Raw genomic sequence first — 72,089 nt, forward strand, 5'->3', positions numbered from 1 at the left:
CAGCTCTTTAGTAAACAGAAAATGCAGGAGAGAGAACTCACACAGGATACAGATTAAACTAGGGAAATTGGAAGTGATGACACAAAGAAATGAGAAGACAAAATTGCTAGCGAGTGGCACTGAAAACAGCCAATCTACATGCTCACACATGTAACGTATAACCGGCAATAGGCGGTACAAGCTCTGAACACGTCACAATGTGACATATTACAGAAAACAGCCGATCTACTGTACCAGTGTCACAATCATGGAGTTATATCTAGAGAACGGACGGTTGGGTTTAGGCATAATTTCTGTGAGGTTAGGGTTAAGGTTAGGGTCAGGCAGTGGTGTGTTCTACCGTCAGATGCTGTGTACGGCGTATACCTTGAGATTTTTTTTCGTCGCTACCGTATACCTTCAAAAACGGTTTCATCCATTGAAAACGCGAGAGCGTATACCCACGACCACGCGCATCGTATCGTAGCGTATACCTTCCGAAAAAAACTATAACACAACACTGGGGTCAGGCATAGTGTGTGTGAGGTTAAAACATCCATTTGTCTTGTGAGGACCAGGAAAATGGCCCTCTCAACGTTTGTTGTTCAAAGTCTGCTATACTTGAGTGGATATTTAGTCATCACAAGTATAGTAATACACAGTGTGTGTGTGTGTGTGTGTGTGTGAGAGAGATGTGTCACACACACACACACAGACACACACACACACACACACACACACACAGTGCTACTGAGAAAACATCTGTGCTCAATCACTTGTGTGTGTGTGTGTGCGTTGTTTGGCTCGGGGACTTGAGTGAGACACCGTGACTACTTTAGAACTTAGGTAACAGAGTATGGTGGGCTGACAGCGCCGAGGCTGCCGGCTCTTCCTCTCCGACTCCCGGGGGGAGAAATGTATATCCTTGCATTAGGATTCAAGAGGAGTACCACCACCTCCTCCTCCTGACAGAGAGGGCGTCAGGACAAGTGTGTGTGTGTGTGTGTGTGTGTGTGTGTGTGTGTGTGTGTGTGTGTGTGTGTGTGTGTGTGTGTACAAGGCACACACACGTGTACGCAACACACACACACACACACCTTATGCAACGGTCCGTGGGGGAGAGATTTTAAGTTTTGTTGTTGTTATGCTTACGACATCTTAATGTAGGTATGGGTCATACATAGGTAGGCCTATGGGTACAAACAGAGACAGACAGACAGACGCAAGCAGAACAAACAACAGGCCTTATTGATTATTATTATTATTTATATTTTTAACTAACAAAAATAGCACCCCTATTTAATCCATTGAGCTTCCATCTCCACACAGATTGCATCCAGTGTTGCCAGATTTCGCGAGAGAAAAGCAACCAGGTCTATGGAAACGAGCACAAAAGAAGCGACTAGGCCACTTTTGAATGTACATTCATGGCTATTAGAAAATGGCCAATCTACAAGCTCACAACGCATTATGACGCAAAGCATTGAGAGCTTGTAGATCAGCTGTTTAAAATCTTGTACAAAATTTGACATATTTTGAATCTTTTTTTAAACAATTTAACAATACAAATCTGTTATGAAGGTCCATGGCACAAAATATTGGCACAACCAATATTTACAAGCGACTTTACAGTAAAACAAGCCCAATGTTGCTTATAATAAGCGGACATGGCAACAGTGATTGCATCACCCTGGAATTACAATCCGGAGCAGCACTCTGTATGTGTTATCCAACATCTCAGTTATCAGTGTTGCCATATCTGCTTATAATGACTTTGGGCTCGTTTCTCTCTAATTTCGCTTGTAAATATCGGTAGTTGCAGGTTTTTGGGATTGTTTTCAAAGTGTAGTTGCTTATTTGGCCTTGCTTCCTAATGTTTTAATTATTGTTTAACCCAGTGGTTTTCAAACATGCAGACAAGGTTAGGTTTAGGCATAGTTTTACTGAGGTTAGGAATAAGGTTAGGTTTAGGCATAGTTTTACTGAGGTTAGGAATAAGGTTACTGTAGGTTTAGGCAGAGTTTTACTGAGGTTAAGGTTAGGAATAAGGTTAGGTTTAGGCATAGTTTTACTGAGGTTAAGGTTAGGAATAAGGTTAGGTTTAGGCATAGTTTTACTGAGGTCAAGGTTAGGAATAAGGTTAGGTTTATAGGCATAGTTTTACTGAGGTTAAGGTTAGGAATAAGGTTAGGTTTAGGCATAGTTGTATTGAGGTTAAGGTTAGGAATAAGGTTAGGTTTAGGCATAGTTGTATTGAGGTTAAGGTTAGGAATGAGGTTAGGTTTAGGCATAGTTGTATTGAGGTTAAGGTTAGGAATAAGGTTAGGTTTAGGCATAGTTTTACTGAGGTTACGTTTAGGAATACCTGGCGGCAACCGTTCCGAGCCATTTTGGGGGCGAGCGTTATTGTATTCGGTCTTTGAGGTTGAGTAAAATTTGTCCCACTGTAAATCAAAATCAAATCGTTACTGCATGATGTAGTTGGCTGCTTAGCAGAAATGAAACATTCTAAACACAGCCTACTATAAATATACATTAAAAACATGCTTAGCAGCAATGACATTTCAAAATTATACTTTAAAGTTACATCTTGGTAAACGGAAATGATGAACAGATGACAGCTTCTGTTCATGGCTTTTCCCGAACCGTTCCCAAACATTTCAGTGTTACCACAGTGGTTCCTAAACTGGGGGTCGGGAACCCCAGGTGATTAGATTAATGTGCAACATTGTTTTCTCACTCAACAGTAAGCAAACCAACATACAGTATAAGTGTATACTGGGCATCATTTCTGAAAGTGGCAATTTAAGGACTTTTAAGACCTTTTTAATACTGCAAAAAAAAAAAAAAAAAAAAATAAGGCTATTACTGCAACAAAAGTAACACGCTTGTAGTTTGGCTATTTGCACAATAGTTATCGTTGGAGCTGAGTCAAACTAAATGTAATGGCCTGAAAAGTTAGTAGTTACCAAACATGTCAGTGTGTGTTACCGAACCTGTTGCAGTCAGCACAAGGTCCCTCTCATTTCCCTCTATATTGTTGAGTAATGCCTGCCATCTGCTGGACACTCATGGAACTAAATGCATCAACTTTTTTGTTCCATCCTTATACCAGGATATCACTCTCAATTTTGTTTATTTACAGCGGTGGTGTAAAGTAACTAAGTACATTTACTCAAGTAGACTACTTAAGAACAATTTGGAGGTATTTTTAAATAAACCACTTCAGCCCTATTTGATACATAGGCTTTTTGAAAATAGCTGATCTACAAGCTGCTATTTTCAAACATTTTAGTTTAGTCATTTTAGTAATTTTACTTTAGGTACTTTAAGTATATTTTGATGCCAATACTTTTGAACTTTTACTCAAGTAACGTTTTGAAAACAGACCTTTTACTTGTAACATAATTAATATTGTGGTATTGCTACTTTTACTAAAGTAAAAACATCTGAGTAACCATTCCACCACTGATTTAAAGTGGTGGACCCCTGTACAGAGCACCTTTGGAGGCCGACCTCATCGGAGTGGGACCGGAGACAAGAGCATGGGTGCGCACAACACTTAGCTGGACATCTGACAGTCACAGTGGTGGAAAAAGTAGTCAATTTTTTTTTACTTAAGTAAAAATATCAATACTGCAATGTAGAAATACTCACAATACAAGTAAAAGTCCGGTAATCAAAAATTGCTTGAGTAAAAGTACAACAGAATTGGTATCAGCATGTGCTTAAAGTACATTAGGCAGAATGTCCGATTTCACAAGTTTTCGAATGCATACAATGTAAAAAGGAAAGCAGATCTACATGCTCACAATGCGTCGCAAGGCAACATTGTGAGCTTGTAGATCGGCTATTTTCAAATGGCCGAAATGTATATTGAGCTGTACTGGTAAACGTTTTGTAATAATAATCAAAATCTACAAAGTAACTAGTAACTAAAGTTTTCAAATAACTGTAGAGGAGTAAACATATAATATTTTCCTTTGAGATACAGTGGAGTAGAAGTAAAAGTGCTGAAAATTGGAAATACTCCAGTACAGTAAAAAATACCTCAAAATGGTACTTAAGTACAGTACTTGAGCAAATGTCCTTAGTTACTTTCCACCACTGGATATCTGATGAGTGATGACAATACAGGGAATAAAAAGATGCCACAAATTCCAGTAGGAAAACCTTTAATTTGACAAAAAGTATTCCAACTTTTCACAGCACAAGCCTAACCACTCTCCAAGTACAGTACAGTTAGGTGCCGTGTCGGAATTTCAAACAGCTTAATATTCTTTTTTCTTTCTTTCGTATTAAATAGACATTATACAGAGGAAATTATATTTAAATAACAGTGCTCAGTAACATTAAGACATGTTTTTAAAAAAAGGAGAAAAACAAACAGACAAACAAACAAACAAAAAAGACGATAAGTAACTGAAAGGTTAAAATTGCACCGTGAAGTTTCCGGAAGGTCATTTAACCCATTAAAGCCGGTCCAGCATCTGTGTCATGTTAGATTCTAGCGTTGGCTATTCAAAAATAGCAGATGTACAAGCTCACAGCGCGTCACTTTGTGCCGCGCTGCAAGCTTGTACACCTGCTATTTTTGAACCTTCTTAAAAAATCTTGAAAGTGTGAGAACTACTGATTTAGAAGGCCGGGGGGTCCCCAGACTGCACTTTGAGAACCCACTGCATTGCTGTATGTGCTGTGTGTGTTGGATGTGCAGTGCAGCCTTAAGCCATTTCTCATTGGTACCAACACAGCCAATAAGAATGACACATTTTAGACATCGCCCACTTGTTCATAAACAGGCTCTCTCGATTGGCCCACATTTCATTCAAATCTGAAATGTTAAGGGTAGTTCCTCAAAATGCTCATTATAAGACGGCACCATTTCTGTCTACTCACTCTGCGTCTCACTGGTGGACTGAGTACAGCCCAAGACAAAAATAGCAAGACTCACCATCTCCGGTTCACTTCCCTGCGTGAAGTAGGCAGACGCCTTTTTAGGAGACCGGAAGCAGGTTGGAGTCTATTATTTCCAATGGAAGGGTGAACGTGAACACAGCTTCTGAACCATTCTTTAGCCCTGAAGAAGAAGTTATATGGCTGCTTATATGTAACCTTTATATTATACCATCACTTATAATACTTCTACAATACATTATGATATTTGACAGCTTGTAAGAGCCTAAATGTCTCCACTAATGGCTATTGTTTTGGTACAGCCTATCTTGTTATGGTTCAGTTTGTCCTTCAGGCAGCTACAGTATAACTATATGATCTCTGCCTTGTGCTAGATTCCCATGTGCCTCATCGATGACCGGCTTCGAATGCTATCAATGCATTGAATGGGAGATTATCACGTTTTATCAGACCATTGAATGGGCGAGTAGGTGACGAGTAAACGATATACGAACCTACCCGCGATTTGTCAGACCAGTCATTGGGCGTAATCAGGAGCTACTGACCTACTCGGAGGCGGAGCAGTCCTCACAACAAGATTTACGATTCTGTGCCTATCGGTACATAACTCCAACGGTGCTGAGTAGGCTCAGGCAAACGTTGCACCGTTCAGGACGGCAACTCGGTCGCTTTAGCTCCCTTGGTGGTCCTTCACGGGGCTCCAGTTCGCCTGAGACTGCGCGCCTCCGTCATGGTCCGAAACCAAAACCAAAACCGAAACTGAACTATTTAAGTCATCTCCGTTGGTAGGTCAGTATGTCTTGATAACACCCAATGAATGGTCTGATAAATCGCGGGTAGGTATGTAGGTCGCCTACTTCGCCCATTCAATGGTCTAATAAAAGGTGATAATGTCCCATTCAATGCATTGATAGCATCCGAATCAGGTGCATCGATTGCTGATTGATCCAGAATTCCACGACAGCCCCATTGTCACTTAACTAAATATTGGACCCGATCGTCACAAGCCACACAATATTTCCAAGATTTTCATGCTAAAATGGCTTTTTTCAGAGACAAATCAGGAGAAAATCAACTTTATTATCGACCTTTCTCTGTCCCAGCAACACACTCTCGTGGGATCTAGCAGCACCAGTAAACATTGGCGTTTGCGAGATCTGCCATCAGACGCTGGCGGTCATTTAGGATACCATTTGTAGGATTTGTATATAATTTCGCCACTAGTGGCTCCATTTGGGATGGCGGTTCTTCCTAAATTAACCATCTTTACAGCTCAACAACCTGTCTACCACTGACATCATCCATGGAGATTCCAAGCCAGGCATGGCCCCCTCCCCCCATACCATGGCCACAGCAGAGTAGGAGGGTCGTGTACTTCACAGTCTGGACGCCCCGCTGAGAGAGGAATACCGCGGTGAACATGACGAAGACAAGGCATCGTCATTGCCCACCGATGAGGAAGGACTTCCTGGTTGTCATAAGAGAGATTACAGTACAGTACTGTACGTCCTGTTTCCTTCCCGTTGCTCTCCCCGATGCGATGCAGCGTTGTTAGCTAAGCTGTCGCAGTGCATCTACTGTACTGTACGTGCGTAGCATTCCCCACTCGGCTGCTGAAGGTGAGTCCGGTGTCCAGGGTGCTCCTCAGATATCCCAAAGGGTGGGACTGGGACCTCATCAGCCCTTAGGGGAGCAGGAGGAGGAGCAGACAAGTCGTCTTCAATGAGAACGCCACAGAGGAGCCAATCGGTGTCCAGTGATGTCAGCAGGTCATTAACGAGTTGACACGCGCCGCGAAACAAGTTGTCCAACTGTACGAGCGGACGAGAAACTCGGGAGCACTATGATAGTGGATCACTGGATCAGTCGACCGTTCGAGGCACGGACTTTCAAATAAACAAACAAACCTGTTTAAAGCTGCTTTAAACTATAAAAGCTCTTTATAATCTTTAATTAATAAAGGTTATCATCCAGAGAAAGGTTCTACTGAACAAGGCTGCAGGGCCACCATGGCGTTCCTGAATTAACTGAAGTCCATCTCCTCCATGGTGGACCAGGAGCTTCAGGACTTCATCTCTGAGGTGGACAACGTCCACATGCTGTGGCTGGACAAGATCCAGCAGGAGGCAACGCGCATGTTCTCAGGTGAGGTCAGCACAGAACCAAACTTGATGCCGAAGACGCCGTCCCAAAAGAGGCGTGCTCGCCGGAAGCGCGTGTCCATGGCTCAGGAGGAGACCCGACCCAGGACTCGGCGGTGAGCTGCTTATATGTTATATAGAGTTAAGACTTCTGGAGATTAGTAGTTTTGTTCCCTACCTATGTTGAATGCACTTATTGTTAGTCGCTTTGGATAAAAGCGTCTGCTAAATGACTGTAATGTAATGTAATAGTGCCTATCTATAAATCTCTACAAATGCCTTCTAAGTTCTAAATCAGTAAATATTTAACAAACTTCAGGCTTTTTCGTGCGAAGGACCCCTGGCCCTGAGGGTGATGTGTGTTTGGCTGTGCACCCCATCTGAGGGTGTTTTGTGCCGGGATCCCCCCAGGAAAAAGATATTCAAAATATCCCCCAAAATGTTGATAAAAAAAGAAAAGGGCAGATCTGCTATTTTTTGAATAGCCAATGCTAAAATCTACAATGACACTTTCCCGGTTTTAATGGGTTAAAGGTCAGCAGGTGGACTGTGGTACTTGTACATTAATGGTACGTTACATTGTTGTCTGTTATTGTTTTGGTGTTTTTTTTATCCTACTACATTGTTTGTCATCAACATTTTATTTCTGAATTGTTATCGGGTTTTTTTGTAAACAAAGAAAAAAGGAAACTATAACCTTCCTCTTCCTGGAAAGTTAGCATGCTGAAATAGAAACCACTGTTCTGACATCATAATAATAATAATAACTATAATAATAACTATAAGTGTAATAATAATAATAATAATAATAATAATAATAATGATAAAAAATAAAAAACAGAGAAATCTTGCTCGAGATGACCAAATCTGCCAACCGATGATGTCACTGGTAGGCAGGTTTCTGAACGGTCCTAAAGTCCTCCTCTGAGGCAGTCCTCCGGTCAGTGGACTAGGAATGGTGCCGTCTTATAAATGAGCATTATTAGTAGTGAGGACCATTATGGAGACCTGAGGGCCGGCTCTAAAAAATTCCTTCTAAATCAGCAGTTCGGCACGAAGTGACGGAGCTGTTAGCTTGTAGATGTGCTATTTGTGAATAACAAACTCTAAAATCTTTCCCGGTTTTAATGGGTTAAATCAAAGACCAGTGAATTGGGTGGCGAGCATGCATGCATCAGAGCGATAATAAAGGGTGGCACATTTTGGTTTTACACCTACGAAACATTCAACTCACAGCTTACTTCTGCGCTTCACAAAACACACAGAATGCCACGTATACCCCCGATTTGAGTACCTTTCGTTTCTTAAAGGGGTTATTTCACTTAAAAACACTTCCAAAGTCATTTTAACGTCTACTCTGGCTTTTTGTGTGCTTGTATGCATTACATTACGGTCATTTAGCAGACGCTTTTATCCAAAGCGACTTATAGACAATAAGTGAATTTTATCCAATATACAATCCACTGTACCGTTAAACTCCAGTTTAACCATGTTAGACTCATTGAAAACACATGTACGTATGTCGCTAGTTCTGGTAACTGATACTGCCCTTCTAATGCGAGAGGGGGGCGTGATTTTTCAATTGTCTTTTTTCTTTAAATAAAAATGAACGCTGCCCCCTCAAGCATTAGGAGGCCAATATCAGTCACCAGACCCAGGGACGTGTGTTTCCAATGAGTCTAACATGGTTTTTAAAAAAAGTTCACTGGGGCTTAATATATAGCAGGGGTATATCACAACAATATTGAATCAAGCAACTTAAACAATGCCAGGGTGAATGCACACAAAAGCTAGATGTTAAAGCAAACCCACAAGTGTTTCGATGTGAAATACCAGGGCCCGTTGACTCTGAAGCGCTGTGGCCGAGCTGTCATCTCCACAGGTAGAAGGATGTTGAAGTGGACACAGACACGTATGAGCCATGGACGTTCACTAGAAAGAGGAACAAGAGACTGGACGAGACAAGAGAGGCAGTGGTTCTCAAACCTTTTTTTGTGCCAAGGACCCCCAAATTGATATGTATTTTGGCCGCAGACCCCCACCCCCCCCCCGCCCCATCTGAAAATGTTGTGTGCCAGGATCCCCCAGAAGAGAACATTTATGTTAAAACAAATCTAAATTGTTCAAACATTTCCAAAAATAGCAGATGTACAAGCGCGCAGCGCGGCACGAAGTGACGCGCTGCGAGCTTGTAGATCTGCAATTGTTTTGACTAGCCAACGTAGGTTAAAATGAGTGTGATGCTGTATTAGCACATCCTGCTGGGGGATCCCGTTGGAACCCCCCAAAGGACCCCTGGGGGTCCCCGGACCCCACTTTGAGAACCACTGCTCTAGAGACATGGTGTCCATCAGTGGGTCACTCCACTGACCCCAAGTATCACATCTTTTTACGGTTAAAAAAAAAAAAAGAAAAAAAAAAAAGTGCGACTGGTCAAATGTGTAAATCGGTTTAGCATCAATGGCTGGCACTTTGCTCCATGGCTCGTGTTGGACGTAAAAACCAACGCTGGAAGCAACATTAAGAAGATGTCCTTCTGTTTCTGTGTGTGTGTGTGTGTGTGTGTGTGTGTGTGTGTGTGTGTGTGTGTGTGTGTGTGTGTGTGTGTATATACTTGCAAGGACCAACTGTCCCCACATAGACTATGAGAAATAGACGTTGTGAGGACCATTTTGCCGGTCCCAACAAGAAAAAAAGGTTGTTTTATGGTTTTAAAAAAAATGGCAGAAAGGTTAGACTTATGTGTTAGGGTTTTCCCTATTGCGCGGCGATAGGGAAATAGCCGATCTACAAGATCGTAGATCTGCTATTTTTCGGCTTTAGGCTTACGGTTAAAAATGGCAATTAAAAACAAATGCCATTCATAAAATCGGCTTCCTAATATGTTGATGTCCTCACAAGTATAGTAATACAGACGTGTGTGTGTGTGTGTGTGTGAGAGAGAGATAAAGAGCGAGTGCTTACAAAAAAACGGTCACTGGAAGTCAAGGCGTTTGGGCGGATTTGCGGGAAGCAGCAGGCTCATTATCTCGTGCCTGATTTGCACTTGGCTGCGTGACCCCCCCCTCCCGCCACGCAAACCCACCAAGCATAAATCAGGCCTCGGATTTACTGAGACGGTATTTATTGCCTGCAAAGAGTCCACAGCAACCACTGCAGTGAGCGGTAACATAGGCCCTATGCACGGCAGCCATATTGGAAGGAAATTGGGCCTATTCCTTACTTCCAGAGGTGTTAGCACATATTACTAATTAAGTCTCTGTTCCAATCTGGTCAAACAGAGTCGGGGTGCTGATATTGTGCATGTTGGCTCACTGGCAACACTCCGCTACACCAGTGGGCCTCAAAGTGTGGTCCAGGTACCCTTATGGTTCCTTGCGGGGGTTCCAAATGGCCCCTTATGGGTGTGTCCTTAACATTACAACATTTGAGAGCCACACTGCCCTACAAAGCCAAAGTGCAGTAACTACGTTTTTGGACACACCGACTTAATTGTGTATCCGAAAGGTCAAATTAGCCTACGTAATTTTGGGGGATAAACAATTACCTCAAGAACAGATATATACAATTAGTGCAATATCACGTATATGCCAATATCTCATTTGGCTGACCAGTTAAAACACTTTTAGACCCATTTATCGGCAATTATTTTAGTTCTCGTAGTTACTCTTGCACTTAAATGGAACAGAGCCTTAATTAGTATAATTGGTATGACCTGAGAAGGAGGTAAGGAAGAGGCCCAATTTCTTTCCAAATTGGCTGATGTGCATAGAGCCCATTCATTCAGTTAGTGTCTATATACTAGTGCCAACAGTGTGTGTTCAAGCACCGAGAAAAATACCAAAAAATGGCATCACTCTTTGACATTATTCTTTGTTTGTTTCCCCTTTCAGAAGCGGCTGGCGGTACACATCGATATGGAGTCCGTCCACGTTCTGTTATCATCCTTGATAACTATATGCACCCCCATCCATCCACCATGACTCAACTGCAGCTGTTCTTCGGTATCTTGCCAGGTAGAGATATGTCACACCTCTTTAAAAGTTCAAAGTAAAGATAATGCACATGCTCCATTTTTTGGTGCTGAGCCAAATTGCTAAAACAGAAAGATGAAAAAACAATGAGGCTCGCTACTCACTTTCAAATGCTAAAATGTGTATTCACAGCAGCACTACGACGTTTTGACCTTGCGTTTTTTCAAGTAAGTGACCTTGCGGTCTTCTCGAAACGTCGTATTGCTGCTGTGAATAAAAATGTAAGCGTTTAAAAGAAAGTTGCGAGCCTCCCCCTTGTTTTTCACAGCTCTTTAACCCATTAAGACCAGTTGCTATATCAGTGTTTCTTTTTGAAGTCAAGGCCAAAATTATACGTATTTGGCCGTGGACCCACATCTCAAAATATGTTGTTCCAGGGAGCCTCAGAAGCAAAGATTTGAGTTAAAAATGTTCGCTTTAAAAAACATTATATTCAAAGATTTGCACAAAATGTTTGAAAAATAGCAGATCGACAAGCTATGAGCTTGTATATCTGCTATTTTTGAATAGCCAAAGTATAAAATAATGGTTAAAGTGGTTAAAATCTAAAGCGGCACGGATGCCTTCCCGGTTTTAATGGGTTAAAAGACCACGTCACCCATTTTCAACCTCATCTTGGTCCTCATTAATGTCACATTATAAGACGGCACCCTTTCTGCCTACTCCACTCTGTGTCTCAGAGGAGGGCTGTGGGGCAGTCTAGAATCCTATAGCTACTATTCTATATCAGCACGCACATTTTTTCTCAGCACATTTCCGCAACTTTCCCAGGAAGAGAAAGGCTGTAGTTTTCTTTTCGCTTGGAATCCCCATCGATGAGGTCACTGGTAGGCGGGTTTCTGAACTGTCCACAGCCCTCTTGAGACGCCTCGCGATGAGAGCTTGTAGATCTGCTATTTTCACCATTTAATTTTTTATAATAAAATGAGGACCAATTAAATGAAGATATATTGAGAGTGAGGGAAGTGCTCTTGTAAGAATACTGGATTCGAACCAGAGCAGGCAAGAAATAGCCTGAATTTTCATTTCGTTTCACTCCATCATTCAGTCTGAAAGCCCTTTCAGTGCAGCAGTTTTCTGAGAGATGGGGGTGTGGCCAAAGTGGGACTTTTTGGCGATTGGTTCATACGGGATCATCCCCATCCCCCATTGGGGATTTTCAACCGAGAACACCCCTGCCTTCGACAGCGTCACCAGACCACCTGAAGCGTGGTTAGCGATTCAGGGGCTAGGCGAGAAAAAGCATTCCATTGTGTGTGTTTGGAGACCACTTTACTGGGGTTGTGTGAGTCGTCATGCCATCACAGCGTGTTTCCAAGGTCGCCGCAGGGAGCCGAACGAACCAGACTCTCGCTGCGTTCGCTCAGAACTCCGTACCAGCCGCCACAAAATAAAAATTAAAAAAAGGGAGTGACATTTCAACTGGGCTTAGAGACCAAACAGGATCGGACCGGTCCGGTTCCAGAACCTGTCCGGTAATACGGTATGCATGAGCGCACAAGTTTTTTTTTTTAAAGGTCACAGTTCAGAAATGTTAGTTTTTTTACATTTCGAGGACCCCCAGTATGATATGCATCAATCAGGTCACGGTCGGACGCCCATTTGAGGCAATTTTGTCATCTCAGGGACTCCCCATGTACTTGGCAAAAAAATCGGTGTCAATTTAACTCTGAGAGCGTTCAGACTGAACCAAATGGACCCGTAAGGGTCCAATGGTCCATCTGTACACTCTCAGAGTTACAGACGCGCTACGGACCCCCCCCCCTTGGTCCTGGGATCTGACAGAGTACCAAAGTCACGGCATATTTCACGGAATCCCCCTATAGGCAAATCTTAGATGCCATCTGGCATCTAAGATTGATAAGAACTGTGTTCCAAAAATATACAAATCACCCCCGATTCAGTCAGGTACGTGACTCTGTGTTGTTTATGATATTGAGTTACATTTGATAACGTCTGTGTTTGTATAAAAAAAAATGTCTTATTTACTCTTTGGATAAATTAGTCCTTTTTCACCGTCAGTTGATGCTTCATATCCATAATGAGTAAAATCGTCAGGGTGATTTATTTATTTTTGTAACACAGTCACACAATCTGAGATTTGCCTATGGGAATACCGATACCAAAAAATAACTGTGACCCAGGGGGATAGCGCCCTCTAGCGGCAGTGACGCCAGACTTCGGTGCTCTATATAGAACCGGACGGTCTTACCGATAAGACGTCAGTCACGCAAAAAAAAAAAAAAAAGCAACCGGAACCAGCCTATTAGCTCCGGAGCATACTTGTATTGTAGGGCGTTGATCCCGGGCATATATAATTTATATATATATATATATGTAAATTGTCATTCTAATTATTGTTTGTATAGTTTGTTAATTGTGTGATCCTCAGTGCAGCGGTCGCACCAGGTACAGCTTGTCGCCGTGCTCGCCGGTGAAGATGGGCGCCTTCCGGTAGTGCTCCACCAGCTCGTCCATGGTGGAGAAGCGCCGCTGGCCGATGCAGTAGAGTCCTCCTCCTCCCCCCCCCTCCTCCTCCCCCGGCTCCTCCTCCTCCCCCGACCGCTGCACCCTGAAGTGTTTGTTCTTGCCCGCCGCCTTCAGAGACACGGAGAAGTCATTGGGCTGGAGTGGAGAGAGGGGGGAGAGGGGGAGAGGGGGAGGGGGGGAGTGAGAGAGGGACAGAGAGAGGGAGAGAGAGAGAGCAGGGAGAGAGAGGTAGAGATAGAGGGAGAAACATACATATCGTCACCTTGCTAAACTAATGGCCATGTTTTAAGGAAAATTTTATTTTTGCCTAAGTCAGCTCCTCATGACACTGGCCACCTCTGGTAAAATAAGTCACATGGTTTTGTGACTTAAGCCAAAAAAAAAAGCACGAAAAAAAATGCCTAAATCAGTAAATCATTTGGCCTAAGTCAGATTTAATCCTATTTAAACCTATTTAAATCTCTTATGTTACATAACTGACAGACAGTGTTATTTTTATTTTAATAGTCATACTTTGTAACAAAGGTTTTGGGTGAAATGATTAAGAAATATGATATAGTTTTGTTTTGGATCAGTTTTTCTTTTTTTCTGAAAATGATTTAGGCCATTAGTTTAGCAAGGTGATGATATTGAACACTATGAACTTCAGCCAGCACACCAGCAGGGGGAGCTAGAGTTCCACAGTCAAATTCTAATTGCTTCACCAGCTATTGACAACTTATTTTTTTCCAGGAACAGGGTTTTTGCTGAGATCTACAGTATTGTGTGGAAAAAGAGAGTGAGTTCTATATTTGTTTCCAAACTTCCCACACGTTCGCATGTGAAACATGTGTTCCATTACAACCACAAACCACACCACAACCTCCAGTGGTGGAAAGTACACTTTTGAGATACTTTTACTTTATTTAGAGTATGTACATTTTTCAATACTTTATATTTCCACTCCACCTAAACGTATTTCTTACTAGCTACTTTGTAGATTTAGATTATTACCAAACACACATTAGACCATATACTTTGTCTATTCTATTATGTATAATCTGATGCCAATACTTCTGTACTTTCACTTAAAGGTAGGGTAAGTGATATTTTTTGGTTAAAACAAAAAGTATTTTGTTAATAGGTTAAAATACTATATTCTGATAGTAATCATTGCTATAGAGTGTTTTTTCAGTAACAGATGTCTCCCTGTCTCTCCAGCTCTTTAATAAACAGAAAATACATTTTTCGGTAGGTGTCAAAATCTCAGCCAATCAGGAGAAAGTACCCATGTTTAAGCTTAATTTGTATAGTGTTCCAGTTCCAATTTTGTCTGCTCATTTCTTAGTCTCATCACTTCCAATTTCACTTGTTTAATCTGTATCCTGACTGAGTTCTCGGTCCTGGTTGGATAAAATTGGAAATGAAACTGAAACTGAAATGAAAATGCATTTTCTGTTTAATAAAGAGGTGGAGAGACAAGGAGACTCCTAATACTGAACAAACACTCTATAGCAATGAGTACTATCAGAATATAGAGCTATTTAACACTTATTTTAACCAAAGCAAATCACTTACCCTACCTTTAAGTAAAATTCTGAATGCAGGCCTTTCACCTGCAACAGAATATTCTTATCAGTGGTGTAAAGTAACTAAGTACATTTACTTAAGTACTGTACTTAAGTAAAATGTTGAGGTATTTGTACTTCACTTGAGCATTTCCAATTTCCAATACTTTTACTCCACTACATCTCAGAGGCAAATGTTGTACTTTTACTCCACTACAATTATTTGAAAACTTTAGTTACTAGTTACTTTGCAGATATAAATTATGATATTGTGAAAAATACATTATCCACTTTAGCCCTCTTTTATACATGGGCTATTTGAAAATAGCCGATTTACAAGCTCACAACGCGTTGTGATGCGACGCGTTGTGAGCTTGTAGTTCTGCTATTTTCAAATATTTTAGTACTTTTACTTTTGGTACATTTTTTATTCTGGAATTTTACTTGTAACAGAGTATTTCTATATTGCAATATTGCTACTTTTACTTAAGTAAAGAATTTGAGTACTTTTTCCACCACTGATTCTTATACTATAATGTATTGCTACTTTTACGTCCTACTTCTTCCACCACTGAAAATCTCCACCAAATGAGACTAGAGAATCTCCCATGTGTTCACAGAAGCTGCCTCTTATTGCCTCCCTACTGAGAACAATCCAGTTAGCTAAACAATCAAGCACATCTAATTAAAAACCCAGCTCTAATCAACACACTCATCCATTACCGTGAGAGGAATAAGATCATTCATCATTACTGATTTGTGCTAAATGGAAATGCATACAAAAATACTATTATGTACCAAATTTGGTGTTTGGTGCTGTTCAGTACACTGTTTTCTGGAGTAAATAGTAACAATTTTGCCTCTGATATGTTGTGTACAAATGTTTAACACTCAAGTAAAGTAAAAGTACCTCAAAATGGTATTACAGAACTTGAAATTAGTTAGTTTTAGTCTGTCTTTAGAATAAAATACTATTTAGTTTCTGTCATATTTTAGTCATCTGAAATGTTTTATTTTGTGTTGACTAAATATAACATTCTAGTCAACTAAATCTACAGTTGATTTAGTCAACTAAAATGTATTTTGGCAGGCCATGATGGTGTTGCAATGCCCGATTTATACTTTTTGAGTGTGTCATCCACATGCAGCCAAGCATAAAGTGAAATTATATAAGTGGCTCAAGGGCAGAGTGGCCGGGTAGAGTGAACTGGAAACCGCAAGGTTCCCAGTTCGATCCCGGGTTGGGGGGCTCCCCCCCCAGAGTGTCGAAGTGTCCTTGAGCAAGACGCTGAACACCTAATAGGCTCTATGCACAGCAGCCATATTGGGAATGAATTGGGCCCCTTCCTTACTTCCTTCACAGGTGTTACCAATGATACTAATTAAGGCTCTGTGGCATAGTGTCTTATTTTCAAGGACACCCATAACTCTAAGAGTGCCAACATGCACAATATCAGCACCCTGACCAGAATGGAACAGAGCCTTCATTAGTATCATTGGTAACACCTGTGAAGGAAGTAAGAAGAGGCCCAATTTCTTCCCAATATGGCTGCTGTGCATAGAGCCTATTGCTCCCGATGAGCACGTTGGTGCCTTGCATGGTTTCCTCCGCCATCGGTGTATGAATGTGTGTGTGAATGGGTGAATGTAATGCACAATCTATGTAAAAGCGCTTTGGATAAAAGCGCCATATAAATGCACCATTTATTTTAATCATAGCCATAGTTTTTTATTTCGTTTTTATTAAGTTTTTGTGAGTGGAAAAAAAGGTAGTCGACGAACATTTTTCATCGTCACCAAATTTAGAGCGACGCCCCTCTGCACTCAGATTGGTTAGGAGTTAACAAGGTCCTAAGACCATCGTTCCTGCATCGTTCGCCCAGGCTTTTTTTCTTTTGTAACAAAAAAAAAAGCATGGGTTTCCGAGGCCACTGACCCCGTGACTCACCGACGACTCGCTGTCCCGAACCAGGAAGTCTCCCTCGGCGCCGCGCTCGTTGAGGGCGCACTCAGCCTGCTGTCGCGTCACGCCGCCGTAGTACCAGTCCTTGCCGGCGAACTTGCCGGTACGTGCCGGGCCCGTGTAGAGCGAGGGGGCGGAGCCTGTGCGCGCTGGGGCGGGGCTGTCGCCGACGACCACCACGTAGTTCTTTGGCACGAGTCCCAGCGCGCCGCGGGCGTTACGGCAGCGCCACCACTCCGGATCGTTCTCTGGCTTCTCCACCACCTCCATGATGAGAGAGAAACACAGAAAGAGAGACAAACAGAGGGATAGAGACAAACAGACAAATAATTATTGTTAGCAACACAAGAGTAGGGGTGTGGCACTGGCAGTTAATCAAACTAATGAATTTAATCTATTATAAAAAAGTATCAATATTTTAATAAAAACAATTAATCCCTATTTTGGGCCTGTCATTTTAGGTCAAAATAGCCGATCCACAAGCTCACAATGCGTTGCAATGTGACACATTGTAAGCTTATAGATTGCCTATTTTCACTACTAGAGGTTCGGGCCCTCACACCGCCGATCCGACCAATATGTCTGAATCATAGTGTTGGGGGCTTTGTCTGAGTGCCCGTGGTCCCTTTTATGTCCATATATGGAGATCTCTGTAAGTATCCGTCAGTCCTTGTCCCTTTTATGCCCATATATGGAGATAGCGGCCGGATATGTGGCCCTGGACAACCAGATCTCCATATATACCTATATATAGGCGTATCGGGTTGGTTTATGGTTATGCCTGACTCATAGCGACATGCCTATATATGGGCAAATCAGGTTTGTTTATGCTTATGTCTGAGTCATAGTGACGTGGCCCTGCCTATATGGGTGTACCAGGTTTGTTTATGGTTATGTCTGAGTCAGAGTGACGTGGCCGTGGTCCTGCCTATATGGGTGTATCGTGTTTGTTTATGGTTATGGTTAAAATAATGCTGAAGTGGTTAATCAGTCTGTTGATGTAGAATATATATATATATATTTTTAATGTCTAAAAAAGATAATATAAATAGTTGTGGGGCCTCCCCAGCACCTCCATGATCTCGCCCTTCTCGAAGTTGAGCTCCTCGTCCGTCACGGAGCTGAAGGGGTACAAGGTCTGCACCGTGTGGAGCACCCGGTCCCACACCACGCCGCCGCCACCGCACGATTGGCCATTCGACACCACCACCGCGGCCCCGCCCACTCTCTGGTAGGCGGGGTCACCACCGCCGCCTCCCCCTCCTCGGGTCGACGACGGCTCGATGGATGCCACCTCGCCGTCGCTCTCCTCCAGCACGTAATTGGACGGAAACCAGCCCACCTGCCGTGGTGGCAGAAGCACAAAATTGTACTTAAGTGCAGTACTTGAATAAATATACTCAGTTACTTTCCACCACTGCCTGCTTACCCACCTGGCCCGCAGAGCTCCCTCGCCACCAGCCGTCACTGCACTTCTCCATGACGACGACCTTTGCACCCTTGACGAGCGTTAGCTCGTCCTCGCGCTCCGCCGCGTATGCAAACTTGACGAGTGCCGGGACGCTGAGGTCGTAGACTCGCTCGGTTGCGCCGCCGCCCCCTCCTCCGCTGCCATTGGACGACGGGTACTCGGCCTCCGTGCTGGGCGTGGGAGAGGCGTCCCGCGCACTCGTCTTCCTCTTTGTCTTCCCCAGGCCTGAGAGAGAGAGAGAGAGAGAGAGAGAGAGACAGAGAGCAATAGATTAATAGTTAGCAACACAAGAGGCAAAGTTGAAATGACCCCAATTATTACAGCTGGGCAAGGCTGTCAATAAACAAACGCTGCAACAATTCATCACTTTCTCCAGGGGCAGTGCCCTCAATACCCTCATACATGACTAACTACTGTACTTCTCCAAAGTGAGTACAACCCACAATACTTGAGGGAGCGACAAGGATCTGGTACCACCCAAATATAGAACAAACATGGGAAAATTCTCATTCTACTACTCTGCCACCAAAATGTGGAATGCCCTGACACCATCCATTAAGGGGAGCTAAATGCAATTTCCCATAGAAAGGTGGTGTCATTCACTGCCGCTGTTTTTCCTTTTTTGGGGCGGCAGTGGCTCAGGGGGAGAGTGGCCTGTACCGCGAGGTTCCCAGTTCGATCCCGGGCTCCCCCAGAGTTAGTGCCGAAGTGTCCTTGAGCAAGACGCTGAACCCCTAATTGCTCCCGATGAGCAGGTTGGTGCCTTGCATGGTTTCCTCCGCCATCGGTGTATGAATGTGTGTGTTGAATGGGTGAATGTAATGCAATTAATCAATCAATCAAAGGCTGGTTTGTAAACATGCCCGCTGTACCACAGCTTAGTTTAAAAGGAGGTTTACACAAGTCTTTAACATAGCATGATGATCTTATGAGGATAGTTGCATTAATAATTTAGATAACTTTTTTTTCCCCAGCATACGTGGTCAAACGGACTCAATTAAACAGGAACCTCAAAAGAATCTTGTGTGATTGAATGCATTTTCTGTTCACTAGAAGGGCTGGAGAGACGGGGAGACCCCTGTTACTGAACACAGACTCTATAGCAGTGGTCTTCAAAGTTTTTCAGACCAAGGACCCCTTAGCTGAGAGAGAGAGATGAAGCAGGGATCCCCCACTGTATAAAATTGTGTTGCAGATTTAACTTTTTCATTGATTTCGCAGACGGCTTCATAGACTTGTTGGACAGCACATATGTTCAGTGTAAATGTATGTTTTGTTAATGTGCATTTTCAGACATTTATCCACTTAAACCCTCAATACTCAATTAAACATGACCCTTTTTTCCATGCATACCAAATCTCTTTGCCGAAAACAGCAGATCTGCAAGCTCACAAGGTGTCGCAGTGCAATGCATTGTGAGCTTGTAAATCTGCTGTTTTCGGCAAATGTTGCCCCAGAATATGGATGCTAGCGTTCAAGTGGTAAATGTACAAAAACTAAGGGTTTGGTGGCCTCCCTGTAGTAACTCTGAGGACCCCTAAAGGGTCCCGGACCCCCTATTGAAGAACCCTGCTCTATAGCAATTAGGGGTGCAACGTTTCACAAAATTCACGGTTCGGTTCGATATTTTGGTATCACGGTTCTCAAAGTGGTTCTCAAAGTGGGGTTCCGTGGACCCCCAGGGGTCTTTGAAGGGGTTCCAGGGGGTCCCCGGCAAAAATTGTTGATATAGCACCAATCCAAACCAATTTATTAATAGAGCACATTTAAAACAACAGCGTTGAACCAAAATCTGTTTAACCACTTTAAACCTACACTATATACAGTACATGTAGGCTATTTGAAAGTCTAACTATGAACTATCTCATTGCACATTAAGTTCAAAGTGGGTTAAAAAAAAAAAGCACTGTGGAAGCTATTGTATACCTAAAAAACAAAAGAACAAAGCAACAAACTATACCATGAAAACTGGTCAGACATTGGCCAAAATGGTCAAATAATATCAGAAAGTTGTGAAAATAGCTGATCTACAAGCTCAACAACAAACTATACTATAAAAACTTGCCAAACATTGGCCAACTAATATCAGAAAGAGGCAAACATTGTGGGGGGGGGGGGGGGGGGGGGAAGAGTTCAAATATGATTATTTTGGGGGGTCCCCAGCTCAAATATGATTATTTTGAGGTGGAACCAAGCTCAAATAGGATTATTTTGGGGGGTCCCCAGCTCAAATAGGATTATTTTGGGGGGTCGCAGCCTGAAAAGGTTGAGAACTACTGGCTTAGCGGTTGAAGACAGTTGTTTGGAAGCCAGCGAGAGTGTAAACACTTCAGCAGCACTAACGAGCTGCCTGTGTGATTAGTGCAGGAGTGGCCAGGACTACGGCTAGGTATTGATTAGCAATGCTCATTTGCAACGGCTCTCTGTACTACAGCTGGAATACTAATGGGCAGTGGGGGCCATTACATTTACAAGTACTGTACTTGTATTTTTTTTTTTTTTTTTTTTTTCAATATTTTATACTTCTACTCCACTACATCTCAGAGGCAAATATTGCTCTTATTACTCCAATACAATTATTTAAAAACCTACGTTAGTTACTTTGCAGATTTAGACCATTAAAAAAAATACCCATTAACCAATTAAGCCTTACGTGATACTTAGGATATTCAGAAAGCTCTACAAGCTCACGTGTCACATCGCTACGCATTGTGAGCTCAGTATATAGCAGTGGTTCTCAATCTTTTCAGGCCGGGATCCTCCCAAAATCATGTGGGGACCCCTGGGGGTCCGGAAGCATAGATATGCGTTTGCACACTCTCTGAGTTATATGGGAGTCCTTCAAATTAAAAAAGTTTTAAGAACCACTGCCCTAGTTAGTGTACACTTCATCACCATGCACTGTTCTTCTCATTCCTCTCTCTCTGTGTGTGTGTGTGTGTGCGTCTGCGTCATTCTCGCCATATTAGCAGTCACAGCGATCGACTCCTAAAATGTCTCAGTTTCCTCACGTGGGCGTTTCCTTCTGTCATGCTATCAGTCACCCATCACCCCACCCCCTCTCTCTCCCCCACACACTCTTTTTTTGTCAATCTGTGTATTTCTCTCACTTTGATAACACATTATAATGAGCATTAACAGTATTTGAGGAGTGTCAGCGTCAGTATTTGAGGAGTGCCTCCTTTTGCATCTTTCTACATAACTCATACTATTTTCTTTCGTGCGCGCACACAGGCCCGGATTAACCCTTCGTGGTGCCCGGCGCCACGAGCCGTTTCGTTTCACCGCTTTAGCGCTCTAAATTTCGGCACTTTTCGGCGATAGTTCACTCTTCTTTCACTTTCTCCCTGCCGTCTGGTGCACCCCCAAGGTTGGTGCCCTGTGCTCCGTTAATCCTGCAACCCACACGCACACACGCACACACACACACACACACACACACCCCAATATCCGAAGAGACAATTTGCAGCAGGCTGTGATTCACCAGTCAATGTTTCAAAGAGACAGATGAGTTCTCTCCACAAAACATGACTGCTTTACGAGAGGAACAGCCTTGATGCAACACTTACTTACAACTAAAAGCACTGTTTCATGTCAGCGTGATTCACCGATGGCGGTATGTACTGCCAGCATCTGGATTAAGAGTGACAAGTTGAAAGCCACAAATTATTGTAATGGATGAAACATGATTTTAACCAGTACATCTGCAGTGGACTGGAGGTGGTCTCCCTGCTTTTCCATTAAGACAATTAGTCCCTGGTGTTGTCGGGTAGGACAGTGATCCTCAAACTTTTTTAACCCCTTAAAGTGTAGAGTCTATTGTAGGAGAATGGCATTACACACAGTCGCATTATGTTTTGTTCACGTCGGGACAATACGTCATAGCAGATCGACAAGCTCACAGCGCGTCGCGACTGTGACGCGTTGTGAGCTTGTTGATCGGCTATTTTCAGCGAAAGCTTTCCCCACAAAAGCCCTCTAAACTTAACACCAAAAAGGAAACCCCCCCACTCCCCCCCCAATGTTTACTGTACGTTCATTGTTACGTCCACTGATATAGCAAAAAATGTCAGAAAACATTCTGTAGAATCGGAACCTCAGGTAATTTCAATGGGTTAAATGTCTTAATGAATTGAATACACAGGGCCACACTGGTACACAATTGTGTTATCCTTTTAACAATCTTTGAAAATCCATACCTCTGTAAAATCTGCAAACTGTTAATAAAGTATTCAATTAATAAAGTATTCAATGAATCAATCAATCAATCAATCAATCAATCAATCAATCAATCAATCACAATAACAGAAAAGAGAGAAGACACGAGTATAGAGCGCTGGGGGACACTGAAGGTGTCACTGCCGGGAAGAAACGTCGCATCGCGATACGTTGCGATCTTGTAGATCTGCATTTTTTGTAGCTCCAATCGGAACCTCTCCCTCCGCTACCGCTCCGAGATGAGGTCCCACGTCATCTCGGTGCGGTAGCGGAGGGAGAGGTTCCGATTGGAGCTACAAAAACAGCAGATCTACAAGCTCGCAACGTGTCGCGATGCGGCGCATTGTGAGCTTGTTGGTGCGACAGACACCCGCACTCATCTTCCACCCATCCTCCTTTGTTCTATCGACCCTTTTCTCCTCTCCTCTCGCTCTCTCTCTTCTCCTCCATATGAGGGACTCTCCTTCCTCTGCTTATCTCTCCTCGTTTTTTCACCTCCCTCTCCTCCCTCCCACGAGGAGTGCAGGCAGGGACCCTCTTACAATAAGGTCACAAAACAAACACTCCAGTCTCCCACCCATCCCCCACCTGTCTCCTTTTCATGTGCACGCACACACACACACACACACCAAGGCTGACCTGCAGTGATCTGGAAGTCTGTATGACCCACCTCACCCTGTGCGTCTGCTCTGTGTGTGTGTGTGTGTGTGTGTGTGTGTGTGTGTGTGTGTGTGTGTGTGTGTGTGTGTGTGTGTGTGTGTGTGTGTGTGTGTGTGTGTGTGTGTGTGTGTGTGTGTGTGTGTGTGTGTGTGTGTGTGTGTGTGTGTGTGTGTGTGTGTGTGTGTGCTCAATGAAGACCCAGCACTCAGGTCCCTCTTTGCTTGCACCACAGAACAGGTCACTGAAACACTGTCACACATCTTGAATGGCTGCATACAAAGAGATGTACATAGCACGTCATGACAGAATAGTGGAACTCATAGAAAAGGACATATAAAAATATCAAGCATTCAGTGAGAATGTACAAACATTTCCGTGTCATTCCATCCATGTTCATCTCTGTGATAACCCAGACATCTTTACATCTTTGACAACTACAGTAATACACCAGATGCTGTTGTGGTTGATGAAGAGTCCAGAGAAATGTCTGGATTGAGATAGAGATAACCTTTGACTCTAGCCTAGAGGAAGCTTTTATGACCACAGTCATTAAATCTCAACCACTTATACATACCATCTCAGAGCTGGGCTATAGGTGCAGACAATTTGTTTTTATATTTGGCAGCCTCGGAAATACTCACATACTGGTTGTTAGGGGGTTTCAACAACTTGGGATGCCCAAAAAGGAGGCAAAAAGGCTGGCAAAGTATTGTCTCCGCCATAATTGCCATAAGTGAGTGAGTGAGTGAGTGAGTGAGTGAATGTGGCTGTGTGTGTTCATGTACACGCACATATTTACAATTTAGGCATACATTTAGCAGACACTCTTAATCCAGAGCGATGTACAGTAAGCAAGGAAAACACAAGGTAATACATCAAATGCATAGAGATAGTAATCTAGGATCATACTGTAGGTAAACCAAGAACCTTCCATCCGTCTAAACAGTACAATGTAAAACAATATCATCTGTACATTGAAACTACAGGATGCCAGGTCAACAAATGAACCTGGCACCTGTCTACATAACATGCTATCTATATTGCATGTTAACCTCTGCATAAGCCCGCAAAGGTCGAGTGCTACATATGTTCAAACCTGTGTGTGTGTGTGTGTGTGTGTGTGTGTGTGTGTGTGTGTGTGTGTGTGTGCGCGCGCGCGCATGCATGCTTGCATGCATTAGTGTTCCCATCTGCATTCACAGCAGCCTGCATGCATGCTTTGGGACAGCCATGCAAAGCAGCACGTTCTGCTGAGCACCACATACAAGCACATTACAACACACACACACATCACACACACATTCTCCAGGGATTTATAAAGACGTGGGGGCAACACCACAGCAAGGCAGATAAAACAGTAACTTGGTATTAATAATACATGGGACACATATGCCGAAATGAACCCCTATAGAGCTGAAAATAAATGTCTGTAAAAAAATGCTGCTGCGTATATGAATAGAGAATCGTGTCAGTAGTAGTACACACGCCCATAAGTGCACTAAGGATGGGCATTTAGACCTTTTTAGTTAAAGGTTTAACCTTTGGAACTTGAGTGGTTCCCACTCAAGTTGAGTGGTTCCCAAAGTGGGGTCCGTGGACCCCCAGTGGTCATTGGGAGGGGTTACGGGGGGTCCCCAAGCAATGAAATTTAGTTCATATTAGTTTAGTCATTTCAAATATGTTAATAAAAACAGAAACCGTTTTTTTTTTTAACCCAGAATATACAGTAATTATACACAATTACCCACACTGCCTGCCTCGTTGGCTGATCCATAATCCGTGCCAGTCTCGTGCACAACAGGTCCACACCTGAAGCCCTCCCTCTGAGGGGAGGGGACGCTATTCTTAGCGTCCAACAGGATATGAAGCAACAACAAAAAAAGACCCAAAAAACAAAAGTCAAGCTGTGCCTGGCAAACTGGAAGGACTGGAGGCTTAATGATGGGAACTTTTTTCCCCAACCTACATGACGACTGATGGAGGCTGGGGAGGTGGTGCTGACGTGGCTGTAAACGTCTCTCCTTCTCTCTCTCTCTCTCTCTCTCTCTCTCTCTCTCTCTCTCACACACACACACACACACAGAGGTAGGAGTTGCTGAAAAAGCAACTCTGCCCAAGTAGTTCACCCAAAAAATGACTTATTTTCCAACAATGACACACCCCATGAAGCCTTGAATTCATGGAGATCTTTTAGTTTTTGGCGCATTCCTAAGCCAATAATTTGATGACTGGATCATCGGTTTAATAGGAGACTCAAAGAGTCCGCCGCTCATCAAATTATTGGCTTACGAACCTCCATGAATTCAAGGCTTCATGGGGTGTGTAATTGACAGGACATGAGTCATTTTTGGGTTTAACTATTCCTTTAAGAATTGTAGAGACCTCTATATATATATATATATATATATATATATATATATATATATATATATACAATTTGAATCCTGCGCCATGTCGGTTGTCAGTATGTATGTATGTATGTAGCCAGTGTGACGTCATATGACATCACGGTCGTGACATCACGGTGAGACACGCCAGTGTGACGTAATCTCACGACAGCATGACATCACATCCTACCTATAAATAGGTAGGATGCACCAGTTCGACGGCTTCCATCCTCAACACAACCCACGCCGACGACCCTTTACACAAATAAACTGCTAACTTCATCTCCTGCGATTTCAACTATCTTTTCACATTGTACACCACTGCACACTCCCCACAGGTCTGCCATACCAGGTCTGAGTAATCACAAAGTGGGTTTTGGTCATTGGAGAGGTGATGCACGTCACCTCTTTCTGAAGTGGGTACTTTCAAAGCCTGCCGTGGATTTAGGAGAGCACAAAACTCTCTCTCACACTGTGAGGTGCCTGTAAGGTGGCACTGCAAAGTGAACGACGCGTCACGCTACGCGGCCCGAACTTCTAGTATATTACATGTATATACGCATTTTTAGACATTTTTTTAAATGGCATTTATAACTCGTGAGCTTGTAGATCAGCTAATTTTGGTGTGTAACACACACGTGTGCATGCACTCACGCAGACAAACACACACGCCTCTCATTGTTCTCCGACAGCAAACTGTGTCTTGGACGTGCACACTAATTCACCTGGAGGAGACACTCTCTCTCTCTCTCTCTCTCCCTCTCTCCCCCCTCTCTCTCTCGTCCCATGGCAGAGCGAGGTCATGACCATGACAAAGAAGCGCTAATTGCTTTCGGAGCCAAACTGCATCCATCACTAATGCAGCTGAAGAAGAGACACGGGCCTCATCTCTGCCCAAGTGGATCTCTGCATTCACACAGTTGCTAAGAGACTGGAGAGAGAGAGACGGGGGACGGGGGGGGAGAGAGAGAGAGAGAGAGAGAGAGAGAGAGAGAGAGAGAGAGAGACACAGAGAGAGAGACAGAGACAGAGAGAGAGAGAGAGAGAGAGAGAGAGAGAGAGAGAGAGAGAGAGACCCCCTTGGTACTGTAGGTGATGCACTTTTGGAAAAGGGTCTGCATTACTACCATTATCCAATGCACGTTACATTCATCCAATAATGCAGTGTTTCTTTTTTCGTAATTTAACGCCCTACTTGATCATGCAGTTCTACAGCGTCACACAAACGTATCGCAAGTAGCAGATCTGCAAGCTTTTCTAAATTTGAATCCTGAAAAGTGACAGTTTTGGAAATATGAGATTTCCACCCGACAGACGATATAGCCTATATATTTCAACGGACGAACCCCACTTTGGTATGCATTACGGTCACGGACTTCCATAACTCTCAGAGTTACACACAAATTAAAAAAAATGTATTGTCATTATGTATAACAAGCAGTGGTGGAAAGTAACTAAGTACAATTACTCAAGCACAGTACTTAAGTACAATTTTGAGGTACTTTTACTTTACTGGAGTATTTCCATTTGTCTATACTTTTACTGAACTACTCCACTACATCTCAGAGGCAAATATTGTACTTTTACTCCACACCTCCCAATGCAGCCGTTGAGGCTTCTATTAAAGAAATTAATCATCTTCTGGTTCCCTAGTTCCGCTGTAGTCCATATTCATGAGGCATACTGTATAATATTGATTATTTTAGAGTGCCGCTTTTATCAAGACAATCTAATCGCTGCACAGCATCAGTAAGAGATATACCTGCAGTATCTCAGTCTGATGATGCCACTAATATGAAAGAGTGTCCTAGGATTAAATGTGCGTCTATGTGTACACCACTGTTGTCATCTAATGTCTTCTAAATCCCAACAGCATTCTGAAAAACGTATGTTTCTATATCAGTGGTGCTCAAACTTTTTCATGTCAAGGACCCCCAAAATTATATGTATTTGACAGCGGACCACCCCCCCCCCCCCCCCCCCCCGCCCCATCTCAAAATATTTTTTTCCAGGGACCCCAGAAGCAAAGATTTGAGTTAAAAATGTTCGCTTTAAGAGAATATGTATTCAAAGATTTGCACACATGTTCACAATTTTTCATAAATAGCAGATCTACAAGCTCGTAGCGCGTCACTCGGTGCCGCGCTATGAGCTTGTATATCTGCTATTTTTGAATAGCCAAATTGTAAAATAATGCTTTTTAGCTCAAATCAAAAAAGTGACACAGATGCGTTCCAGGTCTTAATGGGTTAAAGGTAGGGTAAGGGATTTTCTTTGGTTGAAATAAGTGTTAAATAGCTCCATGTTCTGATAGTACTCATTGCTATATAGTGTTTGTTCAGTAACAGGAGTCTCCATGTCTCTCCAGCTCTTTATTACACAGAAGGTGCATTTTCAGGTCGGGATACCAACTTTATCCAATCAGGATAGAGAACTCAGTCAGGATACAGATTAAACAAGTGCAATTGGAAGCGTAGACACAAAGAAATGAGTAGAGAAAATTGGAACGCTATACAAATGAAGCTGATAAATAGGTACTCTCTCCTGATTGGCTGACATGGTTACTTACCTGAAAATGTATTTTCTGTTTGTTAAAGAGCTGGAGAGACAGGGAGACTCCCTGTTACTGAACAAACACTCTATAGCAATGAGTACTATCAGAATATAGTGCTTTAACCTTTTAGGACCTAAATGGAACAGAGCCTTAACTAGAATAATTGGTAAGACCTGTGAAGGGAGTAAAATCCGTCTCACATTTCCTTTCGTGGTTTGGAAGTGTAATATTTGTTTGTAACTTTCTTACCTAATCATGAATCAAAATATATCGTAGGTGACCTACGGTATATTTTAATTAATGATAAGGTAGGTCTGTTTAACTTTACATTACGCCTGCCTATGAAAACATTCTGATTACAGTGTGTTTACAGCCCAAAACATATCAGATATTATGTTTTTTTTATTTTCTATAATGCTGTCTGTCTAATGTTGAGTCCATAGAGAATACAAAGAAAACGTCTCTCCACTGATATGTGTTATTGTTGGTGGTGGGGCATCCCATGTTTGGGTATGTCATAATAGGCAAACATTCAGCAAACAATAGACAAGCATCCAGCAAAAGTAGCCAATCTACGAGCTCTATTAGAGAGAGAGAGAGAGAGAGAGAGAGAGAGAGAGAGAGAGAGAGAGAGAGAGAGAGAGAGAGAGAGAGAGAGAGAGAGAGAGAGAGAGAAGAGAGAGAGAGAGAGAGAGAGAGAGAGAGAGAGAGAGAGAGAGAGAGAGAGAGAGAGAGAGAGAGAGAGAGAGAGAGAGAGAGAGAGAGAGAGAGAGAGAGAGAGAGAGAGAGAGAGAGAGAGAGAGAGAGAGAGCACGAGAGTGAGAGAGACAAAAAAGCATATTTGAATTGACTTGACAGACAAACAGACAGACAGACAGAGGTCAACAGAGAGATGATAGGATCAGAATGGGAAGTGGGAGCGGCCAAATGGAGGGATGGATGGACAGAGAGATGCAGACGAGAGCAGGAGGAGGTGAAGGTCAGGGGAGACACGAGAAGAGGAGAGAAATGGAGAGGTGGAGCGGGAGAGATGGGAGGAGATGGGGAGAGAAAGAGAGAGACAGAGAGAGACGGAGAGAGAGAGAGATACAGAGAGAGAGAGAGACAGAGATAAATGAGAGACTGCAGATCAGTGCTTTTCAAACTTTTTCATGTCAAGGACCCCTAAAATTATATGTATTTGATCGTGGACCCCCATATGAAAAGTTTTGTGCCAGGTACCCCCAGAAGAGAACATTTGTTTAAAAAATATGTAAAATGAATCGTTTTTTTTCAAACATTTTAGATATTTTTTCAAATAATTAAAAAAATAGTAGATTTACAAGCTCGCGGGCTGTGAGCTTATAAATCAGCTATGTTTGAATAGCCAACATATGAATGGATAAAGAGGTTAAGATGATTGTGATGCTATGCGCTTATCAAAAGCATCTTTGCGGTTATATCCGTCTTTCTTAGACACCTGACAAAACAGGACTTGGGAGGACCAACTCGTGTGGACGGAAATCACTCCTGCCTCGTCTCTCTCTCCATCTCTCTCTGTATCTCTCTATCCCCATCTCTCTCTCTCCGTCTCTGTCTCTCAGCTGCATGCCATATGCTCACAGTCATCGCCGTCCTAGAGTGCCATCAGGCGTGAAGGAAAAGCTTTCGCCTCAGCAGACGGGAGGTGACACTGGCAAACAAGATGCGCTCACGCTGAGATCAATGACCGGAGCAAGGCACCGACACGGCGGGGGTTAGCGGTTCAACTCCGCGGGTAGGTCCGCGGCTAAAGGATGGTGTTATAGGCTTTGAAGGCCACCCATGACAGAAGTGCCAGTACTCGACATAAAATAAAATGTACCCAATGCCTCTCTGCTTGGCCCTGTGACATACCAGCGTCATGTCCAGGGGGTGCACTTGTACATAATGTGACATACTAGCGTCATGTCCAGGGGGTGCGCCTGTACATCAAGCTGCCTCACACTACAGAAAAAGGAGACCAAACATTCGCTGCTGTAAATGAGGCCAGTGCGGAAGTCATGAAAACACTGCAGTTCTCATGAATGGCCTAGAGAGGGTGGCGCTGTTTCCCCTCCTTGGCTGCAAAATAATTGTCATTACAGTGGAGCCCATGTTTTCAATCGCTAGTTTCAAGTCTTCTTCCCACAGCATGATATGGATTTTTTTATAAAATTAAAGTTTTATTTGTTACTGACTTATATAGGTAAAAGCAGCAAAATGTTGTTGGAACGTGTCAGACAATAATAAAAAAGATAATATATACAGATAAACAGTTATAGGACTATTATAGGGCATGTTTTCGGGGCTTGTGATTGGGTTCTACTGAGCTCCCCTTCCACCCAATAGCATTTGCTTTACAGGTTCCATTCGGGACTGGAAATTCAAGATGGTGCACTTCAATTTGCTGAAATAGTGACTTCAAAACTGGTCTGTAGAAAGCAATGGGTGATGTCACAGCAACCTTCGTCCATATTTTTTTTACAACTATGCTCCTGACCTATGGTCCACATGGCTACTTATTGCCAGCAACACACTCAAACAGGCATTATTAATGTAAAAAGTAGGAATTGAAAAAAACCCCCAAAAAGGTAGCACATCCAAAATGTCAAATCAATGGAGGAGAAGTACTCACACTATTTAGGCATTATTAATGCTCATCATAATCTCCTCTATGAAATACAGATGACTATAAAGCCCATGGGGCGGTAATTAATAACCCATTAAGACCTGAGGCCGATTCTAAAAATGCCTTATAAATCGTGTCAAGGACTCCCAAAATGTATGTGGCCGTGGACCACCCCCATCTGAAAAGGTTTTGTGCCAGGGACCCCCAGAAAAGAAGATTTGTGTTAAAAAATAAAAAAATATTCAATTACAAACACTTTCAAGATTTTTCAAAAATAGCATAACGTACTAGCTCGCATCGTGGCACGAAGTGACGTGCTGTGAGCTTGTATATCTGCTATGTGTGAGAACCACTGCTCTAAATCCTAAGAGTTTTCTGAAAAACTTCTGCTTTCCCGGTTTCAACGGGTTAAAACAGGACTGCCTAATGATGGTGTTCAATGAAGGGGAAAATACTCTGCCTCTGTTGGCAGAACGGGAGATAAACGCAAACAATATAACGTCCCTAACAGCACAGCTGCAGAGCTCCGCACAGGGTTAATTGGAGAGCAGGCACTCAGCTGGAACCGATTGGCTGGTCAAAATACTTTTCAATTAGCACACAATCGTCGTTTTGCCCGACGATTTGCTAATTATTGGTTGACCCAGGTGTTGTTGAAAGGTAACAATTATCATCCGTGTGTGTGTGTGTGTGTGTGTGTGTGTGTGTGTGTGTGTGTGTGTGTGTGTGTGTGTGTGTGTGTGTGTGTGTGTGTGTGTACAGTATTAGTATACTTTTGAAGACCAAACTGATATGACCAAACGTAGACTTTGACAAACGGACAATTGTCTTTGTCCTCACAAGAAATGGATGGTTTTATGGTTAAAACATATTTTTAGAGTTAGGTTTACAATTAGGAAAATATTCAGGTAGGGGTTAGGTTTAGGATTACACATTTAAAGGATGTTTTAGGGGTTGGGTTAGTTGCGCGCCTGTGTCACACACCAACAAATGTAATCTATAAATTCAAGTCTGTGGTGCTGAACACTTATCTTTCAAATGCTTTGCATTTGTGTGAGAGAAAATTGCAGTAGCCGAGGCTTGTAAGACCCACAGCATGTGTTTGTTTGTTGTAAAGCGATGTAACGTCAAGCTTTGATGCCGTTATTATGTCGCACCATAATGCATCAGTAGTGCTCGCCGTTACTGTCACCACGTAACTCGGAATGGCGAAAAAAAATTGTGTGAGTGTGCGTACTTGTTAGTACTGCTGTACAGTATGTTATTTTAAGCATTCATCAATCCAGGGTAAAGGTTTTGCGGAGCTTGTATCTTTTATTTTATCAGCAGCATCCAGTTTTGCACGTGCACACCTGGGAACTGCAAACTGGGGCTTCAAATCAATACCACAGTTATAGGGGCGCTCGGGCGGCGCAGTGGTAAAGTAGCTGCCCACCACCACAGAGTCTGGGGGTTCGATTCCGCCGTGGTGCATCCAGCTTTGTGGAGCGTCTACACGAACACAATTGGCCTGGGTCAAACATGGTCTGTCTCCTATCGCCCCCTCTGGGTCAAACATGGTCTGTCTCCTATCGCCCCCTCTGGGTCAAACATGGTCTGTCTCCTATCGCCCCCTCTGGGTCAAACATGTTCTGTCTCCTATCGTCCTCGTGTCATTCTGTCTCTTATCTGTGTCTCTGTCTATTCCAGCCATGGCTGAGTGCCACCTCCAGTCTGCCATCCAGCCACTATGTCTGTCCCACCGCTCTGACGAGACTATCAGCCTCTTTGAATATTCAATTATATTGTATACTATATTTAATAAATACCCTTTTTATTGTGGTTTTCAAATATTTTTTGGACACAGAATCAAATGTGTTATGGCCATGATTCACCAGGAGCCTGGATGGCTTGGTTCCAGGCTTAACGTAATTTACATCAATATTTTCGGAAATCTCTATGGGGAAAACGTATGGGTTTTCTATCTGTGGCACCACAAAATGGCCGCCACTGCTATGGCCTATACCAGTGTATTTTCTGTTTTCTGTTATTGTAGGGGAAAGCTTTTGCAGTAAATAGCAGATCGACAAGCTCTCTTGTCGATCGGCTATTGTCAGCAAAAGCTTTTATATGGACGCCGGGGTTTAAGTGGTTAATAACTTCACTGCCATAGGACGACGTTGACAACTTTTTTCCAAAGGCCCAGACTGCCATGGACGACTAAAACGACTTTTTTGAAAAAAAAAAAAAACTTTTTTTCTCACACAGAACCCAAGATATTGTGATCCGAAGATTTGCTGCTCCATTCACTTCTTGGTTAACTTATTAGTACTTAAAAATCTTGGCTCCTGTGTACTTTTTTTTACTATGTATTTTTGGCCCAGACATTTTCAAAGGCGTATGAAAGCGAACGGGAGGTCGCGATGATTCTTTTTTTTCTTTTCGTGGAAGCACAGTGAAACCCTCTGTGATTAGCAACCATCGGGATCGATCATACTGGAGATAAATATTGTGTGACTACTTAAAAAAAAGTTAAGAAAATCGAAAAATCGCTGACAGTGGGCAAACACCGCCAGAAATAAGTCTGGCAGTGAATGAGTTAAGCCCTATTAAAAAAATAATCTAAGTGGTGGATCTGTCTGTCGTATAGCAGGCAGGTCTGGGCTGGGTTTCAATAGCTCTATGTAAGCTTGTCACTCTCTACGGTGAGTGACAACGTGACACGCTGTCATAACACAGCGTGCCGAGCTTCCTGAGCTTGACTATAGCACACGTGTGTATCAGACATGTCCTTACAGAGAGGATCAGTGTTGCAAGAGAAATTTGCGAGAGAAACAAGTGGTCAGGTCTATGAAAATAAGTCCAAAAGAAACTACTATAATGGGCCACATGAGCGAGTGTGCGCGCGCGCACACACACACACACACACACACACACACACACACACACTCTAATGGGGGCCCCCAGAAGCATCATAGGTAGGTAGGTAGGTAGGTGGGTAGCTCGCAGAGCGTCACTTTGTGTTGCGCTGCAAGCTTGTATAAAGTAAATAAACGTATAAAGTATGGATAAAGATTAACCATTTTGCTTGGGGGTCCCCCCCCCCCCCCACAAGGAACCCTGTTCTTAAAATGGGGTTTCCTGGGGACCCCCACAGGCTGTGGGGGTCCCCAGGAAACCCCACTTTAAGAACCACCAACCGCCCTAAAATGAGCCGCCTGTTAAGACTTTAAAACGTGACCCAACGCACTCACCCAGCGTGTCCTTGAGGTTCTTGACCAGCGAGGAGCCGCCCTTCTTCAGGCTGTTCTTGCGCTCCACGTAGTTGGAGGGCACGTAGCCCGTGTGGTTGGCGGCGTTGCGGACCCTCCACCACGTCTTGGAGTCGTCCAGGAGCCACAGGCGCTCGTTCTTGCGGATGTCCAGCTCCTGGTCCTGCTGCGCCTGGTAGTCCCACTTGGCGATGACGATGATGCTGGCCTCCTCCGTCGTCATCTTGGCATGGGAGTCACCTGGAGCCACCGCTGAGGAGGAGCAAATGTTTTTGATATATTTATTAGCTGGTAGTGCTGGTACAAGCAGCTACTCTTCCTGGGGTCTCAACCAGTATCATCAACAACATATTTTACATCAACACATAACATTCATACAACAGACTCACCACAAATTAGAGTTCTCAAATTCTGCCCGAACCTGACCCTACCCAACGTTTTCAGGCCGGACCCAAAATCTATGCTAATTAGTCGACCCGGGCCGTGAAGAAAACAAACAAAAAAGATATTACCCCTAAACATTTTCAACTGCCCCTTGCGGCCTAACGGTACGGCTGACAAAAATGGCAGTGGATGTGTTGGATGCAGCTCAAAGTGCACTTTACTCAAGTTTGTCGCCGTCCAACCTTCCTAGGCTTTTCGGGTTTATCTGGTTTTCGGGCCCAATTGTTCAGGTAGTAGGGCCCAGTTAGGGCCGGGCCTTAATTTTCAGGCCCGTTGAGAACTCTACCACAAATTACAGTACAACACAAAGACACCAACTCATAACCTGTCTAATACATTCGATATATCTACATTACAATCTTCAACATAATTGATACATCTCTTGACTCAACCTATTTGTTATGTATATCTCATATCTCTCTTTTTTTCTCCTTTTTTCCCATGTGTTAACAAATCCAATTTTGACTTTTTTCTTAAAACTCAAAGTATTACTTTCCGAAGGAAAGATGGTTAATTTATGAAGATACACCATCCCGATTGGAGCCACTAGAGGTGAAATGGTACACACATCCTACAAATGGTCTTCTAAATGTCCGCCGGCGTCTGATGGCAAATCTTGTGAACGTCCTATGTTTACTGTGTGTGTGTGTGTGTGCTAGATCCAGCGAGAGTGTGTTGCTGGGACAGAGAAAGGTCGATAATAATGTAGATTTTCTCCTGATTTGTCTCTCTGAACAAAGCCATTTCAGTTTGAAAATCTTGGGGAGATTGTGTGGCTTGTGACGATCGGGTCTAATATATATTACTAATATTAGTTCAGTGACCATGGGGGCTAAAGAAGAAGCTGTGTTCACGTTCACTCTTCCACTGGAAATAATAGAATCCAACCTGCCTCCGGTCTTCTAAAAAGGGGTCTACCTACTTCACACAGATACGGGAAGTAAACAGGAGATGGCATGTCTTGCATTTTTTGTCTTGGGGAGGAGGACACATGGAGAGGTCAGAGGTCAAAACGAACGTCAACTCTAAGGTTTCGCAAAGTGGGTGCCGTGGCGTCCTAACGCAAGTGAAGTCCTATACTTACTCTCTCTCTCCTTCACTTTCTCTCTGTGTGACAGCCGACACACACGTGCACACGCACGCACACACTCTCGCAGAGAACAGTTCAGTGCACAGAACTATTGCGGGACTATGAGGAGTCTTCCTCACTACGAGTGAGAGGAAGATAGATTCATGTTACAACATGACGCCATTGGAAGGTACTTTTTTTTTTTTTTTACTCTAAATGTCATGACATGGTGACTGGCAGCCAGTCATCATGGCCCAGAGGAGAGAGATACACATATCATGCACATCAACAGTGTCACTGTAAAGGCAGACAGCAATGGGGTCAAGGCTGAGACATTACAGAGGCTGGCACGCAAGCCCCCCTACACACACACACACACACACACACACACACACACACACACACACACACACACACACACACACACACACACACACACACACACACACACACACACACACACACACACACATACAGACACACACACACACACACACACACACACACACACACACACACACACACACACACACACAATGAGCCAATCAACACAACAGTGGTTCGACAGAAAGGGACTGAGAGACTGGCTGCTGTCTCACAGCGTGTATGCATCAAGCTGTGTGTGCGGCAGTGTCTTACAATTGCATGTCAGACAGCTGTTGTGGGGTATCTGTCTCTATTTCCTCAGGCACACAGTCCCTCGCGGTCACGGCCACCACTTACTCTGTGTGTGTGCGTGTGTGTGTGTGTGTGTGTGTGTGTGTGTGTGTGTGTGTGTGTGTGTGTGTGTGTGAGAGTGTGTGTGTGAGTATGCGTGCGTGCGGGAAGGTATATGCCGTCTGCATGTCTGTGCATGTCTGCATATCTCTATGTCAATATGTCTAAGTTTACGCGTGTGTGTGTGTGTGTGTGTGTGTGTGTGTGTGTGTGTGTGTGTGTGTGTGTGTGTGTGTGTGTGTGTGTGTGTGTGTGTGTGTGTGTCTGTCTCCCATATTCCATGTCAGTCAAGTCAAACCAAAACATCATGGATGACAAACGTAGGAAACCTTTTCTCGCTCTTAAGACCCCAGCAGAAAACACACCCACTGTCTTCACACGCCATGTCATCACCCCCCCCCCCCCCCCTTTATCTCTCTCTCACGTGCACACACACACACACACACACACACACACACACACACACACACACACACACACACACACACACACACACCCCCCATGCATGTGCGTGTTTTATTTTGCCGTCTACAACGGGGCATTTCTTATTCATCTTAACTGCTATGAATTATGCAAGGCCTGGCAGGGCAGGGAGCTGTGTGCCTGTGTTAAATGCACCTATAAACACTACTGCAGGACAGGGGATGAGAGGAGAGGGGGGGGGCAGGGGGGAGGGGAGAGGTGGGCGGGGGGAGGGGAGAGGACAGAGACAGAAAGATGGAGAATGGAGATGCGCTATTTATTTTTACTTTGAAAACTTTTAGTTGTTCAGTGGTTCTCAACCGTTTTTCATTTTGAACCATAAAAACCGGTCTGTGTCAGATTTTAGCTATATACTGTATATCTTTATAGCATATGTTTTTCAGAAAAAAAAGATTTAGAACAGTGTTTCTCAAAAACAGTAGATGTACAAGCTCATTTGAAGAAGAAAAAAAGAGAAATCTTGAAAGTGTTTGCATTTTTTTTTATGATTTCGATTTTTTTTTAAACACAAATCTTCTCTTCTGGGGGTCCCTGGCACAAAAAAACAACAGTATTAGCCAAATACATATCAATTTTGGAGGTCCTTGACATATTGAGATCCTTGATGTCATCAGTATATGCCCATATACTGTATAATGGGCATGTGATAGGGTTATGTCTAAGTCATAGTGACGGGCCGCCGACCGGCCTCCATATGGTCATGTCTGAGTCATAGTGACGGGGTTAGTCATAGGTTCGCCTGCCAGCCCCTCACATTTGCCTATTTTAATATAGGATCTGAAGTATAAAATACCCCTTTCTGCACATCGTATCCAAACGCTCACAGATGTTTTAAGTTCTAGCTGGCAATAAAATCTATCCAACGAGTTGAAACAATTATTTAATTCGCCTCTGTCCTCAGCCGGTTCCATAATATTTTGCATTAGAAGATGCAATTATTCAACATTTACCCAGTAGGGGAATCAGTAATGTTATCTCTACGGGCGCAACTCTTGCGCAATGTCTTAAAAACATGTAACCGGCTGAGGACAGGAGCGAGTTAAATACTTTTTTCAACTCGTTGGATAGATTTTATTGCCAGCTAGAACTTAAAACATCTGTGAGCGTTTCAGAAAACCTTTACTTTTTGGACACGATGTGCAGAAAGGGGTAAGAAACATGTAAAGTGGATAATGTGCGACAATGTCCTGCTCAAACGACACCGGGAAACGAGGAACCTCATCTCGGAGCTATACAGCGGAGGGAGAGGTTCCGTGTTGTTATCTGACAATTAGTTGACTTCTGGTGGAAAAGGCCACTTATGTCGGTATTGGTTGATATTTGTTATCAGAAATTAGGAGTTGGACAATATCGGAATATCGGCAAAAAAGTTAATATTGGACATCTCTAGTATAAAGTATCGAAATATTTACTTGCTCAAGTAAAGCAAAAGAACCTCAAAATTTTACTTAAGTACGGCATTTGAGTAAATTGTCTCGGACGGGTGGAAACCTCATTAGGCCTATGTCTTAACCTGTTACTTTTTCAGGATTCAAATAAAAAAATAGAAAAAGTAGCAGACCGACAAGCTCAAATCTAGCTTGCAGATCTGCTACTTTTTATTGTTTTTGTGTGACGCTGTAGTATGATCAAGTAGAGCATTCATTTACGAACCAAACACAAAAAGATCAAATATGGAGATAAGAGGTTTCTGCCCGACAGCAACAAAATGTACTTAGTTACTTTCCATCATCGATAGGGTGGGTTAAGGTTAGGGGAGAGAGGGAGAGGGGGAAAGAGAGGGAGAGAGAGAGAGAGGGACAGAGGGGGAGAGGGGGAGGTAATGGAGCGGAAGTAGAGATAGATAAAGGAATGCTGAGGCATCATTGTCATTAAACTAATGGTAATAAAACTGCTCATTAAAAAATAGAAGAGTTCAGCTGAATACAGAGAGAGAGAGAGAGAGAGAGAGAGAGAGAGAGAGACAGAGACAGAGACAGAGACAGAGAGAGAGAGAGAGGAGTAGAAGTGAAGAAGGGATGGAGAGATTGAAAGATGGAGGGAGGAGAGTATATGAGAGGCATCGCCTCAGGCGCTGAAAAGAGAATAGAAGAAAGACAAAACAACATCATCATCAACACCACAAGACGAGTTCTCCTCCTCCTCCACTCAGAAGAGGTAAACAACATAAGGTCTGGAGAGCGAGCGAGCGAGAGAGAAGAAAGAAAAGAGGGACAGATGGGTGTGGAGGTGAAAGGAAGGGAAAAAACATGAGTTGCGATAAATAAAGGAAGGTGCAGAGCGGAAGGAGAGAATAAAGTTTCAGGGCCAGCACTCTGAAAAAGAAAGAGGGAGAGACGGAGGGAGAGGATGAGGTGAGGGAGGTGAATGATGGGGAGGGAGAAGAGACAAAAGAAGACGGAACGACCAAGGTCAGGTACAATTAAAGGAACAAATAAAAGACTGGGATGGAGGGATGGAAAGAGAGAGATAGATGAGAGGAAGAGAAAGAAACAAAGGAGGGAGAGAGGGAGATAAACTAAGGGCTGATCGATACTGTGGCGTGGTGCAACTAGGAGTGTGAAACGTAGGAAGCATAAATACAACCTGAATGTCTTATCTTAAAGCCTCACTAGCGGCCCCTACAGGCCATGTGGCTACACCCGATCAGACCAAAGTGCTTTGTACAGCCGTAAGAGTCCCATGTGTTCTCACTAGTGTGGCTGAAGATGATGATGCGGGGTATGTCAGCGTTTGTAGCCAGGAGGCGGTTCACTCCAAAGGTCATGTCCAAAGGCCACGTCAGATAAACGCAGGTGTTAATGGTTTATCTGCTACTCCCAGGTTATACTGTAGTGGTGTCTCCGTCCGTATAGCGCGTAGGATTCCCGAGCCCCACGGCCTTGCTGCGTGTCACTCCCTGTCTTTCTCTCCCAGTTTCCTGTCACAAGTGTACTGTTTATCTGAATAAAGGCAGAAAAGCGCCAAAAAAGCAAAAGCAGATGAAAAACAAAAGTGTATGCGTGTGTGTGTGTGTGCCAAGGGGCTAGCATCCGGGTTGCAAATTGAGGCTATAGGAAGAGACAGATATGAATGGCCTGTAGTCTCGCTGTTTTACCCCCGCTGGTGTCAGAAACAATTAGGCTCCATTCAAGCGGATGGGTTTTTGCTGAACTTAACACTTTATTTTATTACCTTAATAAACATTGTCATAAATACTATATGCTTCCAGTCGCTAGTTTAAAGTCTTCTTTCAATCACCAAGATATGCGTTTTGGTAAATGTTGGTTTTATTTATTTTAAAATTGATGATAAAGTAGGGTATGCTGTAGGAGATGTGTGGCTACCTTGTGATGATTTGATTGGCAAGCTACACAACCAATAGCATTAATTCCCCACCCCCGCTCTGGTCCAAACCAATAGCATTAATTTACGAGTCCATTTCTCAGACCGGATATAGAAAGATGGCGGATTTGAAATCGCTGAAAAATAGGTCTGTAGAGTCTATCCATGGGCGTAGCGCTGTCCATATTTTTTACAGTCTATGGTGAGTGCGTGTCTTGGCGTTTGTCCGATGTAAGAACCCGTTCCGTACATAATTCCCCCTCAATCCCTCTGAGGAAGGAGTGCACTAGAGACAAACAGCAGCATGTTACAGCCTGAATCCAGCCCACCGGATCCACAAAGGATCGGGTTTGAAATCGTCAGTGCCGGTGCTGTTTTAAATGAATCACACAAAAGAAAGCATCAAAAGTACTTTTGTCGTTTTTGAATTTGAATCCTGAAAAGTAGTTTTGGATGGATGTGGTTTCCACCCGACAAAGACGAAATGCAAAACTCTGCCAAGGCAGGTTACCGAGCCTCTATTGATCTGCTCCTAGGTTGGGCTCAGATTGTTTTTCCACTCTCGTATTTGCAGTACAATGTAAGCCGGTCTTGTATTTACAGAATTCTCATATGTAAGCCGGCCTTATTGGTCTCTAAAGCCGTGCAAATAGTTCTCAAGACACTGTAGACAGATGGGATAATGAAAGGGGGGACTTCCTGCACCCGACAAGAGAGCTTACAGCAGAATGAGTTTGGAGTTGCCAATACCTACACAGAGAGAGAGAGAGAGAATGGAGCAATACCTTTAACCGGGAACGCATCTGTGTAACCACTTAAACCATTATTTTATACTTTGGCTATTCAAAAATAGCAGATATACAAGCTCATAGTGCGGCATTGAGCGCCGCACTATGAGCTTGTAGATCTGCCATTTTTGAAAAAATCCCTGGACATTTTAAGATGGGGGGTCCGCAGCCAAATACATATCATTTTGGGGGTCCTTGACATGAAACAGTTTGAGAACCACTGATATAACAACATAAATTTAGAAGCGGATTTAAACGGATTTAGAAGACATTTAGTAGAATCGGAACCTCAGGCCTTAATGAATTGCTGCTATTTGTCGCAAAGGTTTTATACCAAGTGAATACAAAACATTGAAATACTGCTGTCAATGTTCAAGTGTCATAAGCAGATTACAATGCTTTTATAGGCCTACTTACATTATAAAATTCTTTATAATGTGTCATGATTATAATTGGCATAACGCATTGAGTATTTATGTTTTTTTTATAACTATAATTATACAGTGTCATAAGCAGATTACAATGCTTTTATAGGCCTACTTACATTATAAAATTCTTTATAATGTGTCATGATTATAATTGGCATAACGCATTGAGTATTTATGTTTTTTTTATAACTATAATTATACAGTGTCATAAGCAGATTACAATGCTTTTATAGGCCTACTTACATTATAAAATTCTTTATAATGTGTCATGATTATAATTGGCATAACGCATTGAGTATTTATGATTTTTTTATAACTATAATTATACAGTGTTATCAGCAGATTATAATGCCTTACACGTACGGTATGTTTATAAAGCATTACAGACACGGGATGCTAAGCAAGTGTTACCTCTTAAACGTACTAAGGTTTTCTAAACAATTGTTAAACTTGTTTAAACGTATTACGATGCAACGCGATCTAAGCTTGTGGTTCGGCTATTTTAGCTATATGATAAATAAAGACCTTTTCTTTCTAATAAGTGTGTACTACTATTGATAGTAGAAATTACAGTATTTTGGGTACAGCAGACCAGACAGACAGACAGACAGACTACAAAGCAATAATCCTTTGACAGCAGCACTCCAATCTGCCACAGTCTTACCATCACCATATTATTATTATTAATGGCTTTGTTTTTGCCTTGTGCGTCTGTTCCTTTATTCAAAATTCCCCAGCGACTGGAAACTGCTACATCATCTCAAATAGTAATAATAATAATACAAAAAGAAGACAGGTCGAGCTGAACTACTCCACATAGGCTCATTTTGTCCCTGTCAGGTGGAAATCTCATATCATGTCCAAAACTTTTACTTTTCAGGATTCAAATTTGAAAGTGGCAAAAGTAGCAGATCTGCAAGCTCAAAATGCGTCGCTTGCGGATCTGCTGCTTTTGAGTGACGCTGTAGTATGATCAAGTAGGGCGTTAATTTACAAATTAAAAAAAAAAACGTTTTTCAGGTTGTAAACGAATTACATACAAAATGAAGACCACTAACTTGTCTTAAGAGTCAAAAATGCCATCAACAATAAATACTATTTTTTTTTGTCATTGGTAAGCACATAGTTTAAAACAAAAGATGTTGATAGGACTTTCATTCTTAAAAAAACAAAATGTAATGCATTTAAAATACTACGGAACCCTGGTATCATTGTAAACTATAGAACTAGCCGAGTGCTGTTTTAATTGGCTTGTTTCACAAGTGGAAATACTGACATACAAAGACTAGAGCAATACACAAACTTTCTCTCCCACCCACCCACACACCGAGACCCCCCCCCCCCCACACACACACACACACAAAGACTGAGTGGAGGTGACACTGATTAAAAACCAGCAGCATTGCTGTGGTGGCGTCATTCCAGGCTCGTTCACACATTACAATGTAGACCTGCAGTTCAGGTTGCTCGCGGGACACCTTGTCACACCGAGTGAGAGGAAGAGAAAGGGAGAGAAAGTGAGAGACAGCTAAAAGTCACTTTCACACATGCACTGTATTATGAAAGTTCAAACGGAGCTGTATGTATGAACACAACATTCCGGATCAGTAGGATTGGACATGCAACTGATATTATGCTGGCAGGACCCTTGACTTAACCTATTTAGACCGGGAACGCGTCTGTGTGTCATTTTTGGATTTCTTTGGCTATTCAAAAACAGCAGATCTACAACCTCATAGCGCGGCACTCGGTGAGGTTGTAGATCTGCTATCTTTTTAAATGTGTAAACACAGGTGTTACCAATGATACTAATAAAGATTGTGTTCCATTCAGGTCAAGCATACAGGATGCTGCTAATGTGCATGTTTCTCACTGTAAGGAATCTGCTACACTAAATGGAACACAGCCTGTAAGGCTGTAACATTACCCTGCTATTTAATGTCAATATTGCTGCCATGAAAAGGGTCTATTGTAGACAACGAGCTACACCCGACGCTTCCCGGCGCGGTGCTTGTCTAATAGGCTCTATGCACAGCAGCCATATTTTCACTTCCTTAACAGGTGTTACCAATGATACTAATGAAGGCTCTGTTCCATTTCGTGTAGCACAGTGGTTCTCAGATTTTTCAATTTCCAATTAATTTACAAATGGAACCAAATGGACCCTTACGGTCCATTTGGTTACATTTGTACACTCTCAGAGTTACACACCCGTAAGGGGCCATTTGGAAACCTCTTAAAGGAGGAGTTCACCCAAAAATGACTTATTTTCTATCAATTGCACATCCCATGAAGCCTTCAATTCAGGGATTTATTTTTGTTTTTGTCGCATTCCTAAGCCAACAATTTGATTCCCGTCTCCTGTATCCGGTAGGAGACACAAAGTAGATTATTTGTGTCTCCTACCGGAAATACACCCGGTCATCAAATTATTAGCTTAGGAATGCCACAAAAACAAAAACAAATCCCTGAATTGAAGGCTTCATGGGGTGTGCAATTGATAGAAAATAAGTCATTTTTTGGGTGAACTCCTCCTTTAAGGAACCATGAGGGTCCCTGGACACAAATTGTTGTCCCACTGGTGTAGCAGAGTGTTTCCAGTGAGTCAACATGCATGATATCAGCACCCTGACTCTGTTTGACCAGAATGGAACAGAGCCTTCTTTAGTATCATTGGTAACACCTGTGAATGTCTTCACAACGTATGACCAATGTTATTTTTCAGCTCGGAGAATGGCTCGTTTTGATGAAAAGTAGGTTGTAGCTCGTTTTATACACTAGGTCTTCTATGGTTGGAGAGATTTTTTGTCTGTTTAGTTTGGGTGCATCAATGGGAGACCGTCAAGCAATTCAATGTATCTGTCATGTTCTGTTTAAGGAAGTAAATAAAAAAGATTGTATTTATCGTCGCATCACGATCTCCCTCACGCTGTTATATTTAAGTGGGAGTACCTAACATGTACCGTCTACTACCCAGATGCCACCCCTCACCTTATCAAACGAGCTATTCACCTTCATGTGTGAATGCATCTGAAACGGACATTCTCCTGTCACATACTACATGTGTGAAAGGACAACACCGGAAAAGGGCCCGACCTGATTCCCCGGACATTTTCCAGCGTTCAAATGAGAAAGGGGTTTAAAAAAAAAAGAGAGAGGAGAAAGAGAGAGAGAGGGAAGAATCAGACATGCTCTGGTTGGCACAGCTGAGCCGAGGTGCGCTCAGGTGTGTCAAAGCTGTGAAGTTATTTCAATCAGCGGGGAGGAGCAGATTAAACTGACACACTAAAGAGATGAGGGCCCTCAGGCAGACAATATGACACAGACAACTGCCTGCCGATAACATTCCAATTGAAAGACCTGGCTGAGTTGCAGACAGACACACATACAAACAAACAAACAAACAAACAAACATCTAAATTGCAATGCGATGGCTTTATCTTTTTAATAAGGTTTATTTGCAATTTTTTTGGGTTCACATAAAAACGAAATTGTTTTTCACACACCCACAGCGAGATTATCAGTGCACAATAAAAATACAAATAAAAAACAGTTCAAAGTATATAAATAAGCAAAACAATTTGATTGGGCTGTTCAGACAAAAAAAAGTAATAGCAGCAAGTTGACCGGATGACCGCATCTGCCCGATCCAGACAACTGACCAATGTGACTCTTGCTCACGCTATGACTTTTTTTGTCTCCGCCAGGCCGAAGGCGTGGCCGAAAACACAGGTTTTGATATTACTCCAACAGATTTTGTCATCACGCAAATTGGTAAACATTGTCTCTATAGTCAGGTGATCAAGACGGATCTGTCGGATTTTTTCATATTCCATCCTGATTGGCTAAGATTGGCTTTGAACAAAGTTTTGAACAAAATGCCTCATATAATGAACGCAGTGTCCGATTGCTGTGGAACTTTCCACACACATTTCCACTAGGCCAAGGAAGAAATGCCACCCAAAATGTTTCTAATCTGCCTCACGGTGGTGCTATAACATGGATTCCTTGGATCATGACGCAACTTATAAGTCCTGTTTGTGCCAGACAACATTTTCTGCCATAGTGTGATTTATTCAAAACACGTTTTTCTACTACTCCTACAGATTTTGTCCAAAACTCACACAAATCGGTACACATAATTTCTGGGGTCATGTGATCAAGATGTATGAGTCAGATTTGTGAGATCTCATTCCACTTGGCTATGACTGACTTCCAAAGTTTGCTGGCCCTGGGTAGGCAACCCGGCCTGGCGGAGGAGACCTGTGCTCAGAGGAGCACGCGTTTCTAGTTGTCTCTCTCTTTTTATGCTTTAGGCAATCATTTTTGGCTCTCCAAATCGTTTTATCTTTTCATTTAAAAAAAAAGTACTCATCTGCTGTGCTTTTATGATCCGTTCTTGTGTTTTTATGATCTGTTCTTGTGTTTTTATGATCTGTTCTTGTGTTTTTATGATCTATATGGAGGGATTTTTGATATACTGTAGTTTTGCTGTTACTAAATCAAGTCTCTGATTATTTATGGATTATTCATTCACCACCATGGAATTACAAACGAAAATTCTCTGTGAGTCAAAGGCACCGCGGGGTAGGTAAACAATAGAAATAAAGTCATCGGATGGGTGGGCCACGACATGTGCCTTTTGTTTATTCTAATGATCAATCAGCTTCGATCAGTGGAACTAACGTACTGTACTGTAAGTTACTATGTCGGTACTGGCAGTATCACAATGAAAACACATTTTTCAAGATTTTAAAGAAAATATTTAACACGTAATTTTTTTATATTATCATTATTGTTGTTATCATCATCATCATTATAGTAGGTGGCCACCTTTTTAAGAGGAAGCAGATTGGAGTGAACGTGACACAGCTTCTGAAACATTCTTTAGCCCCATGGTCACTAAACTAAACCTTGAACCCGACCTGATTTTGCCTCTAGTGGCTGCCATTGGGATGGCCTATCTTTCCAAATCAACCATCTTTGCTATAACAACAGCCAGAGCGAGGCTCTAAGCTGATACTTCCTCTGTGTCCCTTTAAGCTGTCACCAGGGTCCCTGACCCCCAAGCTGACTCCACCTCCTCCTGCCACCGCTGGTGTCACGTTATGCACGCACACACACACTCACACTCTCACACACACACACACACACACACACACACACACACACACACACACACACACACACACACACACACACACACACACACACACACACACACACACACACACACACACACACACACACACACACACACACACGTTTCACTTAAGTAAAAGTATCAATACTGCAATGTAGAAGTACTCTGTTACAAGTAAAAGTCCGGAATTCAAAATTTACTTGAGTAAAAGTACAAAATGTACTTAAAGTATCAAAAGTAAAAGTACTAAACGTGTCACGTTGTGACGCGTTGTGAGCTTGTAGATCGGCTATTTTCAGATAGCCTAGGTATAAAATAGGGCTAAAGTGGTTAATGAATGTTTTATAATGTAATAATTTATATCTGCAAAGTAACCAAAGTTTTCAAATACCTGTAGAGGAGTAAAAAGTAAAATATTTGCCTATGAGATGTAGTGGAGTAGAAGTGAAAGTACAGTATAGACTGTACTGACTGACTAGAATTGGAAATACTCCGGTAAAGTAAAAGTACCTCAACATTGTACTGAAGTACAGATACTTGAGTAAATGTACTTAGTTACTTTACGCCACTGCTATAGAGTCCTAGAGTCCCACGTGACCAGCATGACCTCGTCACTGGGAATTTCTTGACCCTGAGAAGACGGGGTGAAAACCAGAGGACCATGGGGAGGGTATCTGGGGGGAAGGGGGTTCTTCCACCACTGGTGCATCCTCATCCCTTTGGGGGTCTTCTGTCTTCCAAGAACCCTCTCCGCCCCCCCACACCCCCTCCCTCCCATAGGGATCTGTGACGCAGGAAGTGGCTTGTACACACAGGAAGTGGGTGCCCTGACCTATGACCCCTGCTGTGAGACCCCGTGGTGGGGGGGGGGGGGGGAGGGGGTCAGCCAGCCATCGTGGAGGCTGTCAAAACAAACGCTCTGGAAAACGTTGACAGCCCGTGTGGAAACTCGAGACCACCGGCAGGCTTATCTGTCAAACACTTTCCCTGTGGGGAGGGAGGGGGCAAAAATACGCATCACAACACGACTAAAGCTGTCAAATGGTAGTAGTAGTGGAGTAGGGCAGTGGTTCTCAGTGGGGTCTCAAAATTAGTTAATATAGCATCACAATCATTTTAATAGAGACCAACCGATGTATCAGTCTCACTGATGGGCCATTTTTGGTCTTTTTTGACATCCATTAGTTTTAATGGATTAGATTTTTCATTAGTTTTAGATTTTTCTCCTGAATTTAGTAGTTATGCCAATTGATTCCTCCCCACACACATTTCTGTGTTGTCACTGCCGTTGTATCCTAATGACCCACCTGCCAGTGAGGAGCCCCTACCAGGAGGACGTAGTGTAGAGCCTTCGTCCTACTCTTCCCGGCCAACACGCCCCGCTGACAGGTGCCGCCCCCAGGCCCAGCCCGTAGGAGTACACGCAATGACCGATATCACCCTCTCCGCCCGGCTCCCCTCGCCCAAACACGAGCCAATTGCGTTCGTGTGTAGACGCTAGACAAAGCCGGATGCACCACGGTGGATTCGAACCCACAACCTCCATGGTGGTGGGCATGGGGACGTTACCACTGCGCCACCCGAGCGCCATCCATTAGTTTTTTATCATCATTAATTTACCCTACACTTGTTTTTTAGAACATTGGAACTGTTAAGATCCGGTTCTTCTGGTTCCAGATCCCAACCCACCACTGCATTTGAAACGAACACAGAGTGGGGGTGGGGGTGGGGGGGGCTGTTTGAGATTCAGCGGCATATCGTCAGCGGCTGATAAAACGTGAACGTCCAATTACACCCCGCTTTGAGATCCAACACGCTGTAACTTATGTCGGGCAGAAGCGGAGGCACTAACTCCTTTATGGGCTTCTTGAGAGCTAAATGCAACACTCGCTTCAATTATGAAATTAGCTCATATAAGAGAATGGGGGGGGGGGGGGGGGGGGGGCATGGATGGAGGGAGATAAATGAGAGAGAGAGATAATTAAGAAAAGCATGAATTCATTAAAAAGAGAGGGATGTAGGGGGGTGGAGAAAGAGACGGAAGCAGGTGGAGAGAGCGAGCCAGCGAGAGCGAGAGGGGGGGAGGATAACAGAGAGGAGACGAAAGAGTGATGGAGTGGAGGTGGAGAGGGATAGGAAAGTAGAGCGAGATGGAAACAGAGAGAGAGAGAGAGAGAGAGAAGGAAAGAGTAGAGCGCAAACAAATAGCAAATAGCAAAATAACAAATAGCAAAACAATTGGCGAAAACAATAGCAGATCTTGCAAATAGCAGCAATTAATTACAAGTACATTTTCTTGCCAACACATTTTGAACGCAGGCCTTTCAACATTTTTTTACTCCTTCCCTCACTGCCTCCTTCCTCAAGACCCTCTCCTCATCATTTCCTCCATTCTTCCAGGAGAGTGATAGCCTGGGGGAAGATGGGGGACGGGGGGCTAATCAATAAACCAGCCCACGTTTTTTGTTTTTTTTCTATTTCGTCCTCGCCACAACGGCCCGGGGGTCGGTCTCTCTCTCTTTCCTTCTCTCCCCCCTCCCACCCCCCCTCCCCCCTCTCTCCGTGGGTTCGATCGATCGGCCCGGAATGCTTGCGGCGGTTAACATGGGGGCCCTAGATGCCACTTCCATCAGCTCCAATGTGGAACGGCCATTAACTACACGTCTTTATCGCTCTGGGCTGCCTGCTGAGGCCGCCATCAGCTGTTTCTTGCCAAAAAGGCTTCAGGCTTGAGACAGCTGTCTGGTAGAGGGAGAGGGAATTAAGATGGAACCACAATGAAGCCTCCAGAGTGGCATGCTAAAGACAGCGGTGGTGGAAAAAGTAGGCCTCCTCTGACATTTGTTTACTTAAAAGGGATAGTTCACCCCCAAAATGACTTTTTTTCCTATTGATTAGTCACCCCATGGAGCCTTGAATTCATGTTTTTGTCACATTACTAAGCCAAAAAGTTGATGACCGACAAAGTCTCAAAGAGTCTTTGTTGAGTTGGTCATCAAATTATTAGACTGCCCTAGCGTGTCTGATATCACGTCTAGACGGGAGGGTTCAAAATCTGCGGAGAGAAAAAATCCGCCGGATCCTATTGGTTCACTGATCTGTCCGTCAGCCCCCGACCCACATGCCCCTCCTCCTCCCCAATGTGTAGCATTGAGAGCCCGGACGTCACAACATTTGGGATTGTACGGTAGGGCGTATGCAACCACTGCACTCTGGTTGGTTGGGGAAATTAAACACTTCCTATTCCAGGAACATCAACTGGTTGGTCCAGGCTTTTATTTTTTAGCAAAACTTAAACATAAAAGCCTGGAGATCGAGGCTATCAAATTATTGGCTCAGGAATGCAACAAAAACAAAAGAATCTCCATGAATTCAAGGTTTCATGGCGTGTGTAATTGATATTTACTTTAAGTACAGTACTTAGTTACTTTCCACCACTGAAAGACAACAAGGACTATACTTCTCCATTAGCTGCTGCATATCAGCGTTGCTCAATGTATTTGGTCAAAATATTTTGTAATATAGGGACCCCCAAAAGCAAGTCAAAAATGTTCCCCTTAAAAAATGTCTGAATATTTTTGAATGGCCAAAGTATAAAATATGGATAAAGTGGTTACACAGACAGATGCGTTCCCACTTCCCAGTTTGAATGGGTTAAGAAAACTGACCAATTTGGTCATGCTGCTTACACGTCACATACAGCACATGTTACATATACATAGCGCTGCACATGTGTGTGTGTATCTGTCTCTCTCTCTTCCCATTTCTCTCATTCATCACCAGATCTGGCCCATCGCTGACTCTACCTGCTGCAGTTAGGAAAACATGTTTGTTTTAGTCGTTATGCCAATTGATTCCTCCCCACACACATCTGTGAGTTGCCACTGCTGTTGTGTCCTACTGACTCACCTGCCAGTAAGGAGCCCCCATCGGGAGGACGGAGAGCTTTTGTCCTACTCCTCCTCCCACTGCTACACTCCCCGCTGACAGGTGCCGCCCCCATGTTGTTGATCCCCCCGAACACGGGCCAAATGTGTTCATATAGACGCTGGACAAAGCCGGATACACCAAGCCAGTGTGCGTGTGTGTGTGTGTGTGTGTACACAAATACAAATGACAGATTTCCTCTGCTGCATACGCCCTACCGTACAATCCCAAGTGTATTGGTGTCTGATACTATACTCATTCTGCGTGTGTGTGTGTGTGTGTGTGTGTGTGTGTGTGTGTGTGTGTGTGTGTGTGTGTGTGTGTCCCAATATATTCTTGTGCACGTTTCTTGCACATCCACACTTCCCCACAGCAGGGAAATACAAACAAAATGACTCTACCTTTTATCACTATCTGGGCACAGGTACAGTAGATCGCACGCACACGCAGAGATTTTAGGGCATAGCAGTGGTGGCCATTTTGTGGTTCCACAGATAGAAAGCCCAAGCATTCCTTTTTCCCACAGAGATTTCCGAAAATATTTATATTCATTATTTTAAGCCGGCAACCAAGCCATCCAGGCTTGGTTGAATCATGAACATAAAATACATCATACAAATTTAGACTACTAAATCTACAGTTAGTTTAGTCGAGTAAAATGTATTTTTGGTGTGCCACAATTGCGTTGTAAATGAGCTGAAAATAGCCGATCTACAAGCTTACAACGTCATAGTTTTAGTCATCATAGTATTTAGTTTCCGTCTTCTATTCAACAGGAAATATTTTACCTGTTGCATTCCTGCCAATAAAGCTATTATAGAACGGGGGAGAAAATATTTATATTAATTGAATGAATAACGCAGAACCTGTATGTTTTGAGGTCATATGCGATCATGACATAGGTCATCCAGGCCTGATGTGAACCCAGCAGTGAGAAAACGGTTCCTAAATAGCGGCAGCATTTCCTTTAATCCCCTCGGCCCCATCTGGCCTCCCCAAACCCAGCCAGAGAGCCTGCTTTCCCACGAACCCGGCCTGAACCCAGCCCCCACACACACACACACACACACACACACACACACACACACACACACACACACACACACACACACACACACACACACACACACACACACACACACACACACACACACACACACACACACACACACACGAGAGTATCAAATCACACACACACACACAGATTAAGGCGCAAATACACACATCCAGTACATGTGCATATGAGCACACGCGCACACATACACACAAATAGATGAAAGCACACAGACATGAACAAAGGCACTAATGCAAGTGCATGTTCGTACCCAAATGTACATGCACAAACATGGATACGCACACACTCATGCGCTCACATTTCCTCTCTCACACACACACACACACACACACACACACACACGCTGGCACGCATGCAAACCCAAAAGCCTCTAGCCATTGGCAAACTAAGTATGCACACTCTCACACACACACACACACACACACACACTGCTGTGCCTCATGTTACCGTTGTATGAATACCAATCAGCCTGGGGATTAATTATGCATAAGCCATTCACATAGTGATATGCATTCCATGCATGCCATGTTTGTTTGATAACTGAGATGGAAACATGTAGTTTAAACACAGTGCAGAGCAGGCAGCAGTATGACAAGTCCAAACATTAACTCACAGATATGGCAGAGGAGGGACAGGTACAGTGCATTTAGTTAAATTACTGAACATAACGTTACATTTTGGATCTAAAAATCAGTAAGTCACTCCTAATAATGTCCATGTTAATGTAACATTATTCTTCAATGCGCGAGCGCACTTTCCGCGGCCGGCTAAAAGGTTGAACAATGTCCGTCCGCCAAGCACCGTCGCGCAACAGAACGGAAAACTCAAAAATGGGAGCAACTAGGCGCTAGGCTATGCAGCTAACCAGGTCCTGGCGGTATTTAAGCTCCGGTAGGCCCCGTCCTTCTTCTCGAGACCAGAAGAAGGAGACGAGAAAATAAATAAATACATTACAAAAAAATAGCGTTTGTTTAGCACCTTAAGTCCCGCACCCGACCGGGCCGCGGCTGTCAGCTGTGAGCAGAGCGCTCGCTTTGTACCGCACCAACATCAAAGCCTCCCGCTTGCTCCGTCTTGTGCCGAAAAACAAGTGCTCCTGTTTCAATCCCGACTGGTTTTCCAATGGTTCTGTAACATACACGTGCCAGGCGTGTGTGGGTGGGTGAGTGTGAGTGTGCGCGTGTGTGCAATCCCGTGCATGCCTGCATTTCTGTGCATGACAGTGGAGGAAAGAGGGTGAAAGAGCGTGCAAGAGAGAATGTTTTATGCGCGAGTGAGTGAGACCGGAGCAAGAATCGGAGATAAGGAGGAGATAGCGTTGATTGAGGACACTTCTAACTGGAGGCGTGTTGCTGATCAGCAGAGGAAAGAGAGACACTTAAACGCTGACAGAACAGTTTCAAAGAAATATAAATGATGGACGCTGCAGCAACGTTTTCTTCAGCACCTAGAGGAGTTATAGGAGCCTCCCTCGAACTCACTCCTCTGACACCCCATACAGTGCATTACCAGGATGTCTGTACGCTGCACATCCACAACTTAGAAGAAAACGTTCAAACAAAATAAACTACTGCTAAACAAACAACGATCTTCAAACCTATTTATTTTATGCCTGGGGTGATGGCCTTAGGTGTTATGAATCCCCAAGCGTATGGTTCTGTGTGGTTTTAACCGGGAAACCAGCTCTCATTTTAGCTATACTGTATATAGCACATTGGTTGGCTATTAAAAAATAGCAGATCTACAAGCTCATAGAGCTTGTAGATCTATGAGCTCTATGAGCTTGTAGATCTGCTATTTTTGAAAAGTCGTGAACATTTGTGCAAATCTTTGAACATTTTTAAAGTGACCATTTTTAACTCAGATCTTTGCTTCTGGGGGTCCCTGGCCCAAACTATTTTGACATTGGGGGGTCGGCGGACAAATACATATAATGAATACATGCATATAAAATGAAAAAGTTTGAGAACCACCGGTATTGCAATTATAATAGCAGACGTGAAGTCAACATACCAGCTCTGACAGTGTGATAAAACGGTTCCGAAAACAGTTTCATATGTGATGGAACAGATTTTTTGGGGGGGCTTTTATGCCAGGACAGTAGGAAAGAGACAGGAAAATGGGGAGAGACAAGGGGAGTGACACGCAGCAAAGGCCGTCGGGATCGGGAGTCGAACCCGCGACACGCTGTCAGGCAAAACATGTTTTATACCTACATTTATTTTATATCAATGTCGTATAATCATTACAAAAACATGTTTTTTGCCAATGCTTTGATGATGTCCCACTTGCAATATCCTCACGTCCCGACCAGTGGGCCCCGGCCCACAGGTTTGGGATTCGCTGGCTTATATTTCATACAAGGCCTGTTTTTCTCATTTCCTGTGGTAACAAGTTATTTTATGCCTAGTTAGGCGAGCAGGCAGGGAGATTAGACCGTGTGTGTGTGTGTGTGTGTGTGTGTGTGTGTGTGTGTGTGTGTGTGTATACCGGGTGTGTTTACTGACGGCCAGATGAGCGATAATAACGGATACTAAATTTCTGTGGCCAGTTGAAAAGGTAAGAAAAGCGCATTATAAGTGCATTTTTGGCTAGATTCACATGCTGCTACAAGAGAAGGCCCCATTGTGGGTGGAATATTTTTTCGCACGAGCGATCATAACGGATATAAATGTTCTGTGACCAGTTCCAAAGGTATAAAAAAAACGAAAAGGTAGTGGGCAAACACAACCAGAAATAAGTCTGGCAGTGAATGAGTTAGAAGTCATAAAATTGTAACTTTAGAAATGTGCGGACAGTGACAACTTGTATACACGTATACTGTATGTTGGTTTGTTTACTGCTGAGTGAGAAAACAAGGTTGCGCATTAAGCTAATCATCTGGGCACCCCCAAGTTTGCCCCCCCCCCCCCGGGGGTCTGACCTCCAGTTTGGGAACCACTGGTGTATTCTACCACCAGCCATCAAACTTTGCGACTTCCCATCATTCTAAAACCACCATAAAAGAGCACCTGTCCGCAATTAATAACAACAGAACGTCTTCTACCTTGCTAAAAAGGTAGAACATTTTAATTGTTTTAAAATGAAGATATCACCATATTGAATCATAGCCCCTGTATCGTGATATGCATTATTGTATCACCAGTGTGTGTGTGTGTGTGTGTGTGTGTGTGTGTGTGTGTGTGTGTGTGTGTGTGTGTGTGTGTGTGTGTGTGTGTGTGTGTGTGTGTGTGTGTGTGTATCTCTCTGTCACACTCTATTTTTATCAATGTCTCTCTCTAGTCACTACCTGTCTCATTCTGTTCTCTCTCTCTCTCTCTCTCTCGCAGACATCGCTAACTAACCACCTGTCAAAATAAACCGGGACCTCATTCCAGCATGTGCCCTTGAGTGTCACACACACACACACACACACACGTCCAGCGATTGAGGTCAGGCCTTGGGCAACAACAGCTGAAAATAATAGCAGGTGAAAAACAGGCTGAAAATGACACCGCTGATGGCCTGACACCAACAACACGTGCTTCACATGCATGTTGTGCAATGTGCACGCAGGAGACTCCTCTGTAGAACCACACCAACCTGCATGTGGGCCTGTCACAACCACTACCTGTCACAACTTATATAACTATTATATATATATATATATATATATATATATATATATATATATATATATATATATATATATATAAGTATTTGAGATAATCACAATTGATTTTTGCATAATCGTTTCCATGCTGAAAAACTTGCATAGATTTACAAAAAACATGGAAAATAGACGATCTACAAGCTCACAACGCGTTGCGTTGACACGTGAGCATGTAGTTGGGCTATTTCCACGGATATATGCTTTTTTGGAAAGTATAAAACAACTATTAAATATTTCAGTCATTTCTTTGCATATTTAGGTTATTTGTCATTATGTGCCCTGTGTAACTTCAAATCCTAGACAGACAGACAGACAGAAAGACAGGCAGAGTATGCAGGGATGTCCTCTGGAAATGGCATTGACATGCATGTGCGTGCACATTCTTCAATCAATATCATTACAAGCAAGTCCTGACAGTGACACAATGCACACACACATGCCTGGCAGATCTTGACACAACGTACACGTACACACACACACACACACACACACACACACACACACACACACACACACACACACACACACACACACACACACACACACACACACACACACACACACACACACACACACACACACACACACACACACACACACACACACACACACACACACACACACACACACACACACACACACGACTCACAACTGTGTCACAAGCAGGTCAACAAAAGGAAAAACCCTTCATCTGGATACGTTTCAATGTGCAACCTGTGCAAGGACCAACACTGTGCATAGGCACGCACGTGTGCGCGCACACACACACACACACACACGTCTGTATTACTATACTTGTGAGGACATCAACATTTTAGGTCAAATTTTATGAATGCCATCTTTTATACATTTTGCCATTTTAAACCGTAAGCCTAAAAACAGCAGATCTACAAGCTCACAACGCCAGCCCCAAAACCTGACCTCTAAATGTCTAACCTGAATCTTTTTCTAATTGTAACCGTACGTCTAAAAACACTCTCTCTCTCACACACACACACACACACACACACACACACACACACACACACATTTTAATAAGACGTGGGCTGGCAGCGGGACCAGGACTGTTGTGTTCCCATCCTCTAAACATCATCATCACTCCATAAACCCCCACACGCCCCCCTGAGACCCTCGGAGACACACAGTTTCTGCCAGGGTTCAACAAGACATTAGACACCGTTATTGTTGTTCCCTCAGTAGCAAGATCTAGTAGTGTTAATGTAACTCAGAGAGTGTGCAAATGGAACCACACTATCAGAGTTACAAATGAATATATCACTTGCCGTAGCCTTGACGACCTTGCAGGTCTTATGCAAAGGTTATTTAGATAGCATGTTATGTAGACAGATGCCAGGTTCATTTGTTGACCTGGCATCGTATAGTTTACATAGTTTCAATGTATTTATTTTTGGATATTATACTGTTTAGACTGATGGAAGGTTCTTGGTTTACCTATGATCCTAGATGACTATTTCTATGCATTTGATTGTGTTTTCCTTGCTTACTGTAAATCGCTCTGGATTAAGAGTGTCTGCTAAATGCCTGAATTGTAAATGAACACTGAAGATTTTACTGTGCAGACAATTATTGTTGTTTTTCAGTTTATTTTTTCTAAACTAATTGATTGAGCTTAATAGATTTTGTTTAGTTTTGAACGATCCGCAGTCTTAGTTCACCGTAATCCACTTGTATTGTGCACGTACGCGTGGCCGCAGATACTAAGATTTATAACACACAAGCTCTGTCTGTGTGATATAGTGTGTATTGTATTATAAGCACGGGCACAACTTCACGGGGGTATATTCAGTTCAGTACACGCCAGCGGTGTGGAAGATGTACTCAAATGTTGTACTCAAGTAAACGTACCAATACCACAATGTAGAAATAGTCTGTTACAAATAAAAAGTCAGGTATTAAAAATGTAGTAGAAGTAAAAGTATTGGAAATTGGAAACACTCCAGTAAAGTAAAAAAGTCATCAAAAGTGTACTAAAGTACTGTACAGTACTTAGTTATATATATATAACCACTGGTCCACACACACACACAGACAAATTCATAGGGACCTTGACTGATATAGCAATATAAAACGACTGAATTTTTAATCTTGAATCCCATCACAATAAAAAAAATAAAAAATAAAGTAAATAATAAACATCCTCCCCGAGAGCGACGGAGCTGATTTGTGGTATTCCATTTACCGCGTTCAGACTTTTATTATATTCCTGCATTGTTTTATGACGAAATTGTGCAGCTATCATCTGTGAGCTACCTCACCTCCCTGTTTATCCAACACGCACCGAGGGCGAAGAGAAAAAAAACCCTGGCTGGCAGGAAATGACTATATGAAGGAATATTATTGAACCTGACGCGCCATCACAACACATCCACACACACAGCCCCAGAGCGTCTGACAGCCACGGAGAACGTGCGCTGCGTTAAGAGCAATGCGTCCGTTTCCCAGAGGAACGGTACACTGTGGGTATATAGAGAGGCAGCGTCAGCCCTGCATGCTAAAATCTGTAACTCGTATGCAGTGGTGTAAAGTAACTAAGTACATTTACTCAAGTACTGTACTTAAGTACAATTTTTTATCTGCTTTTACTTTACTGGAGTATTTCCTGTAAACTGTCTCTACTTTTACTTCTACTCCACCTCATCTCAGAGGCGAATATTGTACTTTTACTCCACTACAAATATTTGAAAACGTTAGTTACTAGTTACTTTGCAGATATAAATTATTACATTAACCACTTCAGCCCTATTTCATACCTTGGCTATTTGAAAATAGCCGATCTACAAGCTCACAACGTGTCGCAATGCGACGCGACGCGTTGTGAGCTTGTAGATCTGCTATTTTTTAACATTTTATTACTTTTACTTTTGGTACTTTAAGTACATTTTGATACCAATACTTTTGTACTTTTACTCAAGTACATTTTTAATTCCGGACTATTACTTGTAACGGAGTACTTCTACATTGCAGTATTGATACTTTTACTAAGGTAAAACATTTGAATACTTTTCCCACCACTGCTTGTATGTCCTATTATTCGGGATTCAAACCCGAGTCTCATGAGGAACCAAATCTCCGCTGGCAAAATCCCACAACTTGGGTGAGGGGAGCTAGGGCCCTATTTAGCCTTTTTTTTTTTTACTATTTTGGAAAACATTTTAAAATAGTTCAATAGCTCATAACGTGTCGATGTAGATCATCTATTTGAAGAAAAAAAAATGAAATGTTTTTCAAAACAGTAAAAAACATAAGTGGTAAGGCGGCACGGCCTTACCACTTATGTTTTTAACTTCACCCAGCTGATAGCTGCTCAGATGGTTCTGATGAGCGCTGAGAACTGCACCTCTGCATTCCTGGAGTGCGGATGTGCCCGGGAAGGCACCGTTTGCCTCGACACAAAGCCAAGGCCAGAAATCCCAGACAGCCTTCTTCCCTCTACCCATTCAGCTATGGTGTACATGTGTCCTAAGTGAAAAATGTCTCAACGGAAGAGTAAGAAGACCACCTCCAACCACTGCACATTTACTAGTTATTCTGTATTAACATACAATAACATGCATGCCATACAGATTGATTAAAAATATGTTTTCTTTGTTAGAATAATAATAGATTTCTGGGGAAAGTAACATTTCAATGAATGCACCAAAAATAGTACATGGATATCATGAATATTGAATCTAATTAACATAAAGAATAAAGTCCTGGTTTCCAGCTGAGAGCTATTTATAAAGCATGCTGCTGAGACTCTGGACCAGTGGTTCCCAAACAGTGGGTCGGGAGCCCCATGCGGGTCCCCACATTATTCTGTGGGGTCCCCAGGTGATTAGCTTAATGTGCAACATTATTCTCTCGCTCAACAGTAAACAAACCAACATACAGTAGGAGTTTACACAGGGTATCTGCACATTTCTAAAGTAAAAATTTAACTGGACGTTTTTAAATACCAAATTGGCCAAATATTACATACGAGCTACAAGCTCACAACGTTGTGAGCTTGTAGATCTGCTATTTTCACAATGTTTATCTGTGGAACCGAGTCGGCTCATTACACGGCAGCTATAGACGATGTTTTTAACTCTGGCAGTCAATGAGTTAACTACTTTACCCCCTGGTACCTCCCCCAAGGACCCCTGGGGGTCCCCGGACCCCACTTTGAGAACCAATGTGCTATGTACACAGTATAGCTAAAATCTAAAATGACACAGATGCTTTCCCAGCTTTGAATGGGTTAAAAGGAGCTAACATTGTGGGCCGTTTCATTTTCGCAGCACAGTAGTAGCCATTCAATTGGTGCTCCCAAAAAATATGACTGCAGATCATTCTTTAGCTTTTCATCTCATAAAGCTTTTATAGAAGCCATTAGGGTGAGCCATCTTCTTCATGGTCAGGCTATTTCCAACTCTGAGCAAAACCTGCAGCAACGCTTTAAAGGCCTTGAGATAGTTTGGCTGTGAAATTGGATTTAGAAACGAACGGCCACAGAATTCAACAGATGAAGCTTTCACTGGAAAAGGCTACCAGTGAAAACAGGCTCAAGTAGTACTGTGTATCGGTGGTTCTCAAACTTTTTCATGTCAAGGACCGGACCCCCCAAAATGGTGTATTTGGCTGCGGACCCCCATTTGAAAAATACGTTCTGCCAGGGACCCCAGAAGCAAAGATTTGAGTAAAAAAAAAAAAAAAATGTTTCAAAAAATATTCCAGATTTAAAGAAATTAAATCCAGTTTCATTGAAAATAGCAGATCTACAAGCTAAAACAAGCTAATAGATCTGCTATTTTCAAATAGCCAATGTAATTACTGTAGCTGTAGGGTTAAAGCGGTTAAAATGAAGCAAGCCCAAATAAGCATATAACTACACTTTAGAAACAAGCCCAAAAAAGAATGCAACCCGCAACTACCAATATTTACTTCACAGGAAAACAAACCCAAAGTCGCTTATAATACGGCAAGCAGACCTGGCAACACAGAGTATGACGCACTTTTGTTGTCAGCCGAGTCTAACTAGGCCACATGACGTACTTCTGCTTTCATGAATTCCTGTTAAAAACAAAAAAAAAAGAAGAGGGGGGGGGCAATGGTGCTGGAGATGTGAAAGGGATATTTCACTTTCAAACATGTTTGGAGTCATTTTAAAGTCTACTCAGGCTTTTGTGTTTCACCATGGATAGTTTTGATTCGTTCAGTATTTAGAAATTTGATATTCATTTTATCAGACACGCCCCCTTCCTATAGACAAATCCACAGAAGGTGTCACGGTGCGGACACCGTAGCTATGGCTGCCTACAGGCAGCGCGTCTGTGGATTCGTGTATACAAACCCTTTGTAACTTCAAACTCCATTTAAACCTAATGCGACTCATTGAAAACACCCATCCTTGGTTCTGGAGACTGATATTGTTTTTTTCAAGTTTTTGGGAAAATGGAAAATGAAATAGGCCTACAATTATTTAAAAGAAATGTAAAAGTAATTGGAAAGAACACAGGTTTAAGCAAGGGGGTGAAAAAAAACACTTTTTCAACCGGCTACATCATATATTCCGAAAATAGCCGCTCTACAAGCTCACAACGTATATCATAACATGACAGTAGATCTGCTATTTTAGGCGAACAAAGATCTATTCTACAAGCTCAACGATATGTTATGTGTGTTGGTTGTGGTTGCTAGGCAGAATGGAAGCGCCGCCTTCCTCCACCCATGCAGCAGCTGCTCACTGTGGGCTGATTGCAATTTCCTTCATTACAAAATCAAAAGGAAATTAAGCCGATTTGACCGCAACGCTAATTAGAAGCCGCTCCATATAAAAGTGTCTGCTATAGCAGTGGTTCCCAAACTTTTCAAAGCCAAGGACCCCCAAATTGATATGTATTTGGCCGCGGACCCCCCATCGGAAAATGTTCTGTGCCAGGGACCCCCAGAAGAGAAGACTTATGTTTAAAATAATGCAAAATTATTTTAAAAGCTTCCAAATATTTTCTATACATTCTTTTTAATTAAAAAAATAGCAGATGTACAAGCTTGTACATCTTGTACAAGCTTGTGCAAGCTTGTATATAACAGTATACTGTATGTAACATTATAAAGTTATGCTACTCCTATGAACATCTCAAATGTAAGTCGATTGTTGGTCCATTTACTGTATGTTAACCATTAACTTTCCGGTAGATCTCAATGCACACATCATGAAGCAGTTATTAACTAAAAGCATGGCTGAAACTGTCACTTTAAAATACTGCTGCTGTAAGGCCCAACTGGATGATGTGTGTGTGCGTGCGTGCGTGCGTGTGTCCACAGGGTATGGCGAGCTGGCAGGGAGTTTTTGTGTGCAAGTATAACTGTGAGTGCATGTCTACAGTGTATATGATCATGTAAAAGACAGCCTGTGTGTGTGTGTGTGTGTGTGTGTGTGTGTGTGTGTGTGTGTGTGTGTGTGTGTGTGTGTGTGTGTGTGTGTGTGTGTGTGTGTGTGTGTGTGTGTGTGTGTGTGTGTGTGTGTGTGTGTGTGTGTGTGTGTGTGTGTTGGCCAGCAGTGGCAGTCTAGCAGAGGGTCACGACGGGGTCACAGAGAGCCACCGTTCTGACACAACACAGACGCTGCTGCTGCTCCACTCTATCGCTCTGTGTGGTACTATAAACCAATCTGCTATGTGTACTATAAACCTGAAACATAACATACTGAAGAGTGTCTGAGAAAGAGGGCAGAGACAGACAGGGAGATATGAAACTCTAGCTCTCTCTTTCTGTCTCTCTGTCTCTCTGTCTGTCTGTGAGAGAGGGAGACACAGAACTCATTCTATCGCTCTCTTTCTTTGTCTGTCTGTGAGAGAATGAGAGATAATGAGAGAGAGTTCTTTCTATCTCTCTCTTTCTTTGTCTGTCTGTGAGAGACGAGAGAGAGACGGAGAGAGAGTAAAAAGAAGAAAAGAGAGACAGAGAGAAAGTGAGTAAGAAAGAGGGAAAGCATGAGTGAGAGGGAGAGTGATAGAGAAAGAGGGACCAGCGGACAGTCACAGAGAGAAACACTTGAGTGGCCAGTATAATGTGTATGCGTGGACAAAATTAGCATCATGAACCATTCCTAAAATGTATTAAAAATTAAACAAAGAACCACTGCGGTGCAGTGTGCTTCTGACTTCTAAACTTCAAGAAAGAACTGTAGGTAGAGAGAGAGATGAAGCATGCCTTCAACCCCCTGCTGAAGACCCCTGCTTTAAACAGATTTGATTGGTCACAGTCACACGTGGTGGGGTAGTCCAGGAAGTGTGTGGTCATGGCGTGTTGCTTGAGTGAAATAATGACTGTGTGCGCGTGCGTGTGTGTGTGTGTGTTTTCTGATGTCACTGACGGTGCGTTTTAACAGCGGGCGATACTGGGCGATGCCGGGCGATATCGTCCAAAAAGATAAAGAAAATCCATCTTTCATCGCCCCCCCGCCCAATTCGCCCGATCGCCGGCTCTCAGAGACTTTCTTTATATTTTGGGCGATGTTGCCCGGCATCGCCCGAGAGTTGCACGCTGTTAAAACGCACCGTGAGGTGACAGACTCTGCTACTGAATTATAGAATGGACGCGGTGATACAGTAATGGACATGAGTCACCACACACACACACATCATCATCATTTTAAGGCCGGTGATTTCATGAGTACTGTACATTTATTTTCCCCCAAAGCTGATAATAGCCGATCTACAAGCTTACATCGGCTATTTTCGGTGCATGTCGCCAGCGTGAAAGTTCCGTATAAATCATGCATAAACAGACATTTAGCAGACACTCTTATTCCAGAGAGATTTTCCGTAAGCAAGGAAAACACGAGGTAATACATCAAATGCATAGAAATAGTAATCTAGTAATCTAGGATCATAGGTAAACCTAGTCTAAACAGTGTAATATAATAAAATTAAATCTGTACATTGAAACTATACAAAACTATAGGATGCCAGGTCTACAAAGGAACCTGGCATCTGTCTATACATTACATGCTATCTAAATGACATTTTAACCTTTGCATAAGCCTGCAAGGTCGTCAAAGCTTTAAACTTCTAAATGTCTAATCCTAACCCCAGCCTGAACCCTTTCCTAAATGTAAGCCTGTTCTCTCTCCCCAAATCTTTTTTTTTTTTTTACCATAACACAACCGTTCTCTCCTCACAATGTCCATTTCTCAGTCTATACTTGTGGGGCGATTTGGGCCTCACAAGTATAGAAATACGAGTACACACACAGACACGCACGCTAGATATCTGCAAACACGGGGCTCTCTTCTTCAGACCACATCTATTGATCGTGACACAGATAGCACCTCATCGATCAGGTCAGAAGCTGATCAATCACATTCCTCACAGAGCTGCTGCTCCAATCAAATAGGAAGGAAGATTGTATTGGCCACCGTCACTGATGGGAGATATGAAACAGGGGTCCTTGGGGGAGGGGGATATTTTTACTGCTGTTCTTCATACTGCCAATCAGGTGAAGAAATCACAGAATGAGGCTTTAATCTTTGCTTTTATATGAAATATCCGAAATTATAAAGATTTTATGGAAGATGTATTTGAACATATTGACCACTTCAAATGCTCTAATCAAATGCCAGTTCACACCAATGCAACTCCTTGCAACCTGCAACTACTTGCAACCATTATCCCAAATGGCAGTTGCAAGGAGTGGGGACTGGCCTTAAAACTGTTTTGTTGCAAGGAGTTGCGACTAGTCACATTGGTGTGGTCTGGCCGTTAAAATAATAACCGAAAATAGCCTATCTACAAGCTTGATATTGTCCTTCTAATACGTGAGTGGGCCGTTTTTCATCTATGTTTTATAATTTGTTTGGAAAATATTTTTTTTCATAACATATATATTCTTTAATAAAATAAATGAAAAAACACGGCCCCCTCACATATTAGAAGGACAATATCAGCCACCAGAACCAATGACGTGTATTTTAAATAAATCCAACAACGTTAAAATGGAGTTTGAAGTTACAATGGGTGCTAAAATGAATATCGAATATCCAAATACTGAATCAAGTAACTTAAAAACTGTCTGGGGTGAAACACAAAAGCCTGAGTAGACGTTAAAATGACCCCAAACATGTTTGAAAGTGAAATATCCCTTTAAGTGAAAAATAAATAAACAAATCTGAGTACTTCTTCTAGTTCTTCGGCTGGGAACCTCCATCTTCCCTGGACCCTAATAACGCAGAAAAGGAGGGAGTGTGTGTGTGTGTGTGTGTGTGTGTGTGTGTGTGTGTGTGTGTGGGGGGGGGGGGGGGGGGGGTCAAAAGGTCAGCGTAGCAGCTTGGTTCTCCTCCCGGCCGGGCTCAGCTTCCTCTATTCTAACTAGGTTACTAGGATGTTTATACACTGTAAAAACTAAAATCTAACTCAGAGAGAGTGCACACAATGGAACCGAATGAATGGACCCTCTCCCCGGTTCCAATTTTTGCACTCTCAGAGTTGCATTAACACTCAGGATTTTTACTGTGTGTGTGTGTGTGTCCTGTACCACTCCTCCCATGAAGTAAAAGCTAAACAGAATTGTAATTTGTAATCAGAATGTTCCAATGTTCAAAGAAAGAGATGCAATTAAATCGTTAATCGCAAATATTTGAGCGACAATTAATGGTCAAGCAAAAAATCATAAAGATTGACATTCCTATAAGCACCGAACCACACAAAAGCACACCGGCCAACAATACTGTAGAGGTATAGGAAATAGGTCCGACAGAATGTAATGCAGGCCAGTGATGGAACAAGTACTCACATATTTACTTAAGTAAAAGTATCAATAATACCCTATTGTAGAAATAGTCTGTTACAAATACAAGTTCGGTATTCAAAATGCATTGAGTTACCAAAGTATTGGCATCAAAATATACTAAAAGTACTCAAGTACGGGTTCACAATGCGTCACAAAGCAACACGTGAGCTTGTAGATCTGCCATTTTCAAATTGCCAAAGTATGTGAAGTGGTTTTGTAATAATAATCAAAATCTACAAAGTAAATTGTAACTAAAGTGTTCAAATAATCATAGTGGAGTAAAAGTACAAAGTTTGTCTTTGAGATGTAGTGGAGTAGAAGTAAAATTATTGAAAATTGTAAGTACTCCATCAAAGTCAAAATACCTCAATATTGTACTATAGTGCAGTACTTGAGTAAATGTACTTACAGTAGTTACATTCCACCACTGATGCAGGCTATTACACCAGGCAACCACAGAGCTATTGCTGACGTACAGACTTTCTTCTCTCAAACTAAGCTCTGTAATTTCAGCAAATTGTCAGCCTGGCCACAAAACTGGGCAAATGGTGCAAGTTGCCATGTCTTTGGGTTAGGAAAGACATTCCATAAATGTCAATTTAATCAAACAGGGGGGGGGAGGAGAAAGAGTTTATATTTAGCATTGGAGAATCTAAATGTCTGGTCCACATCCCCCCCAAAAAAATCATATTTTATCAATAACTATCTTATTTAATTTACTTTAAGCGCTGGCTCCAACAAATGCTGCATTCATATGGTCAGTCCTTCAACAACAAAACATTGATTTGTCCAAAATCTACAAAGGCCAATCTTTGGAGATGAAAAATAGCTGCTTTTTGCTAAATTTATATCTGGGACTTATCCAAACTATTATACAAAATATGCATGTCCAATAAATAGCTGGCTCAAACTAAAGAGGCCTCACAGTCATAGTTCTAGGCTATATACTGTGTAAAACATTGTACATGCATAAAGCTAAAACATATGAAAGTAACTTATAAACATCCTTCAGATGTGTTGAAACGATGAAAAACATACAACTCATGGACCATTTAGTATACATTTCTCAATTCCTTCCTTAATAAAAAAAAGAATCTGGCTCAAACATCAGAGCAGGGCTGTATACGTCTATCCACAATTCAAAACAGAATGTCCTTCAGATCAGTTGTTCTCAAAGTGAGACAAGAGTCCTTTAGGGGGTTTCCAGGGGGTCCCCAGCAAAATAAGTTGATATAACATCAAAATAGAAGATCTACAAGCTCACAACGTGTGAGGAATATTCACTCTCACAGAGACGCATCGTTACAAAACGACAAACGTAAATTACATTTAGCTTTTACTGTCTGAAAACTCATCCAGAACTTCACAATTGACTGTGTTTCATTCATGTCTCTTGAAAGAGTCTGTGGACAATGAGCTGATCCTCTTCTGTAGTAAAGCTTGAAGTACTTTTGGAATTGAAACACAAGCCTCCTCCAATGACCACTGATAATGTTTTTTTAATTCCACTGTCCTCATATCACACAAATACCAAATGACTACGTTTCTCAAAAAAATAAAACAAAAAACAAATCTTTCACTTTATACATTACTGAATGGATGACCAGGGGACCACGTGAAATGCACGGACCACCAGTGGTCCATGGACCACCAGTTGAAAACCTCTGGTTTAGATCATGTACATATCATTTCATTTTTGAGGTATTAAGATGACATTTGGCTCCAACTGATGTGCACAGAAAGTGTGGCCCTGTTGTGCAGTGTATAGTGACCGAGACTTGATATTAATAGAACTATTTGCTGTCGAGCAGAAAACCTCTCATCTCCATATTCTAACTTTTTGTGTTTTTTCGTAGATTAATGCCCTACTTGATCATACTACAGTGTCACAGAAAAGCATCAAACTTATCAGATCCGCAAGCTCGTGGCTCGCCGCATTTTGAGCTTGTAGATCAGTTACTTTTGATGCGTTTAAATTTGAATCCTGTTTTGCACATAGTGAGGTTTCCACCCAACAGAGACAAACTGTAAAATAAGTTGTGACGAGAAACATGTGAGTTGTAATACATAGAATGGAAGAATAAGTACCACTGTAGTGTAGAATGGGCCTCAGGTCTTAATGGGTTAAGTACAGTACTTGCAGTACATGCACTGCAGCCCACTTATTTACTTCCCACCATTGTTGGAATGCAGAGGGAAGGTTTCCCAAACTTTCTTCTCACACACAGAAGTTAACTCGTATGAGTTTCGGCGTGTGCCGACAACCTCGCCATGACACAGCGGGAAAAAAAATAACAAAACCGCCCCATACTGCTTTTTAAGTTTAGGAAATGTCTGAATCCCCCCCCCCACCCCCCACCGGGAGAGAGGAAGATGGAAATTTGAAGCCTCCCAACTCTTTATAAACATGTCATCATCATTCAACAACTGAAAAACCAACATTTGGGGAAGGGGAAAAAAATGAGTTTCTTCCAACCGAACGACAGAACACTCCAAGAAAAGTCAGCAGGGAGGAAATAGTAGATTCCAGGGGGTCCCCAGCAAAATGTGTTAATGCAGCATCACAATCATTTTAACCACTGTATCAATTTATACCTTGGCCATTTAAAAATAGCATAACTACAAGCTCACAGCTACAAGCTTGTACATCTACTATTTTTGAACATTTTAGAAAGATTGTTTGAAAAATGTTGACAGGGTAAGGGTTTCTGAGGGTCCCTGGCTCAAAATATTTTCAGATGGAGGTCCGTGGGACCTAATACATGTCGTCTCTGTTGGGAGGGGAAAAATAGCAAAAGCAGCAGATCTACAAGGCTTTTCGAGCTTGCGGATCTGCTATTTTTGACACTTATGTGTGACGCTGAACTACGATCAAGTAGGGCGTTAATTTACGAAAAAATATGGAGATAAGAGCCTGAGGTTTCTGGCCAACGACGATATCAATTTGGAGGGTCCTTCACATGAAAAGGTTTGAGTACTAAATGCTTTCCACCACTGGAGAAGGGAAATGACTAACTATGGCATCACATTTATACTTTGGCTTTTCAAAAATATCAGATATACAAGTTCATAGCGCGTCACTTTGTGCCGTGCTATGAGCTCTTAGATCTGCTATTTTTGGGAAATCGTGAAAGTTTGTGCAAATCTTTGAATATATATGTTACAGTACGATTGAAAAAGGAGTGCTCGTTTTCTTCGAGTTCATCTCCCACGGTCCCCCGCGGTGGGCGGTGGGGAGGGGCCAAAAAGGAAATGGCGTCTCGGAGGTACCGAGACTAAGGGGGACGATGATTTAGGATTCTGTCCCAATTGATACACAACTCGGACAGCGCTGAGTCTTCGCAATGCTTGGCTCGCTTTAGCTCGCTCGGCGGTGCCTCTCTTGGCTCAAGTCACCTTCAGGCTGTTAAAGCGAACGTTTTAAACTCAAAAATGAAAAGGTTTTAGAGCACCAGGCACTGATATAGCAACATAAGTTTTTCAGAAAACCGTTTAGAAGACATTTTTAGAACCGGCCTCACGTCTTAATGGGTTAACCAGAAATTGCAGCCACAGCCATCATGAAACATTCATTCTACAGAAGTCATAAAACCGTGAATGTCTTTCCTAAAAAAAGAGCGTCAGATTTCGGTCACATCTCTGGGGGTGTCTTTTTTTGTGTGTGTTGTTCTGTTCTTGGCACCGGCGCCTGTGTAACAGTGTCTCATCCGCTAGCTGCTGTGAAAACAGCCTCTGTGGTGTTTTGGGCGGAATTGTGCCCGTTTTCTTTTTTTTTAAAAGGTCGTGTGACTCAGCAATGACAAACAAATGACTTGTGGGCAGTGTTGCCAGATTTCTGCAAGAGAAACAAGCAGCCAGGTAAATGAAAACAAGCCCAGTCCACTATAGGACTCACACACACACGCAATCTATTCTAGCCCTATGTGATACTATACTCTAAGTCTGCATAACCATAAAAGTTTCATAGACAGCTTTCATCATTCTTGGAGGTGGTACTGTATGAGTTCAGAATCACTTTCATCTCCAAGCTTATAAACCGTACAGCGACCGGATGCATCACAGTCTTTAATGTGACAACCTCATTTCATGGTATACTGACACACACAACATGATACAACAACGGCCCTGTCTGTAGGCTATACTACACGCGTCACAGCAGCACAACCACGCTTCTAGTGTGTGTGGCGCAGTGCTTCTCAACCCCTTTCGTGTCAAGGACCGGGCGAAGTGTCCATTTCACAGGGGAAATTCAATCACCAATGGCAGCTACAGTTTCCATTTTTTTTGCTTTTTTTCTATGATTATTGGCTTGATTTTGCCATTTTTTAAAATCGCATCTGCATCTTCCAACCTGTAGAATAGTCACACGCGTCGCCCACTTTGTTTACCAGTTCAGGGCAAGAAAAAACAATTATTTTTGGGTTCCATTTCCAAACGAACTATTAGGGTTCTGAACCAATTCATTTTGAGAGGAAACACTCTGAACTGGTTCAAAATTAGGCGGGGAAAAAAGAACAGAATTTGGTTCAACCCCGCAGGAAAAGGGGCTAGGCTATGAGAACTATAGTGGTGTAGTGAACTGTGTTTAGTTAAAGAGATAGTTCACCCCCAAAATAACTTTTTTTCTATCGATAAGTCACCCCATGGAGACTTGTATTCAAGGATATTTCTTTTAGTTTTGTCGCATTCCTAAGCCAATAATTGACCGGCAGCGGTTCCCGTAGGAGACACAAAGAGTCTCCTTTGTGTCTCCTACCGGAACCGCTGCCTACCGGTCCACTGGTCATCAAATTATTGGCTTAGGAATGCGACATAAACTAAAAAATATCAATATTCAAGTCTCCATGGGGTGACTAATCGATAGAAAAATAAGCCCTTTAAGCCTACTTTCCCAATCTAACCAAAAAACATTCTATTAAAAGGGATTAAAAACTAGGACACTGGATAACTGTGTCAGTACACTTGAATGAATTGAGTCAGACTTGGCTCACCTTGAATACCCTGGACTCCCTTTCTAGCCATGACAGTCATTCGGGAGGGGTTGGGTTGATGCTGTATTGATCTGATCCTCTACTCCCTCGTGATAAAAGATCCTATTTCTGGCACCATGGGCTGAAGAGCTGGAATGCATGTGGCAAAGCAAATGTCTCGTACCACCCATGTGGTACATAACTAATGCATGACTCACCACATTGCAATTATCTATTATTCTATCAGCCAGCTGAAAATAGTGTAGCGCTGTGAGAGGCCGAGTTAACCCATGATGACCCGAGGCCGATTCTACAAATGTCTCCTTAACCCTAACAGTTTTCTGAAATAACCTACTGTATGTTGCTATATCTCTCTATTCTCAAACCTTTTTTATGTCAGGGACCTCAGGGACCACACAAACACACACACACACACACACACACACACACACTTTTGTTACAGGGACTCCCAGGAGGAAAGATTTGAGTTGCTTAAATTAATAAATATGCAAAGATGTGTCCAAATATTTCATGATTTTTCAAAGGCAGCAGATCATAGCAGAAGTGCATTCAATGAGCTTGTAAATCTGCTATTTTTGAAAAGCCAACCAATGTGCTTAATACATAGCTAAAATGTAAAATTACAGATGCTTTCACGGTTTTAATGGATTAAGACGGGAAGGCACTGATATCTGATGCCTTGAGTGCCGTTGGTTTGGTTGCATTGTACTGTGGGAAGCATTACACGTAAATATATTCTCTCAACATTAGCCGTTGGTTTTTGTTTTGTGAAAAGAACATTGGAAAGTGAATGCAAGTCACGTTCTTATTTGTAGTTTGGGGGCCTGTAATCGGTGTGTTTGCGTTGTAAAACAAAGCTTTAGCCCGTTTTGATTTATGATGTGAATGTAAGTTTAGCCGTATGTAGTCGAGTTTATTTAATCTACAGAAATGTTAAAACATTTCACAAACAACACAAGTGATTACATTTTAAAAAAGCGGGGGAAAAAAACCGAAGCACCAGTTATGTGATGACAGTTTCAAGTGCTAACATTGATAACGGAGAGTATGGTTCTCAAACTTCTTTCAGGTCAAGGACCCCGAAGATGATAATGTAAATGGCCGGGGACACCCCCATCTGAAAAGGTTTTGTGCCAGGGGGCCCCAGAAGAGAAGGTTTGTGTAAAAAAAATGTTTTTCAAAAACTCTCAAAAATAGAAGATGTACAAACTCGCTGTTTGACTCTATTTTTCAGAGTTTTCAAAAACTCTCAAAAATAGCAGATGTACAAACTCACTGTTTGACTCTATTTTTGAGTTTTCAAAAACTCTCAAAAATAGCAGATGTACAAACTCGCTGTTTGACTCTATTTTTGAGAGTTTTCAAAAACTCTCAAAAATAGCAGATGTACAAACTCGCAGCACGGCACGAAGTGACGCGCTGTGAGCTTGTAGATCTGCTATTTTTGAATAGCCAACAAATGAATGGATAAAGTGGTTAAAATGATTGTGATGCTATGTTAACTGCTTTTGCTGGGGACCCCTGGTGGAAACACCCCCCGAAAGACCCCACTTTGAGAACCAATGGCCTATGAAGCTTGGCCTTGCAGTGATTGTTCATTTGTTTTATTTGTTTAGTTTTTTGCTTTGTAGCCGTGATTGCCAGAGTCAACTGAGCTTTGTTGTCAGCTGTGATTGGTCTACTTTTGTGGGGACAGACATACAGTAGATACAGAGAGACAGACTACCCTGTTCGAAGTGGCGGGCCCGTTCGGCGCCATGCCGAACGAAACACGAACACGAGAAACGACAAAAAGAAAAAAGGGGGGGGGAAAGGAACCCATTAGCCTCAAATCAAAACCCGAAATCAAGAAAGTGACAATCACAGCAACAGAAACGTGATAGCAACGTCCAATCAATGGTGTCGGATTGCAGGCGGACGCCGGGGCTTGTCGTCAACAGTTTATATCGTCGTGTCACGCGGTGTCTGCTTGCAGTCTATTGTGTGACGTGCCATTGTCCGTGTGCCATGTGTGCCACCGTGTACTGTGTCAC

The 72,089-nt window shown here is 42.7% G+C and overlaps 1 protein-coding gene across 1 annotated transcript; it reads right to left on the reverse strand.

Annotated features, from left to right (window-relative positions):
- Nucleotides 1–13,309: 13,309 nt before the first annotated feature.
- Nucleotides 13,310–34,464, reverse strand: LOC311041005 (cytoplasmic protein NCK2-like; the record flags this gene model as incomplete). The annotated part of the gene is made up of 5 exons (XM_084051442.1): nt 13,310–13,696; nt 17,057–17,335; nt 18,144–18,413; nt 18,505–18,767; nt 34,224–34,464. 5 exons carry the CDS (start codon nt 34,462–34,464, stop codon nt 13,460–13,462), a joined length of 1,290 nt encoding a protein of 429 aa, XP_083907568.1. The 3' UTR covers nt 13,310–13,459.
- Nucleotides 34,465–72,089: the final 37,625 nt, after the last annotated feature.

The sequence above is a fragment of the Gymnoscopelus microlampas genome (assembly GCF_963454915.1).
Source record: "Gymnoscopelus microlampas genome assembly, chromosome: 24".
In the NCBI taxonomy this organism is placed as follows: domain Eukaryota; kingdom Metazoa; phylum Chordata; class Actinopteri; order Myctophiformes; family Myctophidae; genus Gymnoscopelus; species Gymnoscopelus microlampas.